At 38.1% G+C, this 56316-nt stretch overlaps 1 pseudogene; it reads left to right on the top strand.

Annotated features, from left to right (window-relative positions):
* The first annotated feature begins 26187 nt into the window (after positions 1–26187).
* On the top strand, positions 26188–53959 carry LOC102431159 (annotated as a pseudogene).
* Positions 53960–56316: the final 2357 nt, after the last annotated feature.

Here is a 56316-nt window from a genome sequence, read left to right as displayed (position 1 = left end):
GGGCCCGTGCATCCCGGTGACTGGGCCATCTGATGAGTCTCAGAAGCAACCCCCCACTTCGCCAAGCTTGCTGCTTCAACTACAAGCCCCATGCATCCTGGTGCCTGGGCCCTCTAGGGAGTCTCAGAGTGGGAGACCCTACTGACAAGCCTGCCGCTGCAGCCATAAGCTCCACGCAACTCAGCACCTAGACTCTTCAGTGCAAGAAAAAATGGGCAAAGAAACAAGCCCCAAAAGAAAGAAAAGGAGTCACCAGAAAAAGAACTAAATGAAACAGAGGCATGTAATATGTCAGAAAAATAATTCAGAGTAAGCATCATACAGTTTCTAAACTGGCTGGATGAGAAAATCAACAACTGATGCAAGAATCAAGAGGAAATAAAGAATGATATAACTACAATAAAAAACAGGAAGGAATGCTTAAACAGAATAGAAAATGCAGAGGACTGAATTAGTGAATTAGAAGACAGGGCAGATTAGATTATCAAATCTAATAATTAGATTATCAAATTATTTCTCACAGAAACACATCAGGCCAGAAGAAAATGGAATGAAGTATACAAATTGATGCAGAGCAAGACAATGAATACAAGAATACTCTATCCATCAAGGCTATCATTCAAAATTGAAAATGAAATCAGGAGGTTCACAGACAAAAAAAAAAAAAAGGCTCAGGGAGTTTGTCACTACCAAGCCAGCAATGCAAGAAATGCTATAGTGACTGTTGTAAAAAGAAGAAATAGAAAGGGAAAAAGGAACACAGGCACAAAGAATAAAAATGGCTATAAACAAGTACAGTGGGGCCTTGACTTACGAGTTTAATTCATTCCGTGACGGAGCTCATAACTCAAATTACTCGTATGTCAAATCTTAAAGTGAACGAGTGAGACACGTGATGCTGGGCTGATGTTGTGGCATTCACTGTGACGTTCGCTGCGCCAACTAGCGGTGGGGTATCTGAAGCTGGCTTGTAACCCAAATTTTAGCTCGCAACTCAAAGCAAAAAATCGGCTGAGAGATGGCTCGTATCTCGAAAAACTCATTAGTTGGGACACTCGTAAGTCAAGGCCCCACTGTACCTGTCAATAATAACCTTAAATGTAAATGGATCAAATGCTCCAATCAAAAGATCAAGTGGCTGAATGGATAAGAAAACATGACCCATATATATGTTGTCTGCAAGAGACCCACCTTAGAATAAGGAACTCACACAGACTGAAAGTAAAGAGTTGAAAAAATATCTTTCAGGCAAATGGAAAAAAAACACACCTGGGGTAGCAATACTTATATCTGACTAAATAAACCTCAAAGTGAAGGATATAACAAGAGATAAAGACACTACAAAGAAAAATAATCACAGGCTTATATCACTCATGAATATAGATGCTGAAATCCTCAACAATATTCTAGCAAATCAGATCCAGCATGACATTAGGAAAGATCATACACCATGTCCAAGTGGGATTTATTTTAGGGATGTAAGTATGGTGCAATATATGCAAATCAATAAACATTATACATCACATAGTCATATCAATTTATACAGAAAAAACATGTGACAAAATCCAACACCTTTTCTTGATAAAAAATCTCAGCAATGTGGGAATAGAGGGATCAGACCTCAACATAATAAAGGCCATATGTGACAAACCTATAGCCAACATCATGTTCATTGGACAAAAACTAAAATCATTTCACCTAAGAACAGGAACAAGTCAGGGATGCCCACTCTCACCACTCCTGTTCAACATAGTATTAGAAGTGCTAGCCATAGTGATCAGACAAGAAGAATAAATAAAAGGCATCTAAATTGGAAAATAAGAAATAAAACTATCATTATTTTCAGATGACATGATATTGTACATAGAAAACCCTAAAGACTCCATAAAAAAACTAATAGAATTAATAAATGAATTTGTCAATGTATCAGGATACAAAATTAACACCCAGAAATCTATGGCTTTTTTATACACCAATGATGAACTTACATAAAAAGAAATTTTAAAAAAATCTCATTGCAACAAAAACATTAAAATACCTAGAAATAAAATTAAACAAGGAGGTAAAAAAAACTTGTACTCAGAAAGCTACAGGACATTGAAAAAAGAGATAGAGGAAGACATAAAAAAATGAAAAAATATACAGTGTTCATGGATTAGCAGAATTAACATCATTAAAATGTATATACTACCCAAAGCAATCTATAGATTCAGTGCAATCTCTGGTAAAATACCAATAGCATATTTCACAGACCTAGAACAAACTCTCCAAAAATTCATCTGGAATAAAAAAAAAAGACCCTGAATACCGCAGCAATCCTGAGGAAGAAGAACAAAGTAGGAGGGATCTCAATACCAGATATCAAGCCATTTTACAAAGCTACTGTTCTCAAAACTGCCTGGTATTAGCACAAGAACAGACATATAGACCAATGGAACAGAACACAGAACCCTGAAATCAACCCAAGCCACTATGCTCAATTAATATTTGACAAAGGATGCAAGAACATACAATGGAGTCAAGAAAGTCTCTTCAATAAATGCTGTTGGGAAAATTGGACACATACATGTAAAAAAATAAAACAAGACCACCAAATTACACCATACACAAAAATAAACTCAAAATGAGTACAAGACTAAAACATAAGATAAGAAACCATAAAAATCTTAGAGGAATCCACAGGCAGCAAAATATCAGACATATGTCATAGCAATATATTTGCTGGTACAGCTCCTAGGACAATGGAAACTAAGGAGAAAATAAACAAATGGAACCACATCAAAATAAAAATCTTCTGCACAGTGAAAAAAACCATCAACAAAACAACAAGAAAGCCCACTGAATGAGAGTATTTGCCAATGTTATCTCTGATAAGGGTTTAATCTCCAAAATTTACAGGGAATTGATACAATTTAACAAAAGGAAGACAAGCAATCCAATCAGAAAACGGGCAAAGGACCTAAATAGACACCTTTCTAAAGAGGACATACAGAAGGCCAAGAGAAATATGAAAACATGCTCAAAGTCACTAATCATTCTGTCACTAATCATTCCAAAGATGCAAGTGAAACAATGAGGTACCATCTAACACCTGTCAGAATGGCTATCATCAACAAATCAACAAACGACAAGTGCTGGAAAGGATGCAGAGAAAAGGGAACACTCGTGCACTGCTGGTGGGAATGCAGACTGGTGCAGCCACTGTGGAGAACAGTATGGAGTTTCTTCAAAAAATTAAAAATGGAACTCCCATTTGACCCAGTATTCCCACTTCTAGAAATATATCCCAAGAAATCAGAAACACCAATCAGAAATGATATATACCCCTAGGTTCATAGCAGCACAATTTATAAAAACTAAGATTTGGAAACAGCCTAAATGCCCATCAGCAGATGAGTGGATTAAAATACAGTGGTACATCTACACAATGGAATACTACACTGCTGTAGAAAAAGAAGGAAATCTTACCTTTCACAACAGCATGGATGGACATGAAAAGCATCATGCTAAGCGAAATAAGCCAGTCAGAGAAAGATAAATATCACATGAGCTCACTCATTTGTGGAATATAATGAACAACATAAAATGATGGACAAAAATAGATCCAGAGACAGAGAAGCATGGAACAGACCATCATACATCAGAGGGAATGCAGGGGAGGGTGGTTGGGATAAGAGATCAACCAAAGGACTTGTATACATGCATATAAGCATAACCAATGAACACAAACACTAGGGGGGTGAGGGCATGTGCTGGGGGGTGGGTATGGTCAGGGAGAGGTCAATAGGGGAAAAGGGAGACATATGTAATATTTAGTCAATAAAGAATTTTTTAAAAAGTTAACTTGAAATGGATTAAAACTTAAACAAAAGATCTGATAACATAGGAAAGAAGCTCCTGAGATTCATGTTGGCAATATATTTATTTTTGATATCACATCAAAACACAAGCAACAGAAGTAAAAAATCTAGAGGTGGAACTACATCAAACTAAAAAGCTTCTGAACAACAGAAGAAACCATCAATAAAATCAAAAATCAGCCTACTAAATCAGAGAAAATATTTTGAAACCATATCCTATCTAATAATAGACAAACATGGTAATTGACTGTACCTTCACTACGCCTCCCATTGGCTAATCAGCACAATATACAAATTAACTGCCAACAAAGATGGTGGCTAATTTGCATACTGCAGGCAGGGCGGGACAGCGCGAGCCACCAGCACGCCACCATCCAGGGCAGGCCCGCCCCCGCCTTGCTGCCGGTGACCAATCAGCGGGTCCTGGGCAGCAAGGCAGCCCCGCCCCAGAATCCCCAGAAGCCGCCTGATATGGTAGTAACTATCAGTAAGCACTCTGAAAGTCAGTGGTATAAATGCACCAATTAAAAGACAGATTATGAGGGTGAATCAAAAACAAAACCCACTTTAAATATAAAGATACATATAGATTAAAAGTAAATGAATTAAGCTGCAGCCTGTTTTGCTCAGTGGATAGAGCATTAGCCCATGGACTGAAGGGTCCCAGGTTCAATTCCAGTCAAGAGCATGTACCTCAGTTGCTGGCTTGATCCCCAGTCCCTATCAAAGCATTGTGCTAGGAGGCAACCAATCAATGTGTCTCTCCCTTTCCCTTCACTCTCTCTAAAATTCAATGGAATAATATCCTTGGGTGAAGATTAACAAAAACAAAGTAAATGGATTAAGTAACATTAAAGAGATTATAAGAAAAATATATTCCAAATTTTGTTAGTTGTATAATGGTTATGTTTAAATTATTAACACCTAAGAAATTGGGTGAAGGGTACATATAATATGCTGTAGTATTTTATAGTTTTTTTTACATGTATGAGATTATTTCAAATTAAAATATTAAAAAATTAAAAATTAATAAAATATTAATTGAAATGTATCCGCATTACATGAAAAATCTCCTAATTGCTTCTAGCATAATTTATTAAATTGTGCTAAAATTTACAAGGGTTCAATTAAAAAATATATTAATTCTAAATGATATAATAGAAAATATATAATAGTGCAGTTATAAGCACTTATCTGAAAATAAAAATTTAAAGAAGTGAATTAAAAGAAGGGATTAGCCAAAGAAAATATATGCACAACCCATCGACACAGACAACAGTATGGTGATGGCCAGAGAGAAGTGGGGGGCAAGAGCTGGGTAGAGGGGGGCAAAAGGGGGAAATAGGAACATCCTATATAATAATAATAAAAGGCTAATATGCACATTGACTGAACGGCAGAATGACCAGTTGCTATGATGCACACTGGCCACCAGGGGCAGATGCTCAATGCAGGAGCTGGCCCCTGGTGGTCAGTGCACTTCCATATGGGGAGTACCACTCAGCCAGAAGCTGGCTCATGGCTGGCCAGTGCAGTGGTGGTGGCAGAAGCCTCTCTCACCTCTGTGGCAGCACTAAGAATGTCCAACTAACAGTTTAGACCCGATCCCTTGGGGGCCTAAGCCTTTAGTTGGACATCCCCCAAGGGCTCCCTGGCTGCCAGAAGGATGTCTGACTGCAAGCTTAGGCCTGATCCCTGGGAAGTGGGCCTAAGTCGACAGGTGGACATCCCCCAAGGATCCTGGACTGTGAATGGGCACAGGCCGGGCTGAGGGACCCCCCCCCCAGGTGCACAAATTTTTGTGCACCGGGCCTCTAATAATCTAATAAAGAGTTAATATGCAAAATATATAAAGAACTCGTACAATTCAATATCAAAAAATACTTTATTAAAAAATGGACAGAGAAACTAAATAGTCATTTTGCCAAGAAGACATAGAAATAGCCAATAGGTATATGAAAAGATGCTCAAGGTCACAAATTATCAGGGAAATGCAAATCAAAACCACAATGACATATCACCTCATATCTGTTAGAATGGCTATCATCAAGAAGATAGGAAATAACAAATGTTGACAAGGATATGGAGAAAGGGAACTCATACATTGTTCGTAAAGTGTAAATTGGTACAGCCACTAATGAAAAAGGTATGGACTTTTCTCAAAATATTAAAAATAGATCTACCATATTATTCCAGCAAGCCCATGTCTGAGATTATATATATCCAAAGGAAATGAAAACAGGATATTGAAGAAGAATCTGCACTCCTATGTTTATCAAAAATAACAAAGATATAGAAATAACCTGTGTCCGTTAATAGATGAGTGGATAAAGAAGAAGTGAATACATATAAAATGGAATATTATTCAACCATGAAAAAGAAGAAAATTCTGCCATTTGCAACAACATGGATGGACCTTGAGGACATTATGCTAAGTGAGGTAAGTCAGAAAGAGAAGGACAAGTATGTGTGATATCACTTATATCTGGAATCTTAAAACAAAAATAAACTAATAGAAACAGCAAATAGAATGGTGGCTATCAGGAACTGGTGGGTGGGGAAATTGGAAAGATGACTAAGGGTACAAACTTGCAACTAACAGATAAATAAGTACTGGGGGTATAAGTGCAGCGTAATGATTATAGCAAATAATTCTTTGTTATAAACTTTAAAGTTAGTAAAAGACTAGATATTAATTGTTCTCACCACAAAAGAGGAAGATAATTATAAGAAAGTAGAGTCCTGGTGCATGAAATTCATGCACAGGAGGGGCATCCCTCAGCCTGGCCTGCACCCTCTCGCAATCCGGGACCCCTTGGGGGATGTCCGACTGCCAGTTTAGGCCAGATCCCACAGGGAACCCTGCGGTATTGGGCCTAAACCGGCAGTCGGACATTTCTCTCGCAATCTGGGACCACTGGCTCCTAACCACTCATTTGCCTGCCTGCCTGATCACCCCTAATCACTCTGCCTGCCTGCTTCATCACCCCTAACCACTCTCCTGCCTGCCTGATTGCCCCTAACCACTCGCCTGCATGTCTGATCACTCCTAACCACTCACCTGCCTGCCTGATCACCCCAAATACCTCTGCCTCGGCCCCAGCCACCATGGCTTTGTCTGGAAGGTCATTCGGCTGTATGGTCTAATTGGCATATTATGCTTTTATTATAATAGATAATAGAGCTGTTAGCTAATGCTATGGTGGTAATCACATTTTAATGTAAATGTGCATGGAATCATATCAATACACTGTATATTAAACTTACATAATGTTACATGTCATTTTTAGCTCAACTGACACAAAACATATTATGAAACATTTTACTTATTGTAGTTGTGTTCATGTCTGTGATTACATTTTTGTGTTTTTAGTGCCTACATTACTGCCTGGAACATACCTTTATTTTTGCTGAAAGAGTGAATGCACCAAAAGTTATAAAATAGGGAGCCATCTTGCTGCTTTGGACATGACCTACCAAGGTCTGAGTACTTTCATGTGATCCTTAGATATCTAATATGTAGTCATTAAACACTTCAATTTACTAAACTGATTTTATTAATTCATCTATAAATAACTGAGATTTCTGACAACAGAAATGCTAAATTAAATCCTGAAAGACTGATTTTCTTTCTAAAATGTATTAGTTTACACCGGTAAATATAACTGTCAAGTGGACAAAAGCTACATATAACATTGTCATAACTTTACTTTTAAATAAAAAACAAAATTACAACCAGAGATGGTTTGCTAAGCATTGGTATCACAAACAATTGGTCATTATACTAGGAGCCTGATAAACTCCCTAGTAAAATCTGTCAAGTGGGTAGGAACATTGGCTTCTGTAATTTGGACCAGGTGTTTTACACCCTGAATCCTGCTGAAGAAATATTAACACCACTAACTATGATTTTCTTATACAGATTGGCTGTCCTTTGTTTAGTATTTAATTTATGCAGCCAAGAGTTCTGTTGTTCACATTGTTTGCAAAAAACACCAGATTCAACAGAGATAACAAAATATTCTTATTAAGAATCAATTTTAAAGATTGTCTCTTAGTTATCAGAGTGGATGGGAGTAGGAGGGCTAGGTGAAAAGGTGAAGAGATTAAGCAAAAAAACCCACAAAAACAAACAAACAAAAACACACCTCACAGACACAGACCACAGTACAGTGATTACCAGAGGGAAAAAAGGGTTGGGGAAGGTGGAAGAGGGATAAATGCTAATGGAAGGAGACTTGATTTAGAGTGGTGAACATACAATACAATATACAGATGATGTATTATAGAATTGTACACCTGAACTCTATATAATTTTTTTATTAACTGGTCAATAAAAAATCAGTAAAATCAATAAAAATAAAAAATAAACTAATTATCAATTATTTATCAATAAATTCAATAAAAATAGAAAATGTCTAAGAAAAAATATAATCTTTTAGAATTGATAATGCTGCAATGATGAGTACACTTATTTATATGTTGATGTTTATAGTTTTCAGTTTTAGAGGGAAATTTTTACCTTGATATTTTGGGACCCAAATTGCAAGGATACATAAAAATTGCAATGTATAATAACAAAAAATGTGCTCTACAAAGAAAAAAGAAAATGATTTACACTGTTAAGACTGGGTTACAATATTATTATTGTGAGTTAAAATAACTAAGTATATATTTATATTAACTAATAGAAGCTATTTCTTCACTAAGACATTTATTGGATCATAGAATAATTTCTCTTGGGAATTTCTGTGGGGAAGAAAAAAAGATTATATTTACAGTATTGATTTTCTTTCCACCTAAGCAAGTGACTCATTGAATTCTGTATTAAGAAAGAAGTAATCCAAGAAAAAGCTGTAATAAATCTAAAATGTGATTGTATCTATTATAAGAGTGAAATGACTTATTGGAAAATAAGGTAAACTATGATAATAATTCTTGAGCTACTTCAGTTATACACATTCTAGTTTATATCCAACAACCGACCAGATAGCCATTTCTAAGCCACGGTACCAAACTTGTATTTGTTTTGTTATAACTATATTCATCCTGATTTCTTAAAAATGTACATCAAGTAAAAGCCTAAAGAAACTTTATCAACAGGCTTTCTCAGATGCTTGAGCTGAATAATTCTGTGGGTTCGTTTTGATATTTTAGTACATGAGCCAAATCATCACTTTAAGTTGTGATATTCTCACCATAAGACTGGCAGTATCACAGACTTTTTCTCTCGTGGATAAAAAGAAGCAATTCTTCTTTAAAATAGTTATATATATATGTGTGTGTGTGTGTGTGTGTGTGTGTGTAGCTGCACATTTTAGAAACATATTACTTGTAAAAACTAGTCTGAAAAAAAAATATGAGATCACTGCTGAGGTTTCAGAGAGGGAAGCTGTTTTATGTATGTTCTAGTTACAACCAGCCATATGCTTCCAGATAGAAAACTCCTGTGGTTACAGCTAGACCTAATCTACTCAGTTATGTTCCTCATATGGAAAATGAAATATTTTTATATCCTCTGCATGAATTCTCTCTACTATCCCCACATGAGAGATTTTTTTCTTAAGTGACAATAAATAAATAGAATTTTTTTTAGAAAACAAGTTACTGCCATTTTACTTTAAATGCAATTTCAGGAGAAAAGATATCAATAGAAAAACAGTAGGCTGTAAATGAATAATATCTTTTTTCCTTTCCCCAATGTGTTCCTTTTAAAGTATCACCATTCTTACTCCACAGTGAAAAAGTCATTTCTTCCACAAATGTTGTTCATGTCTTCCAAATATCTGTTATTTTTAAAGATCACAAGGGGAAAAGAATGAAAGACGCTTTCACTAATATTGTTGATGGAAATATGTATATTTTTCTCTTATTGTCCCATTATTGTGTTTGGTTCCTTTTATTGTGATGTAAAGGTTTTCTAATTAATTTTCCCTTTCTGTTTCTAGAGTCACCCTATATCAGTGATGGCGAACCTTTTGAGCTCGGCGTGTCAGCATTTTGAAAAACCCTAACTTAACTCTGCTGCCGTGTCACATATAGAAATTTTTTGATATTTGCAACCATAGTAAAACAAAGACTTATATTTTTGATACTTATTTTACATATTTAAATGCCATTTAACAAAGAAAAATCAACCAAAAAAATAGTTCGCGTGTCACCTCTGACACGCGTGTCATAGGTTTGCCATCACTGCCCTATATAAACAATGTGGCCATTAGTCACTATATTTTATTATGACTACATAGGCTTTGTTTTTCAGTTTACATTTTCTAGACCAGTGGTTCTCAACCTGTGGGTCGAGAACCCTTTTGGGGTTGAACAACCCTTTCCCAGGGGTCACCTAAATACATCCTGCATATCAGATGTTTACATTACGATTCATAACAGTAGCAAAATTACAGTTACGAAGTAGCAACAAAAATAATTTTATGGTTGGGGGTCACCACAACATGAGGAATTGTATTAAAGGGTCGCGGCATTAGGAAGGTTGAGAACCACTGTTCTAGACGGTCCACAACTTGGTCAGTTAAAAGAAATATATCCATTCCCAAAGTACCACACCATGTTAAAATAGTTGTTTTTATGTATCTAAACATCTTTGTTCTATGAATAAAACAGTTGTCATGTTTATAATACAGAAAAATAATTATAAGGCACCTTTTAGTTTTTAAGAGATCATAGTTAATTAATATTTTATTTGGGTATTTTTGTTTTCTTACTTTAAGAATACTTTTCCCATATTGTTGTTATAAGAGGTGAAAATTCTCAATATAAACTTTTAAAATATGCAAGAAAATGTTGATTGAAAAGCATTGGGGTTTCTCAGATTTCTCTTATGTGACACATCAGTTGCTGAGATTAACACAAACATAGACCTAAAAATCTAAAACTGATATTTAAAACTAGAATTTGTGCACTGGGTGGAGGGGTGTCCCTCAGCCCAGCCCGAACTCTCTCCAATCTGGGACCCCTTGGGGGATGTCCGACTGCCGGTTTAGGCCCAGTGGGATTGGGCCTAAACCATCAGTCGGACATCCCTATCACAATCTGGGACTGCTGGCTCCCAACCACTCGCCTGCCTGCCTGCCTGATTGCCCCTAACAGCTTCTGCCTGCTAGCCTGATCACCATTTAACCACTCCCCTGCCAGCCTGATCAACATCTAGCTGCTCCCCTACTGGCCTTATCACCCACAACTGCCCTCCCCTGCTGGCCATCTTGTGGCTGTAGGTGCTGCCATCTCTGAAGGTGTGGCAGTCAATTAGCATATTGCCTCCTTATTGGCTGTGGGCACTGCCATCTTTGCAATGGCGTGAGGGTCAATTATCATATTCCTTCTTTATTAGATAGGATTGTTCAGTCAATGTGTAAATATTTTTAAATAAGTTAAAGGAAGAAAAAGTTCTGTAGGGCATTTGGTAACCATAAATAATAAAGTAAGTTATTTTATTCCTGGATCTAATATTCTAATAATTTCCTGATTGTGGACCCAGATCTAGAAGCAGTTCTGTGTCCTTTTTTTTCCACTGCGCCCGTCCCAAGGGACGCGGGCCAAACCGGTGCTGTGTGGATTCCCTCTGATCCTCAGGGCTCACAGTTCTGGCCAATTATCCTTCCCAGAGCCTTGACTTTACCTTTCTCCAGGAGTCCTCTGCCTTTCCCAGCTGCAAACTGTCTCCCAGCTGAATCTCCTCTGCCAATTCGGGCTGGATATTATTGGTTTCATCTCCTCACCCTGTCTGCTCCGGGACAAGGCACGGGACACGTCCGTCTATACCGCCGCCATTTTCATAACTCCCTCCTGTTTTTAAATAGTTTTTTTTTTCTTTCTGGTTCTCTGATTGAGTGATTTTCAACTCTGTTTACTAATTCACTGATTTGATTCTCAGCTTCCCCTACTCTACTATGTATTCCTTCCAATGTGTTCTTTATTTGTGTTATGTTGTTCTTTATTTCTCTTTTCATAGTTACTATATTTTTTCTCATGCTGTTGAGCATCTTTACTGTCCTTATTCTGAAATGTATCAGATAAATTTCTTATCTCCATTTCATTTATCTCTTCTTCTGGAGAATTCTCTTGTTCTTCATTTGGGGGTTATTTATTTATCACCTCATTTTGGCTGACTGTTTGGGTTTGTGACTATGTATTAGGTAGATCTGCTATGCCTCTCAATCTCTTGTCTAGGACACTGTGGAACACTGTTTCTGACTAATTAAATCAGGCAAAGATTCAAAGCCTCCAGAGAACGCCTCTGTCTACACTACTAGGATTTTGCCTTGAAGTGCCATCAGGCAATCATCCACATGTGTGGCAAGAAATTTTTTTCAACAGGGTGGGGCAATTGCTTCTGCCTGGAGGCTAATTGTTATTCTTACTCTCTTAATGGACTTGAGCAACTCCCCACCATGGGGCAAGGTGTTTTCCAATAGTGTGGATCAACTATCTTACCCCTGGGCAAGGTTGCTTATATAGAAAATGTCTGGGTAAGAAAGATTACCTCCACAGCATGAAGGAATGACTCAGCACAGGTAATGAGGGTGTCTAAACCCAGAGCCCAGATCTTGGCTTCTGCTTATACAGCTCCAGTCCACTTTGCCCTCCTCTGCTAGAGCACAAGGTGAGTGGCTCCTCAAGGAATTTTGTGCATTAGCCCTTTAAGGGGGTGCCTGATTTCCAGCCATCTCTCCCTAGCAGACAGCAACCCTGCTGCTTTTCACAACCAGTGTTATGTGGGTACCCTTCTCAGTTTTGGTGCTCTCTACTGGGGGGCACAGATTGGGGATTAGATCCCAGAGTTCTCAGTGGCAAACACCCCCACAGCTGAGATGTCTCTCTGGATATTAGTTATAATTCCATTTTGGTCCTCTACATCCATGTCTTGATTGTAAGAGTTGTAGAGTTTCAGCACAAATTAAGTGCTCAACTATCTAAGGACTTTAAACTGAGGTAAGGGAACTAAAAGGGAAGAAGTGGGGTCTTATGATTCACATTTCATATGGGACCTGATAGGAGACATGAATGAGGCTAAGAACTGCATTTTTAAATCCCCCTGAACCTCTCCAGGTAGGAGAAGCAGCTGCCTATCTATACCCGCTCTTTTGTGAACACAAGCCTTCTCTGTATAAGACTTTAGTAAGGGCACCTGTGTAATTTGCTACATATGGAAATTTATTCTCACCATTGTACCATGTTTTCTATATCTTTCAGAGAACAGACATGACTAATCAACTTACCTCAGTCCATCCTATTTGCAGGGAATATTCAGTCATGTTGTAAAACTAAAATTTAAGACTAAGATTTCTATAGCCACACACAAAAGAGAAGCTTCTAGAGATTATTTATTTATTTATTTATTTATTTATGTATTTATTTACATATTTATTTATTTTGACAAAGGGATGAGTATGAATACAAGGTCTTTGAGCTTGAGTTATTTATGTTTTTATTTCCATGGAACTCCTGCACATACCTTTTTCCTCCTGAGCACTCTGAAATGCCGTCTCTTAGTAAATTATTTCTTAGAAATGTCTACTAAGCTAGCGCTGTGTCTCTGAGACATGTTTTTGCCCCTGGCCAGCTTCTTTTCTGTTCTGATGGAGCTGCATTACATCTCAATTCCTTTTGTGAGAAAGATTAAATTCCACATTGGGTCCATCCTTTAAAGAATTCTTCCATGGTACAGAAGCATGAACACACGGATGCCACGCCATGTTATCTTCTGTAAATATTCCCTCAAACTGCAGCAGCCTGCGATCTGACCTTTAATCACTGTCTTATTGACTTGTTTTCCCTTACACTGCGTAAATGTTTCCTTTTATATATCAAAACTTCCCTGTAGGTACCAAGAGCACAAATGAATATCCACCTGAGTCTTTTCCCTGACTCTGACATGCCTTGAATTAGGTTGTTCTATGTACCATTCTTTCCTTAGAATTGTTCTTATAAAAGTTTAACGTGTAACAGAATCACCTGAGGGACTTGTTAAAACACAGATTGTTGAGCCACACTCCCAGAGGTTCTGACGCAGGAAGTGTGTTGGGACTTGTGAATTGGGGCTTCTATCAGGTTATCTGCTGATGCTGATGTTTCCAGTTGGATATCTCACTTGGAGAATCACTGCTATAGAATGATACCTCACTTCAGCTTGAATAATATTATCAGAACTCATTCTGCCTCATAAAAGTGAGTTCCAAAAGTAAAATAGGCCTTTGCTCTCTTGACACAGAGGTATAGTTCAAATTGTGTTAAATTCTATTCAAATCTGAAAAATGGTCATGGGAGTGCTATCATGCTATCATTGCTCACATAAGGGGCACCAGTCATGAGGCTAAAATGTCATTGACATGTTGGTGATCTTTTATTCTCTGTAATCATTCAGGGACACCTGTTTCTCAGTAAGTAAGTGAGTCTCACAGTGCTTAAAGTGCTCTCTAATTCAATAGAAGCTTATAAAAAGAATTTTTGAGGTAAGATACAAAAATGTATCTGTGACAGAGCTGTTGAAAGTTCAGCAATGTAAAGCTTAGAGCAAGAAAAAATAGAACATTTGCCTTTTGTTAATGTGGTTGTTTTGAGCAGGGGGGGGGGAAGCTATAACTTCAGATACTATATAAGACCAGAGACAATAATTATATTCAGGATATATAACCATGGGTATTTGCAAATGGCAGGATGAAAAGCTCTCTATGTCCCTCTCTTTCCCTGTCCCTCAAGAGGTTGAAAGAAATGGGATAGTAAAAAAAATATATATAAATAGAACCAGACATTGCTGCCATTAGGTTTAAAACAATCTTTACATGGACCATTCTTACTGTAAAACTGCATGTTTATATCTTTTATCTGTGGAATCTGAAGCAAATAAAGCATCTTTTATTTTTACTCCAAGTGAAAGAAGATAAGATATTCTGGGGCATTAATTAAAATTTTAGAAACATGAGCTAGAACAGTGGTTCTCAAACTTGGTTGCACACTAAAATAAACTGGAACAGTTAGAAAAAAAAATCCCTAGCCCAAGATGCACCTCAGATCAATCAAATCTTAATTTTCACAGATCAGACCAAGACATCTCATTTTTAAAATTAATATCCCAGGTAATTCTATTATACAGCCAAGGTTAAGAACAATTGGAAGAGAACATTAGCACACCTGACTAAATTTACAAACATTAATCTGTGTCATGGTGAATAAAAACACATGCATGGTCTTCTGTTTCTGGATGAAATTTACTTTCATGGGGCATTTGCGATTAAATAAAGAACCTAAAGATGCGATGATATTTACATAATAATCCATTTGTAAGTAGGGAAGTTAAAGATAAAACTTCAATGATTAATTCCAAGAATTTTATTCAAATACCCATTCCCTTGTTTTTCTTCAAGTACTTGCTTAAATCAGCGTTCAGTCCTTCAATAAAGTGGTCCTGTTCTATCAACCTAGAGTAGGTACCTTTATTTTTGACATAATTGCCTTTTCAAGAGAAAATTTGAAAACACAACTGGCCAATCAGTCCCAAGTACCAGGTTCATATAACTCTTTTAAAAGCAATTTTTAGAATCACTTTTTTTTTCTTTAATGTGTTTTCACAATGAAAATTATGGTTCATTGGAACCATATGGTTCACTGGAAAAATGTATGCGTTTTTCAGCAGATCTTGTAAGTATGATCAATTTTTCAACATTTATAAGTGTTACTTTATTCTGCTCATAATGATGGGAAAGTTACAGACATGATGGTAAGTCATTTTGGAAATGATGGAAGCTGATTGTATAACCCCAAATATTTCTCTGCTACTTATATATTATGTAACAGATATTTATTAAATTTATACTCTGTGCAAGTCACCATGCCAAGCATTATAGTATATTAAAGACTGTACCAGACATATTGCCATCTGTTCAGCTATAAAAAAAATGTATAGGAAAATTGTTTTGTTTTTAATTTAACTTTATTATCAAAAGTATTAAAAATGCCCCCTCACCTCCTCCTGACTCCTGCCCCCTCTGCAGGCCTCCTCACTATTGTCTGTGTCCATGGGTTATGCATACCTCTATATATAAAACCCTAATATGCAAATAGACTGAATGGTGGAACAACCAAACAACCGGTCGCTGTGATGTGCTCTGACCACCAGGGGGCACGCAGGGAACATGACAGGTGTTGGCAGCAAGCAGCAGAGCACAGAACATGGCAGGTGTCGGCCGCAGCGGGATGGTGGAGCAGGTGATGGGGGCGACAGATCAAGGTGGGGTGCCGGTCGCTGTCATTGGGGTGAGCCTCTGGTGGTCACTGAAAATTCTTTGCTCCTGTGTGCCGCAGTCCTGCCAGGCACTCACAGCTGCTGCCAGTGCCGGCCCCGCTAGCACTCACTGCCGGCGCCCAGTGCCGGTCCTGATCGCTTGGCACCATCAGCGGGTGCGAGCAGCTGCTGCCAGCCCCGATGGCACCTCTGGGCTTCTCCACCTCCCCCTGCTCCTGAGGGGTGATCGGGGCTGGCAGCCACCTCTCGCACCCACTGCCTGCGACGACCCGCTCACATCTGCTGCCGGCACTCGAGCCGCCACTTGCTATTGGCTCCTGGCACTGGTCCTGAAGCTCAGCGCAATCAGCGGGTGCAAGCGGCAACTACTGGCCCCAATCGCCCCTGAGGGCCAGCAGCCGCAGCTTGCACCCACTGTTGGCACTGGCCCCAATTGCTCCACGCTGTCAGCAGGCACCATCAGCGTGTGGGAGCAGTGGCAGCAGAAGCGGGGCTGCCGGCAGAACAGGGAACTAGGGGCTGCAGCAGGAGGGGCTGGTGGGAGCACAAAGGATTTGCCGAAACCCACCCCTGTGCCAACCACAACCTCGTGGCCCACAGTTCCTTTCAAGGTGCACAAATTCGTGCACTGGGCACCTAGTATGCATATAAATTCTTTGGTTAATTTCTTCCCACCCACCCTCTTCCCTTTGAGAATCCTCAGTTTTTTGTATGCTTCCATGTCTCTTGATCTATTTTATTTGTCACTTTATTGTGTTCCTTAGATTCCACATATGTAATATTTGTCTTTCTCTGACTGGCTTATTTCACTTAGCATAATACTCTCCAGGTCCCTCTATGCTGTCTCAAAGGTTAAGAGATCCTCCTTTTTTATAGCTGCATAGTATTCCATGGTATAGATGTAACACAACATTTTTATCCACTAATCTACTGATCTTGGCTGTTTCTAGATTTTAGCTATTGTAAATTGTGCTGCTAAGATCATAGGGGTGCATATTTTCTTTCTGATTGGTATTTCAGGCTTCTTAGGATATATTCTTAGAAGTGGGATAACTGGGTTTAAAGACGGTGCCATTTTTAATTTTTTGAGGAAACTCCTCACTTTTCCATAACAGTGGCACCAGTCTGCATTCCCACAAGAAGTGTACTAGGGTTCCTTTTTCTCCACTTCCTTGCCAGCATTTGTTGTTTGATGATTTATTAATGGTAGCCATTCTGGCAGGTGTGAGGTGACCTCATTGTAGTTTAAATTTGAATCTCTATGATGACTAGTGACCTTAACATTTTATGTGTCTCTTGGCCATCTGTATGTTTGCTTTAGAGATGTGTCTATTTAGGTTCTTTGCCTATTTTTAAATTGGATTTTTTGTCTTTCTTTTGTTAAATTGTATGAGTTCTCTTTATATTTTGGAAATTAACCCCTTATCAAATGTATAAATTGGCAAATATGTTCTCCCATACAGTGGGCTCCCTTTTCATTTTGATGCTGGTTTCCTTTGCTGTGCAAAAGCTTTTTATTTTGATATAGTTCCATTTGTTTATTTTTCCTTTGTGTATCTTGACCTAGGCATTGTATCTGCTATGTGAAATATCTTATATTTTGCTGCCTGTTTTGTCTTTTAGGATTTTTAGGGTTTCACAACTTACATTTAATTTTCTTAGCCTTTTTGAGTTTATTCTTATGTATGTATAAGTTGGTAATCTAGTTTCATTTTTTTGCATGTACATCCAATTTTCCCAACACCATTTATTGAAGAGACTGACTTGACTCCACTGTATGTTCTTGCCTCCTTTGTCCAATATTAATTGAGCATAATGAACTGTGTCAATTTCTGGGGTATCTGTTCTGTTCCATTGGTCTATATGCCTGTTCTTGTGCTAGTACCAGCCTGTTTGATTACTGTGGCTTTATAATATAACTTGATATCTGGGTATTGTGATCCTTCCAACTTTGTTTTTCTTTTTCAAGGTTGTTGTGGCCTTCGAGGTCTTATATGGTTCAAAAATAAATTTTTGGAGTATTTTTCTATGAAATATGCCATTAGTATTTTAATAGGGATTGTTTTGAATCTATAGATTGCATTGGGTAGCACGGAAATTTTAATTATGTTAATTATAGAAATCTATGAACACGGCATAATCTTCCACTTGTTTATATCTTCTTCTATCTCTCTTTTCAACATTCTGTAGTTTTCAGAATGTAGGTCTTTTACCTCCTTGGTTAAGTTTATTCGCAAGTATCATAATTTTTTTGTTATAATGGTAAATGAAAATTTTTGCTTGTTTGTTTGTTTCTCTGAGAGTTCATTATTGGTGTATAAAAATGTCATCGATTTCTGGGTGTTAATATTGTATCCTACTACATTGCTAAATTCATTTATTAAATCTAGTAAGTTTTTGGTGTAGTCTTTAGGGTTTTCTATGAACAATATCATGTCATCTTCAAGTACAGACAATTTTGCATACTCCTTTCCAATTTGGATACATTTTATTTTTTTCTTCTCATCTGCTCTCTGTGGCTAGCACTTCCAGTACTACGTTGAATAGAAGTGGTGAAAATGGACAACCCTGTCTTGTTCCTATTCTTAGGGAAAGTGATTTTAGTTTTTGCCCATTAAGCATGATGTTGGCTGAAGGTTTGTTATATATGGCCTTTATTATGTTGAAGTATGATCCCTCTATTCCCACTTTGATGAGAGTTTTTATCAAAATTGAGTGTTGGAATTTGTCACATGCTTTTTCTCTATCTATTAATATGATCATGTAATTTTTGTCTTTCAATTTGTTTATGTGATGTATCATGTTTATTGATTTACTAGAGGCCCGCTGCACAAATTCATGCACCAGTGTGGTCCCTCAGCTTGTCCTGCTCCCTCTCTCAATCCGGAACCACTTGGGGGATGTCAGACCTGCGGGGCCTGCAGGGATCGGGCCAAAACCGGCAGTCTGAGATCCCCCAAGGGATGTAGCAGTGTGCCAAGCGGCAGGTGGCTGGGGAGGAGTCCAAGCCAGGGCAGGTGCTGCTCCTGCTCACCCCAGCCCCGCTGCACCTGCCACCAGCTGGGTAGCACTGCCGCGGAGGCAGGAGAGGCTCCAGCCACCACCGCTGTGCTCACCAGCCACAAGCCCGGCTTCTGGCTGAGCAGTGCTCCCTCTGTGGGAGCGCAGTGACCACCAGGGGGCAGCTCCTGCATTGAGTGTCTGCCCCCTGGTGGTCAGTGCATGTCATAGCGACCAATCAAGCGGTCAAGCCGTTGTAACAGTGGCTTAGGCATATAGATAGATAGGTAGATAGATGATAGATGATAGATAGATAGATAGATAGATAGATAGATAGATAGATAGATAGATAGATGATTATTGTACAAGCCTTGCATCCCTGGAATAAATACCACTTGGTCATGGTGTATGATCTTTTTAATATATTGCTGGATCCTATTTGCTAATATTTTGTTGAGGATTTTAGCGTCTGTGTTCATCAGGGATATTGGCCTGTAGTTCTCTTTCTTTGTAGTATCTTTATCTAGTTTTGGAATAAGGATAAAACTGGCCTTATGAAAACAGCTTGGAAGTGTTCCTCCCTCTTGAATTTTTTGGAATAGTTTGAGGAAGATAGGTGTTAGCTCTTCTTTGAATATTTGGTAAATCTATCCTGTGAAGCCATCCTGGCTAGTATTTTTGTTTGCTGGGAATTTTTTTATTACTGCTTCAATTTCATCAGTTGTTATTGGCCTACTCAGGTTTTCTGCTTCTTACTGATTCAATTTGGGAAGATTGAATTTTTCTAGGAATTTGTCCAGTTCATGCATAATGTCCAGCTTGTTGGCATATAGCTGTTCAGAGTATTTTCTTACAATCCTTTGTATTTCTGTGGTGTCAGTTGTTAATTCACCTCTTTTGATTCTATGTATTTGGGTCCTCTGTCTTTGTTTCTTGATGCATCTGGCTAAAAGTTCATCAATCTTGTTTATCTTTTTGAAGAAACAGCTCTTGGTTTCACTCAACTTTTGTATTGCTTTTTAGTCTCTATGTCATTTATTTACACTCGGATCTTTATTACGTCCTTCCTTCTACTTACTCTGGTAATTTCTTATTGTTCTCTTTCTAATTTTTAAGTTGTAGGATTAGATAGTTTATTAGAAATTTTTCTTATTTCTTGAGGTAGGCTTGGAGTGCTATGAACTTCCCTCTCAGGACTGTTTTTGCTATGTCCCATACTTATTTAATTTTTGTCTATGCATTTTCATTTGTTTTTAGGAAGTTTTTTTTATTTCTTTCCTTGATCTCATTGGTATTCCTACCAATCATTGTTTAATAACATGCTATTTAGCCTCCATGTGTTTGAATAGTTTTTGGTGTTTTATTATAGTTGATTTCTAGTTTCAAGCCATTGTGATCCAAGAAGATGTTTGGTATGATTTCAATCTTCTTAAATTTGCAGGTTTATTTTTTGTTTTATCATGTGGTCTACCTTTGAGAATGTCCCATGTGCACTTAAAAATATATATGTTCTATAGATTTGGGATCAAATGTTCTGTAAATGTCAATTAAATCCATTTGATCTAGTGTGTGATTTAGGGTTGCTGTTTTCTTGTTGATTTTTCATCTGGAAGATCTATAAAGTGATGTCAGTAAGTTGTTTAAACTCCCTACTATGATTATATTGCTATCGGTCTCTCCGTTAAGGTACTCCAGAAGTGTTGTATTTTTTTTTAGTATATTTGGGTGTTCCTGTATTGGGTACATATATGTTTACCAAGGTTATATCCTCTTGTTGTATCAATCCCTTTAAGTATTATGAAGTGACTTTTTTAAAAAAAATATATGTTATTGATTTTTCACAGAGAGGAAGGGAGAGGGATAGAGAGCTAGAAACATTGATTAAGCTGCCTCCTGCACACTCCCCACTGGGGACGTGCCTGCAACCAAGGTACATGCCCTTGACCAGAATCAAACCTGGGACCCTTCAGTCCGCAGGCCGACGCTCTATCCATTGAGCCAAACCGGTTAGGGCTGAAGTGACTTTTATTGTCTTTTATTATCACCTTCATTTTGAAGTCTATTTTGCCAGATATGAGTATTATTAACCCAGATATTTTTTTCATTTCCATTTGCATGGAAATTTTTTTCCCCAACCATTCACTCTCATCCTGTGTGTCTTTTGTTCTGATGTAGGTCTCTTGTAGGCAGCATATATATGGGTCACGTTTTCTTATCCATTTATCTACCCTAAACCTTTCAGCCTCTCTTTGCCACCCCACCTCTCCTCCACCAAAGCCTCAGATGAGTAGCTGAAAATGAAAATCCTGTGCTCTGGGTTTAAAAAACAAAACAAACCTAAGTCCTTACCTCAGACCGGCTCCCATCTCCCAGGTGGCCATAAGCCCTGCAGCCTTTCATAGTTCAATGTTACATGGCCTACTATTCTCGCCTCTGTTGCTCCTGGCTGTGGAGCCCAGCCTGGGCTCCAGGCTTTGATCTTCTCAGGGAAATAACCCTCCCTTAATGGAGAGCTCCCTCCTCACTCTCAGTCTGCTACCCCTGGAAGCTGGGTCAGCCCCTCTCGAGACCTCACCCTTCCTACCAGTCTCCAGGTGTTTTCTGTCCTTCTTTGATATGTTTCCTCAGCTCGACCTCAGTTGGTAATTCCGGATGAATATTCCCCAATTTAGTTTCATTTCCAGTCTGGCCCTGGGAGATGCAAGAAAGATCTGCCTACTCAGATGGAATCTTCTCCGATACTCCCAGGAAAATGTTTTTAAACTATGAAATTTTATAGAATTGAATGAAATTATATTTTAACTGGGCTCTGAGCAGAGTCATTCATCAGTGATATTACTGATTGTTTTCGCTGCCCATTTATTTGGAACAAGACGGATTCAGATACATATTTGAAAGTAATTATAGTTTGAATATTCTATCCATCAAAAGATTGATGTTTATGAAATCATGCCCAAATAACTAATAGCATCCACCTTGGCTCAAAAAATTGAGTGGAGAATCCACTTTTATAAGGAGAGAGATAGAGAGTTAGAAACATCGATGAGAGAGAAACATCGATCAGCTGCCTCTTGCACATCTCCTACTGGGGATGTGCCTGTGTCTCACTAAAGCCATACAATGCTATGTGAGAATAGATATCCCATGTCTTCTAATTTTTTTTTAATAAGTAATAATATGGATGTCTTATTGAAAAACATTTTTTTAACCTTGAGAGAGACTGATTAAGTAAGTGAATTATATAGATTCTTTTTTTTTTTTTACTTTAAAATTTTTTTTTCATCAGCATTTATCATTGAAGGACTGCATTTATAAAGTGAGTCCCAGTTTGTAATTGTGGGCTTAAAACAAATAAAAAACCTAGCAGGTTACTACAGGCTTCTGAGATAACTGTAGTTTTATAACTTATCTGTCCTTGAAGCATCTAGGCACTAAATACTAAATGTAATTAATTCATTAATTGATTGATTGACTCAAAAAATAAGAGGGTTTTTTTGTTTTCTGATATAGAAAAAAATTACTTTGGAAGCTTTGTTTACCAGAACATCAACAGGCTGGCAGTGATTTAATTACTTTCCTTGAAGAAAGAGACAGCACTGACCTTCTGCTATCCTTCCACTTGGGCCTTCCTCCACTTTAAGAATATAGAAAGGCATTTTCATAGAAAGGACTATGTCACCTTTCTTTGTAGCCTCAAAACCTATATTAAGCATTGAATACATTGGTCCAGACTGTCAGTATTTGGAAAAAGCACCATGAAAACTAATAATAGAATAAAACTTTTAACATAATAAGCAAGTTACTGCAGGCAAAGAACAAATTTTAAACTTCATGTTGAAACTTTAGAGTAATAGGCATAAAATTAGGAAAACAGAAATAATTGCCACTAATATATTTAATATTGCTCTGAAAATATTAGCCTATACAATACTATAATAAAAAGAAATCAGTGTAGTCAATATTAGAAAAATGCTGTAAATGTAAAAATGTTGTAAATGTAAAAATGTACTTAAGATATGATTATGTACCTGGAAGCCACATGAAAAACAGTTCATGTTAATTATAATTCAGTATACGAGCATTCCAACTTCATGAATGGAAAGTCATAAATTCAATACTAAATCAGACTCCTCAAGAAAAAAAGAGAGGAGCCAAATAAATAAAATCAGAAATGAAAGAGGAGCAACAACTGACAAAAGGGATTGTAGGAAAATATTATGGTTATTATGGTTATATGCCAACAAATTGGACAATCTGGATAAAATGGATAAATATTAGAAACATACAATCTTCCCAAACTGAATCAGGAAAAATCAGAGAATCTGAATAGACAGATAACTATTGAAATGGAAGCAGTAAATAACAAACAAACAAAAACTTCAAAAAAAAAAAAAACTTCCAGAAGATTTCACAAGTGAATTTTATTAAATAACACTCATCCTTCTCAAAATATTTCAAAAATTTCAAAGGAGGAAAGATTTCCAAGCTCATTTTCTGAGGCCAGCATTATGCTAATTCTCAAACCAGATGAAGAAATGACAAAAAAAGAAAATTATAGGCCAATATCCCTGATGAACAGAGATGCTAAAATCTTCAACAAAATATTAGCAAACTGAATCCAGCAATACATTAAAAGGATCATACACCGTGATCAAGTTGGATTTATTCTGAGAATGTAAGGCTGGTACAATATTCACAAAACAATAAAAGTGACACACTACATAAACAAAATGAGGGATAAAACCCACATGATCATATCAATAATGCAGAAAAAGCATTTGATAAAATCCAGCACACAATTTTGATGAAAAGTCTCATCATAGTGGGAATATATGGAACTTACCTCAATGTTATAAAGGCTATATATTACAAACCCACAGCCAACATTATACTCAATGGGCAAAAACTGCTAGTGTTACCCTTAAAATTGGGAACAAGACAGGTATGTCCCCTTTCACCACTTTTATTCAAAATAGTAATGGAAGTCCTAGTTCTGCAATCAGAAAAGAAGAAGAAATAAAAGTCACTCAAATTGGAAAGGAAGAAGTAAAACTGTCATTATTTGCAGATGGCATAATACTGTATATAGAGAACCTTAATGATTCTACCAAAAAACTACTAGAACTGATAAATGAATTCAGTAAAGTAGGAAAATATAAAATAAATACCCAGAAATCAGTTGCATTTTTATTTACCAATAATGAACTATCAGAAAGGGAAACTAAAAAAACCCATCCCATTCACAATTGCTGCAAAAAGAATAAAATACCTGGGAATAAATTTAACCAAAGATGTAAAGCACATGTATTTAGAAAACTATAAGATACAGAGGAAATAAATTGTAGAAGATACAAACTAGTGGAAGCATATACCCTGTTCATGAATATGAATAATTAACATCATTAAAATGTCCATACTACCCACAACAATCTATAGATTCAATGCAATTCTTATCAAGATGGTATATTTCACATAACTAGAACAAATATTACAAAAATTTATATGGAACCACAAAACACCCTGAATAGCAAGAGCAATCTTAAGAAAGAACAAAGTTGGAGGAATTACACTACCTGATAAACTATAATACAAGGCCATAGAAATCAAAAACAGCATTGTACTGGCATAAAAACAGACATATAGATCAATGGAATAAAATAAAGAGCCCAGAAGTAAACCCACCCTTTATAGTCAATTTATATTTGACAAAGGAGATAACACATACAATCGACTAAAGATAGTCTCTTCAATAAATGATGTTGAGAAAATTGGACAGATACATGCAAGAAAATGAAACTTATACCACCAAATTACACCATACATAAGAATAAACTCAAAATGGATAAAATACTTAAATGTAAATCTCAAAACCATAAAAATTCTAGAACAGCGGTTCTCAACCTGTGGGTCTCGACCCCGTTGGCGGTTGAACGAACCTTTCACAGGGGTCGCCTAAGACATCCTGCATATCAGATATTTACATTACGATTCATAACAGTAGCAAAATTACAGTTATGAAGTAGCAATGAAAATAATTTTATGGTTGGGTCACAACATAAGGAACTGTATTTAAAGGGCCAGAAGGTTGAGAACCACTGTTCTAGAAGAAAACACAGGCCCAAGGGAGTAGGCAGCAGGGAAAGGGTGAAGGTGGGCAAAGGTGGGGGGATGGGGAACATCTGTAATAGTGTCAACAATAAATAAAACAACATAGTAAAATCTCAGACATCTTTCCTAGGAATATTTTTATTGATATCTCTCCCAGGGCAAGGTACATATAAAGAAATGGGGCTACATTAAACTAAAAAGCTTCTGTACAGCAAAAGAAACCATCAACAAAATGGAAAGGGAACCCACTGTATGGAAGAACATATTTGCCAATGATACATCTGATAAAGGGTTAATTTCAAAAACATATAAATAATTTATTCAGCTCAACACCAGGAAGACAAACAATTCAATTAAAAAATGGGCAAAGGACCTGAATATACGCTTCTTCAAAGAGGACTTACAGATTGCCAATAGACATACGAAAGCATGCTCTATGTCAATTCATCAGAGAAATGCAAATGAGATATCAACTCATACCTTCTGAATAGCTACCATCAATATATCAACAAACAATAATTGCTGGCGAGGATGTGGAATCCTAGTGCACTGTTGGTAGAAATGCAAGCTGGTGCAGCCACTGTATAAAATAGTATGGAAATTAATAAAAAAAATTAAAAACGGAACTGCCTTTTGACCCAGTGATCCCACTTCTAGGAATATATCCTAAGAATCCTGAAACACTAATTCAAAAGAATATATGCACCCCTGTATTCATAGCAGTGTTATTTATAGTAGCTAAGATCTGGAAACAACCGAAGTGCCCATCAATGGATGAATAGATATAACAGCTATGGTACATTTACGCAACAGAATACTACACAGCCGTTAAAAAAAAAAGACACTGGTAGAGTACACACTATAGACAGTCCATGCCCCCTTGGAGATAAAAGTCTAAAATAGATATAAGAACAGGAAAATACAAAGTTACAGTGCAATGGGGTTAATTACTGTGATAGGATGACCCAGTGCTATAGGAGAGCACATAGGAAGAACTACATTAGGGAAAACCACATTGGATTTGATGAAGAAACAAACCATGAAACAGAAAGCCCAGAATCCATAATTATGAACAATTTAACTCAAGATAAATTAGCATTTTACACTCCCACCAACAGTGTGGAAAAAGTATGACGTTTCCTCAAAAAATTAAAAATAGCACTACCATACCATCTAGCAATCCTGCCACTTCACATGGCATATATATATCAGTAGAAAATGAAATCAGCGTTTCTATTTGCACCCGCATGTTCACTGCAGCATTATTCACATTAGCCAAGGTATGAAAACAACCTAAGTATCCAACAGATGGATGGATAAGAAAATATGACCTATTTTTCAGAAGTTTTTCTCAGTACATGTCCATGAAAAATAACTCATGAAACAGATGAGTGTGCTAAACCGTGAGAGCAGAATCATCAATTAAGGAGTATGACTTAAGAGATGGAATTGGAAAAGGAGCACTAGTGATGCTATTTATAACCATAAATAATATGTAATTTATGTTTGATGTCCATCTTCAAGGAACATTGACACAGAGTTTGACTTTAATATTCAAATGAGTTTCTTTAGTGAGACTATAGCCTTTTCAGCATGCCTTACCACTTATTTCAAAAAGAATATGAGATCAACCAAAGGACTTGTATGCATGCATATAAGCATAACCAATGGACACAGACACTAGAGGGGTGAGGGCACGAGCAGGGGGGGTGGCAATGGGGGGATAAGGACACATATGTAATACCTTAATCAATAAAGAAAAAATGGTTAAAAAAGAATATAAACCAGTTAAATGTTTTTTTTCATAAAAAAAACTATTATTAACTGTATAACTAATCATCTTATGTCTAATTTTTAAAGATTATTTTTTTCTTTTGGATACCTGCCTGTGCCTCCTGTGTTTCCAGGTGCTACCTGTGTACCCTGCTTTCCAGGCACGTTCATTTGGCTCAGACAAATGGTGGGGAGAGGTGAGCTTCAGGGACTGTTTCTCCTCATTGGCTACCTTAATCCACCACAAGACCAGTCACTGAATGTGATAGATTACTCAAAGTGGATGTCCAAGCTGAGAAATAGACAATTGCCTACTTCCTGGAATAGCTGCTAATATTATTTTTATTTCACACACACACAAACAGAATACTAAACATGTTAATAAGTAGTATGTAATAAACTTTAGGAAGTAAAGGAAAAAAGATACCTTGTTGTTCTTTATTTTCTAAAACCATGTATCATACATTCAATTTAAATCTTAGTAGAATACTCCTTACTGCACTTGATGTAATCAGATCCCTGTACCTGAAAGTCATAAGTACTATTAGAGCATTGTTAGTAACTGAGATGTTACTCAATATAAACATATAATTTATGTATATTCTTGAATAATTCAAGAATAACAAATGAGCACTAACACAGAAAAGATGTCCTTTCTCATTCTTCTTATTCAGCATGCTGAATTTTGCCAGATATTGTTTGAGGCACCAACTTGGTTTACCTAGATTTCTCTAAAGATTCAATAAATTATTCTCCACATAATTTCTAAAACTATTAATCATAAATAAAAGGCCAAATTTATGATTTTAATCTCTTCAGCCACTGCTATTGCAAGATACTTTGATCATACTCACTCTAGAGCCAAGAGGACCTGTTTTAACGGCATTTTGTTCATTCTGGCTTCTCTTTTGGGTATCTTTAAAAAAATTGTTTCAGCAGAAATTGTTTTACATTCTTGGCTATGCCTTGTATAAGATATATACAATGTTTATCTAAACTTAGTTTAAAGATCATACTGTTAAGTATGTTCAATATTCTTTCATGTATAATAAACTAAATGGTTTAACAAGTAGCTATATTTTAATATATACACATTTAGAAAAAAAAACTTGTGAAAACTCATTAACAAACTATTAAAACTGCATCTCTGTGATACTACAATTCCCCCAGTTCACCACATGTTATTTAGAAATTGTTATAGCTTCTTAGTACTAAAAAAAAATAATAGTTTTTAAGAGTAATTGGATATAATTTTATAAATATTTTGCTAGTTGATCTCAATGATTTATATCCAATTCAATAAAATATATTTCACAGTATAAAATGATATATTTTTTAAAATATATATTTAATTACTCTTAAATGTAACTTTTTAAAATACCAGTTTATATATCCATACAGAAATTGTGTAATAAATAAATGTGTAATATTGTGTTATGTCATTAAATACTGTAGTCACCAAAATTGCTATGGGAGCCTGGCCGGTGTGGTTCAGTAGTTGAGCATCAACCTATGAACCAGGAGGTCACAGTTCTATTCCAGGTCAGGACACATGCCCAAGTTGCAGGCTTGATCCCCAGTAGGGGGTGGTAGGAAGCAGCCAATCAATGATACTCTCTCATCATTGATGTTTCTGTCCCTCTCTCCCTCTCCCTACTCCTCTCTGAAATCAGTAAAAACATTAAAAAATTGCTGTGGGAAATATAAGAATTGGAAACTATCCCATAATTTTAATTTATAAAGTATTATATATCCCATTACTTCTTTGCAAATTACTCTGTTGGCCCCAAAGCATTTTTGTATGAAATAAATTACCAAATAATGAATATTTGGGGAACCTCATGAATTTCAAATAGTAATATATTTCATTCATATGAGTTTTTAACTTGCTTTGATTTCATGTCCTTCTCTAGGTTTATGAATATTATAAACTTTTCTCCACTATGCACCTTTTAAAAGATATGCAATTTTCTATAAAAACGTATGAAACTCGATTTTTAGGGTAAAAATATTAAGAACTTGTTGAAATGTTGCTGAGAAACACAAGCCTTATGCAGAAGACAGGAAGAATGGATTGCCCTGGGTGCAGGTCTGCAGATATACATAATCTATATGTATAAAAGCTTAAGTGACTGAACGACTGAATGACCGGTCGACCGGTTGCTATGATGCACACTGAACACCATGGGGCAGATGCTCAACACAGGAGTTGTCTCCTGGTGGTCAGTACACTCCCACAGCCAACCTCCCATGGCTGGCCAATATCCACGGTCCCTCCCCCAACTGGCCGGCCCTCCCATGGCCCCAATTGGGGGAGCCAGACAGCCAACCTCCTGCAGTTCCTCCCCCTGGCTGGCCAGTCCTCCCTCCATCCCCCCCCCCATGCACATATTTGTGCACCGGGCCTCTAGTTATGTATAAGATTAAAAGGTATTTCAGATTCAGGTTCTGTAGCCTTTAAAGGCTAAGTGAGAAATTCATATTTTATTTAACCTATAAGCTTGAATTAAAAGCAGTGTGTTTGTATGCATATGTAGGAATATGTGTGTGTGTGTATTAACATGACAGTGGTTTGATCAAAAACATTGTTAGAGCAACAGCATTGAGACTTGATTAGATCAGTGTATGAGGAGAGTAACAGTGGCTAAAGAAACAAAGGCATTATGGATGAAATGTAAATGTGTGGTGAGGTGTTTCTGAGCTGAAATAGATATCAGAGGTATTAAGAAGCAATGACAGAAAGAATTAACAAAATGGAGACTTTAAAGAATTTTAAGGGGAAAATGTATATGGGTAATTAAAAAACAGAATTGACATGTTTGACATGTACATAGTAAAATTTTAAAAATTAAATGAATGAAAAAATTAATAGATGTCACAGGGAAGGAGATATTTAAAAAATAAAATTTTATTTTGAACCAAAACTCTTCTCATTCTTTACTTTTTTACTTTCAAAGTGATTCTTTAACTTTTTATTTTGAATCATTTTTTATTTGCAGAAGTGTACAAAGATAATACAGGGCCCTCTATATCCTTCTCCCGGCTTCATTTATTTTTATTTTATTTTTTTATATATTTTATTGATTTTTTACAGAGAGAAAGGGAGAGGGATAGAGAGTTAGAAACATCGATGAGAGAGAAACATCGATGAGCTGCCTCCTGCACACCCCCTACTGGGGATGTGCCCGCAACCAAGGTACATGCCCTTGACCGGAATCGAACCTGGGACCCTTCAGTCCGCAGGCTGACGCTCTATCCACTGAGCCAAACCGGTTAGGGCCCAGCTTCATTTACATTAACATCTTATGTAACCATGGTATATTTATCAAATTTAAGAAGTGAATATTGTTACAATACAAATAGCTAAACATATCTTTATTTAGATTTCAAGTGTTTTTCCACTAACAACCTGTATCTACTCCAAGGTCCAACCTAGGATACCACATTGCATTTAGTCATTGGGTCTTTTAGGCAACTCCACCATATTACTATTTCTATCACCATTTTCCCCTTGTCTTTTACAAACTTGTCATTTTGAATAATGTTGGTCAAGTAATTTGTAGAATATCTCCCAGTTTGTGTTTGTCCATTGTTTTATATGATCAGCCTGGAATTATGGATTTTGGTGAAGAATACTATAGAGATGAAGGGACCTTCTTAGGAGCATCATAACAGGGATATATGATGCAACCATAGCTAATTACATATGATGTTGAATTTGAAGGCTTGATTAAGGTGGTATCTGCCAGGTTTCTCCACTGTAAAGTCACCATTTCTCCCTTCTCTTAAGTCTTGATTAGAACTGAGTCCAGCCCAAAATCAAGGGAAGAGAATTAAATTCCCCTTTCTTGTTGGGGTAGTATCTAAATATGTTACTTGGAATTCTTGTAAAAGTGATTTATCCCTTCTCCCTCATTTATTGATTTGTCTAATCATTTATTTATGTCAGCATTGACTCATGAGTATTTATTTTGTAATTGGTGTTATAATTCAACACTACTATTATTTATTTTGTTACAGTTTTGACCATTAGGAACTCTTATTTTTGATACTTTAAAAACTGTACTTTAAAATAAAATTGGAATAGAAATGCGTGGTTTTACGAAAGGTAAACATCCTTGTAACACCACTGAGAATTAAAAATAGGATTTTGCTGACTACCCCAGAACTCCCCTGTGATCCCCGTCCCCATCACGGCCCCTTCCTTCTCTGAAATAACCACTATACTAACTGTTATGGTAATCCCTTCCTTGCATTTCTTAATAGTTCTATCATCAAATTATGCATATGTAGACACTATAGTTTCATCTTTTCTATGTTTTTGAACTTTATATGTCTTTTAAATTTCTCTTTATAGGCCCCCATTGATGTTTCCTTTCATTTAATTTGACATGTTAAGGAACCCAGAACATTTAAACTATAAACTTTCTCAAAACTGTACTTTGTTGATGACACACTTATGGTGAAGCAGTGAATGTTCATCAGTTCTCTGTATGTCTAGGAAGTTGGAAGCTGGAGTCAGAGTTTTCATTCGACTCATATTCATTCCCTTTGGCAAAACTCTAAGATGTTAGGCTTTTCCAACATTGGACACATAATGTCTGATTCTTTTAATTCTTTATGTAATGTTAGTAGTGTTTAATGTCCATTGCCTGGATCCATTAATTTACTGAGGCTTACACAACTTTGATACTCTAATTTTGTCATGTTTTTATTTATTGTATAAGGAAAGGTAAAATAACTTTATAAGGAAAGGTGGATGGTTCATTTATTTAGGATTTGTAATATCAATATAAACTGAAGATTATAAACATATTTGATGGGTATCCATCCATTTATACTTCATATACTAATTGAAGAGCAAATTGTCCTATTCTTGGTTAGTAGGAGCCTCCTCAGGTTGGCTCCAGAGTCTTGCTAACGTGACCGTAGTGATTTCCATTACCTCCTTCAGGTCTTATTTCTTAAATCCTGTACAATTCTTACCTCCTATTATACAAGTGCTCACCAGATCAGATGTTAGCATTGTTCCAAGAAACCATTGTTTCTCCTATAGGGAATTATATTTTCAGAATGAAATCTGGATGCTTGGAATATTGGGTTGATCATGTTTCTAGACCTTTAAGTTATACATTAAAAATGTATGCATGAATAATTTATCTGTATAGAGATATAAATACCTGTGAATTCATACTAATATTACCAATTCAAATTCAAGGATACAAGATTTTACCTAACTTCATCATAGTTGTACCTCCTTTGTTCTACACTAAGTTTCAAGGACACAGGTTATGATAGAATTAGAGCAGCTCATAACTAATCAGTTTCTTTATATTATTGTATACATAGAATAATTTTATTTATGATTTTGTTACTGCTATCTAAATGCTATGCTTTTTATTTAATTTTAAAGTGGCGACGTGAGAAGTTTCAAAATCTATATTGTAACTGATGCCACTACCTTTCTAGAATTTTCCTTTCATTTTTGAAATCAATACAAATTTATGGTGAGACAATATTGGTGAGTGACCAAGAGCTCAGAAACAGGAGTTATCTTAGTGCTGAAGAGATGCTCTTCGCTTATAACCTACATGACCTTGTGGAAGTTACTTAGCCTCCATTATATCTCTTTTTCCCCAGGTAGAAAGTGGAAACTATGTTGGTATCTATATGCGATGTGGTTATGGAGATTTATTGAGTTGATAAAGATAAAGCTAACAGAACACTAAGTGCAAGTGAGTGATGATGATGACATGCACTACACTAGGTCCTGGAGAGACTACAGAGTAAAAGACAGAGAAAATGACAGATATAGCTCCTATTTTCACATGCTTGTCTATAGAGTGAAAAACCATGCATTAGGACATTACAATTCAGTTGTATGCTAAGTCCAATATATTACAGAGAAAGTTCATAATATTAAAGATAAAATGCACCAGATAATGAGAAGATTGTTTTATTGAGACTTTTGCAGTAGGGAGTGTTCCTGAGAAAAAGGAAGGGAAACGCAGAGGAAAAGAAAGGGAAACTCAGATGAAAAGAAAGGGGCCAGGGTTTTATAGGGAGTAAATAAGGGAGTCATTGAGGAAGGATGGAGATAACTCTTATCAGGGAATTTCCAGAGCATGATAGTCCTTTTCAGATAGCCGTTTCTCAGGAGTAAGGGTGCGGGGATTTCTCAACCATCTCTGATTTCCATGATAACAGAATTCAGATAAATTTCAACATTGTCCATAATGTAACAATATCAAATCCCGTGATTGATTTATTCTAGATTTAATCAGAGGACATGACATTTTGTGTGGAATTTTAAGGTTTTTAAGTAGTTATTACCTAGATGAAGGAGGGGGAGGAAGGAAACATTTAAAATTCCGGAGGCTGCAGATCATGGAGAGTTGGACAAATTAAAGTTTAGTGAAGCTGGAATTAGCATGAGCGTTATGGAGGTTGGAAGGATGAGGTAGATGATTTTAGAGAGGTAAATAGGAATGAGAATGTTCAGGGCTTTTGGACATTTTGATGAAGAAATAATTGATTCATAGGACAATAAGTTACTTCTCAAACATTTAGAAAAAATAAGTGATTAGATACTATGTGGTTTTGAAAGATCATTTTTCCCACTATTCCCTGTGAAAGCTAGCAAACTTTTCTCAGGGCCAGTTAAATTTTTCCAGGGAAAACCCAGTATTTAATTAGACTTTTAGACATTTCCAGAGTGTCTGGAGACTCCATTTTGAGGTGGTTTTTGTCTGATGAAATTGTGCTGCCATGAGACTAAAGATGCCCCTGTGCACGTTTCAGCTAATCATTTTCCAAGCTCTTTCAGAACAATGCTGATAACTTCCTATCAAAGTACCTCAATATTGGTGACTTCACTGTGACTGAGGATCTAAAGTCATGCCAAGAACATGTGCAGGCCCTCTCCTGCTCCACCGAGGTTGAGGATTTGACTAAGTATATCGGGGTTTCAGAGGAAAAGCTAATTGGAGTGAACCCTGTTACAACTACTTGTATAGTATATGATGGTGGAGTTTTTCTTGGACCCACATATGGACACATGTTGGTTACTGCCAACCAACACATTCAAATGATTGTGCAAGTAAATAGCATACCAGCTCATTGCCCAGGTTCCTGTTCTCAAATACTGCCAAGGGTTAACTCCCCAGGTCCATTCTGTGAAGTATTGTTTCAATGGTAACATTGAACTTCTGGTTTATATTACCAGAATATTACCAGAACTAGTTTCCTGGCGACTTGCCAGTCTTGAAGATTACAGTGAACAAATTGAGTTGCCAATTTACTTTCACAAACCAAAAGAATGTGATCTATTACACAGACCTAGATTCCACTGGAGTGCATAGAATGTAATGTTGCTGAGGCCCTCTTGTCTTGCCATCAATGCCAGTGGAAATGGCTTCTTCCTAAAGCTGGAAGTCAGACTAGATGCTGTGGAGTCTCCCAGAGACAACATTTTTTCTGATAACCCAGGAATTTAATCCTGTTGCGTAATAAATTCTGTATTGCCTTTGCGGGGCAGGGGAAGGCGGGGGGAATCATTTGGTAGCAAGATGGAGAATGAACTGAATGCCTAAAATTAGAGGCTTAGCCTGTAGAAAATGTTGTACATCTGTGTGAGAAATGATAATGACAAATGTAAGAGAGAAACAGGTTTCATGATTAATATTGATAAGTTTAGTTTTGAATTTGTTGGATTTGAGATGCCTCATATATTCACATGGAGAAATTTATTTAAAAATTAAGTACACAAAATTGACCTTAAGAAGACAAATCTTTTTTTTTTTCAGGGAAGGACACTTTATTTTTTATTATTATTTATTATTATTATTATTATTGACAATATACAAAATAAATCTATTACCAGATTGTAGATACAAAATAATTAACCCATTTGCATGCAATAAATATTAATATTTTGAGAAAAATGATTTTAAATATAATAATGTTACATGCAATAAACATTAACATTTCAAGAAAAAATATTTTAAATATAATAATATTACCAAAACTGTACTAACATAGTATAATATCACAAAAGTTATAGGAAATATTAAAAATATGCAAATAATAGGATTACTTCTATTAAATTCTAAAATACTTTTTTTCTCTGGCTCTATTTTAGTTCATCAGTTTATGTTGTTCATTTTATTTCACAAATGAGTGCGATCCTGTGATATTTATCTTTCTCCAACTGGCTTATTTCGCTTAGCATGTTGATATCCAAGTCCATCCATGCTGTTGCAAATGGTAAGAGTTCCTTCTTTTTTACAGCAGCATAGTATTCCATTCTATAGCTTACCACAGTTTTTTAATACACTCATCTGCTGTGGACACTTAGGCTGTTTCCAGATCTTAGCTATTGTAGATTGTGCTGCTATGAACATCGGGGTGCATATATCCTTTCTGATTGATGTTTCTTGTTTGTTGGGATATATTCCTAGAAGTGAAATTACTGGGTCAAATGACAGCTACATTTTTAATTTTTTTAGGAAAATCCATACTGTCTTCCACAGCGGCTGCACCAGTCTGCATTCCCACCAGCAGTGCAAGAGGTTTTCTTTTTGCCATCATCCTCACCTGTCAGCACTTGTTTGTTGATAGCCATTCTGACAGGTGTGAGATGATATCTTATTGTCATTTTGATTTGCATCTCTCAGATGATTAGTGACTTTGAGCATGTTTGCATGTGTCTCTTGGCCTTCTGTATGTCCTCTTTCGAAAAGTGTCTACTTTGGTCCTTTGCCTATTTTTTGATTGGATTGTTTATCTTCCTTTTGTTAAGTTGTATGAATTCCCTGTGGAGATTAAACCCTTATCTGAGATAGCTTAGGCAAATATGTTCCCCCATAAACTGGGCTTTCTTGTTGTTTTGTTGATGGTTTCTTTTGCTGTGCAGAAGATTTTTATTTTGATGTAGTCCCAATTGTTTATTTTATCTTTAGTCTCCATTGCCTTAGGGGCTGTATTGGTAAAGATATTGCTATGACATGTCTGATATTTTACTGCCTGTGGATTCTTCAAAGATTTTTGTGGTTTCCTGTCTTATGGTTAAGTCCTTTATCCATTTTGAGTTTATGTTTTGTGTAAGGTGTAAGATGGTGGTCTAGTTTCATTTTTTTGCATGTACCTGACCCATTTCCCCAACACTATTTATTGAAGAGACTGTCTTGACTCCACTGTATGCTCTTGCCTCCTTTGTCAAATATTAATTGAGCATAATGGCTTGGGTCAATTTCTGGGTTCTCTTATCTGTTCCATTGGTCTATATATCTGTTTTTGTGCCAGTACCAGGCAGTTCTGAGAACAGTGGCTTTGTAGTATAGCTTGCTATCTGGTATTGTGATCTCTCCAACTTTGTTCTTCTTTCTCAGGATTGCTGCAGCTATCTGGGGACTTTTTTTTATTTCACATGAATTTTGGAGAGTTTGTTCTAGGTCTGTGAAATATTCCATTGGTATCTTAATGGGGATTGCATTGAATCTATAGATTGCTTTGGGTAGTATGGACATTTTAATGATATTGATTCTACCAATCCATGAACATGGTATGTTCTTCCATTTATTTATGTCTTGCTCTATCTCTTTTTTCAATGACCTGTAGTTTTCTGAGTACAGGTCTTTTAGCTCTTTAGGTAAGTTTATTCTTAGGTATCATATTTTTTTGGTATGATAGTAAATGGGATTGTTTTTTTAGTTTCTCTTTCTGTGAGTTCATTATTGGTGTATAAAAAAGCCATAGATTTCTGGGTGTTAATTTTGTAACCTGCTACATTGCCAAATTCATTTATTAAGTCTAGTAGTTTTTTGATGGAGTCTTTGGTGTTTTCTATGTACAATATCTTGTCATCTGCGAATAATGACAGTTTTGCTTCTTCTTTTCCAATTTGGATGCCTTTTATTTCTTCTTCTTTTCTGATCGCTATGGCTAGCACTACCAGTACTATGTTGAACAGGAGTGGTGAAAGTGGGCATCTCTGACTTGTTCCTGTTCTTCGGGAAAATGGATTTAGCTTTTGTCCCTTGAGAATGATTTTGGCTATGGGTTTGTCATATATGGCCTTTATCATGTTGAGATATGCTCCCTCTATTCCCACTTTGCTGAGAGTTTTTATAAAAAATGGGTGTTGGATTTTGTCAAGTGCTTTTGCTGCATCTATTGTTATGATCATGTGATTTTTGTATTTCAATTTATTTATGTGATGTATCACATTTATTTATTTGTGAATGTTGTACCAACTTTGTATCCCTGGAATAAGTCCCACTTGATCATGGTGTATGATCTTTTAAAAATATTGCTGGATGCAATTTGCTAGAATTTTGTTGAGGATTTTAGCATCTATGTTCATCAGGGTTATTGGCTTATAATTCTCTTTTTTTGTAGAGCCTCTATCTGGTATTGGAATTAGGATAATGCTGGCCTCATAAAGAGAGGTTGGATGTGTTCCTTCTTCTTGGATTTTCTGAAATAGTTTGATGAGCATAGGTGTTAGTTCTTCTTTGAATGTTTGGTAAAACTCTCCTTTGAAGCCATCAGGACTTGGGCCTCTGTTTGCTGAGAGTTGTTTTATTACAGCTTCTATTTTCTCCGTTGTTATTTGCCTATTCAGGTTTTTTTTATTCTTCCTGATTCAGTTTTGGGAGATTGGATTTTCCTAGGAATTTATCCATTTCATCCACATTGTCCAGTCCTTTGGCATATAGTTGTTCATAGTATTTTCTTAAAATCCTTTGTATTTCTGTGGTGTCAGTGGTTACTCCTCCATTTTCATTTCTGATTTTATTTATTTGGGTCCTCTTTATTTGTTTCTTGATGAGTCTGGCTAAAGGTTTATCAATTTTGTTTATCCTTACAAACAACCAGCTTTTGGGTTCATTGATTTTTTGTGTTATTTTAGTCTCTATGTTATTTGTTTCTGCTCTAATGTCTATTATTTCCTTCCTTACTCTGGGCTTTTATTCTTGTTCTCTTTCAAGTTACTGAAGTAGTAGGGTTAAATAGTTTATTGCTGATTTTTCTTGTTTTTTTGAGGTAGGCCTGTCGTGCTATGAACTTCCCTCTCAGGACTGCTTTTGCTGTGTCTTAGAGATTTTGGGTTGTTGTGTGTTCATTTTCATTTGTTTCCAGGAAGATTTTTAATTTTTTTCATGATCTCATTGGTAACCTATTTATTGTTTATTAACATGATATTTAGTCTCCATGTGTTTGAATGTTTTGTGGTGTTTTTACTGTAGTTGATTTCTAACTTCATTCAACTGTGATCTGAGAAGATGCTCAATATGATTTCAATCTTCTTGAACTTGTAGAGACTTGTTTTGTGTCCTAACATGTGGTCTATCTTTGTGATCCATGTGCACTTGCGAAGAATGTGTATTCTGCTGTGTTGGGGTGAAATGTTCTATAAATGTCAATTAAATCCATCTGATCCAGTTGTCCTTTAGCGTCTCTGTTTCCTTGTTAAGTTTTTGTCTGAAAGATCTATCCAATGAGGTCAGTGGGGTCCTACTATGACTGTGTTGTTGTCGATCTCTCTGTTAAAGTTCTCTAGAAGCATTTTTTATATATTTAGGTGCTCCTATATTGGATGCATATATGTTTACTAGGGTTATATCCACTTGTTGGATCGATCTCTTTAGTATTATGTAATGACCTTTTTTGTCTCTTGTGATAGCCTTCATTTTGAAGTCTATTTTGTCAAATATGAGTATTGCTACTCCAGCTTTCTTTTCTTTTCCATTTGCATGGAAAAATTTTTTCCATCCCTTCACTCTCATCCTGTGTGTGTCTTTTGTTTTGAGGTGGGTCTCTTGTAGACAGCATATAGTTGGGACTTGTTATTGTATCCATTGAGCTACTCTACACCTTTTGATTAGAGCATTTGATCCATTTATATTTAGGGTTATTATTGATAGGTACTTATTTATTGCCATTTTAATTCTGTATGGCTATGTTTCTCTCTCTGTTTCTTCTTCTCATTTCAGCAGTCCCGTTAGCATTTCTTGTATTAATAGTGGTGTAGTGGTGATGTACTCCTTTAGCCTTTTTTTGTCCAGGAAATTCTTTATTTGACAGTCTATTTTGAGTGATAGCCTTGCTGGATATAGTAATCTTGGTCTCAGATCCTTGCTTTCCTTTACCTCGAGTACTTCATGCCATTCCCTCTGGCCTGTAGAGTGTCTGATGAGAAATCAGGTGTCAGCCTTATTGGGGCTCCTTTGTAGGTAACAATTTTCTTTTCTCTTGCTGCCTGTAAGATTCTCTCTTTGTCTTTAATTTTTGGCCTTTTAATTATGATGTGTCTGGGCATGGGTCTGTTTGGGTTCTTCTTGATTGGGGTTCTCTGTGCCTCCTGGACTTGTGTGACTTTTTCTTTACCAGGTTAAGGAAGTTTTCTGCCATTATTTCTCCAAAAATGTTCTCTATCCCTTTCTCCCTCTCTGCCTCTTCTGGTACACCTGCTATTCTAATATTGTTACATTTCACATTGTCCCACAGCTCCCTTAAGCTGTCCTCCTGTTTTTAAATAGTTTTTTTTTTTCTTTCTGGTTCTCTGATTGAGTGATTTTCAACTCTGTTTACTAATTCACTGATTCGATACTCAGCTTCCCCTAATCTGCTGTGTATTCCTTCCAATGTGTTCTTTATTTATGTTATCTCATTCTTTATCTCAGACTGTTCTTTTTTCATAGTTACTATATCTTTTTTCATACTGTTGAGCATTTTTACCATCATTACTCTGAACTCTGTTTCAGATAAATTTCCTATCTGCTTCATTTTTCTCTTCTTCTGGAGAATTCTCTAGTTCTTTCAGTTGGGGGTTGTTTCTTTGTTTCCTCATTTTGGTTGTCTGTTTGGGTTTGTGACTATGTATTAGGTTGATCCTTTATACCTCTCAATCTCTACTGCAGGACAGTTTTAAAGGCTGTTTCTGACTAATTAGATCAGACATAGACTCAAAGCCTCCAGAGACTGCCTCTGCCTACAGACTGATAAGATTCTGACCTGACTTGCCCCTCAGGCAATCATCCTCAGATGTGGCAAGAGATTTTTAATCAGGGTGGGGCAGTGCTTCTGCCTGGAGGCTAATTGTTACTTTTAATCTCTTAGTGGCCTCAGTGCAAGGTGTTTTCCAGTAGGGTGTGTCAACTGGCTTCCCCCTCAGGCAAGGCAGATGTCTATGTGAGAAAGATGTCCTCTGCTGTGTGAGGGAATGACTCAGCCCAGGAAACTCGGGGTGTCTGCCTTCTGAGCTCTATCCCCCGTGTCCCCAGTCCTGGCTTATGCTCTCACAGCTTCAGCCCACTTCACCCTCCCTCTGCTGAAGCACAAGGTAGGTGGCTCCACAGGGAATTTTGTGCATTGGCCCTTTAAGAGGTTGACTGAATTTTCAGCTGTTACTCCCTGGCAGATAGCACCCCATTGCTTTTCACAGCCAGATATTATTTGAGTACCCTCCTCAGTTTTGGTGCTCTCTGCTAGGGGGGTCCAGCTTGGGGATTAGATTCCAGAGTTCTCAGTGGCAACCCCCCACAGCTGAGATATCTCTCTGGGACTTCAGTTGCTGTCTGTGGGCACTTGGCCAGCCCTTTCATGCCTCTGCCCCTCCTTCTGGTCTCTATGTGGTCTCCACTTTCGGTCCTCGGGTATCAGGGTTCTCCCCTGAGAGTTTTACATTGATTATTCAGGAGGTTTTTCTGTACTTCAGTTGTAATACCAATTTGTTCCTGGGAGCATGTCCATGCAGCATCCTCTTACTCTGCCACCTTTTATTTTTTTTTTTTTCAGGAAGACAAATCTTGATGGCTATGCCTTCCCTTGTTTTCACTCTTTATATCGTGCATATGTGTGCATACACACACACACACACACACACACACACACCTATAAACTTCTCTAGCATTTCTCACCTAATGAAGTCATTTAGGGAAAATCCTCTCACAACCTTTTCTAAATCCAAAAGATGAGTCTTAAAAATTAGTATAACTTATCTCTGTCCTAAGAACTGACTTGCCCTAACCGGTTTGGCTCAGTGGATGGAGCGTCAGCTTGCGGACTCAGGGGTCCCAGGTTCGGTTCTGGTCAAGGGCATGTACCTTGGTTACGGGCACATCCCCAGTGGGGAGTGTGCAGGAGGCAGCTGATCGATGTTTCTCTCTCATCGATGTTTCTAACTCTCCCTTCCTCTCTGTAAAAAATCAATAAAATATATTTTTTAAAAAAAGAACTGACTTAATATTGATGACAATAAATATTCATGTAACCAGATGCATATACCATGTTAACATGTCCATAGCACTATGTGTAAAAAGAAAAAAATATTGCATAATTTTATTATCACTTTTGTTTTTCCTAGCTGTCTTCTATATACTGGGACTTTTGATTTGTTACTTTTTATACAACATAGAATCTGATTTTAGTCTTATATTATTATAAATATATTTTATCTTTATCTCATAAACTGTATAAATCCTAAAATAAGCTATTCCATTATAAACATATAGATTTAATTTTAAATAGTACTCAGGGATTCTGGGAGTAAATTCCTGGAATAAATAAATCAGAGTTGAAAGAAAAGCACGCAGTATGATAGCAAGAAAAGAATGGATAAAGGAAAGGGAAGAATGGGAAAGAAATAAAACTAAAAGCATTAAGTCATTTATCTTCCTACTCCTCAATGTATACAGTTATCACAAAGGAAGAAATAAGATTCATTATTAAAAGGGAGAGACTGTGGATATAAATGTATCTTTCTCATAAAAGAAAGGAGAAAATTATAATTTCCAATAGGTGTGCTACTGAACTCAAGGGGTTCACTGCTTGGGTTGTTTTATTAAAGAATAAGACATTATTGCTGTCAGGTAGTTTTATTTACTTGCAGCAAGTAAAAGAGACAGGGGACTCATATCCAAAACTCCATCTCCCAGAAAGGAGGCTTAGCCATTGCTTATAGAGCTATGGGCAAAAGTCAGTTTACAATTGTGAGCAGCATTCTTTTGAGTTAATAAAGCTATTGTAACAATCATAACCTGCATGTCTTTTCCCATCTTAACAACTGTAAACTTACTTCTGCCTACCCATTTTAAGCCTACTTTTGCCCACCCCTGTATACAATATTTGGTAAATTACATGTTTATTTCTTCTTTGAAGATGGCTAAACTTACATGGTTGGGTTCAGGTAAGAATCACCTGGTTATAATGGCCTCTGCAAAATACTGTTTACATTTTAATATTTAGCAGGAATAGCATTTAGTAAGAACCACCCAGACCTTGAGATCCTTATTCTATCTAACAGGTACAGCTGAATAGTTGGCTAGTAGTACTGAAGGAGAATAAAAGGTGAGTGAAAACGAGAAGAAAGAATACATGGGTGTGGATTATGAGGCAACGGTATCAGAAGAAGGCATACCTCATGTACCTACCACCTAGATCAAGAAATGGAACACTGCCAGAATCCTAATACATACCATGTGCCCCTCCCCAGTTGCAATATCCTCATTTGTCCCTAGAATTGTTACTTTCAGAATTTTAGGGTAATAATGTCCTTGGTTTACTTTATAGCTTTAATATCTATGTCTACACCTCTAGGGAATATCGTTTAGTTGTGCCTGTTTTTTGTGTGTGTTTTTTATAAATTGACACATACTATATCTATTTTAAGTGTCTTGCTTCCATATCTTAACATTACATTTGTGAGATCCATTCAGGTTATTTGAATATAACTATAGATTATTCATTTACACTGCTATTTATTCATTCTACAGTTGAAGACATTTAAGTTGTGTACTGGATTAACTTTTGATAAAATATTCAGTATATTTTTTATGGATATTTTTTAAAAATCTCAATAATTTCCAAACAACATCAAGAGAAGCAGCAAGTACTATCCTTTTGTTTTCAGATAAGAAAAAAATGAGAAAGATAATCTGAGCAATGTTATAGCACCATACAACTTGGTCAGAACATTAAACTACAAATCAATGTTTCTCTAAGTTCATTACTATTGGTATTTGAAGAGGCCTAATAAATAGCTCCTTTTTCCTTGTTTTCAAAATCTGTAGCAAGTGAGAAGATGAAAGTAAGGTGCAATGGGAACTCAAATTACTTTCCAATTCCTGATGAAGCTGGCAGTGAAGAAACTGGCTTTTAGATATATGGAAATCAGAAATGTCCAAGTATTGAACCCCAGAATTAGGAAGAATTATTTAGCCTGAGACTGGCTGGGTCAGTAGACCATGGGTCTCCCTACATGGGAACTTGTCTTTGTGAAACATTTTATTTGAGGAAGAGAACTGAATGTCAGATTTCTGAGGAAGATACATGACAAAGAGAAGAGAACGAAAGAAAGAGACTAGGGTTTCTTTCTTAATTCCTCATCCAACTCACAAATAGATTCACTCTTCTCCCTACTTGCTCAACTCTGGTCTCCCTCATCTGCTAAGCAGCATAAGGAGAAAGCTGAAGAAAGGCCAAAAATGTTACATTAATTGATGTCCTTCACACAAAAAATACAGAACATAGGAAAAGGAAATTTCTCCTCTTCAAACCTCAATCTGATAGGAATACTAGATCCCCTTCAGATTATTGTGAAACACATCTAAGAGGGGTAGCCGAAGGAGTAATTCATGTTTTTCAAATTGCTTTAGTTACTCCAGAACATCCATGTTTTCATACCTTCTCCAGATTTCTTGGTCTCTCGGGTGAATAAACAATAGACACTTAGCCAACTTAGCTCAGTGGTTCTTCAGACATTCCCAGACACGCCTGAATGCAGTGCACACACCTTCAACTCAAGCTGAATGCTCTGACAGGAAAATCTATAGAGCTAACTCCATCTGGCTCTGTTTCAGCTAATGCTTTTCATTCAGTCATCTCCTAAGTTGAAAATGTCTACCAGCGGTTCTCAACCTGTGGGTCGCGACCCCTGAAAATACATCCTGCATATCAGATATTTAAATTACGATTCATAACAGCAGCAAAAATCACAGTTATGAAGTAGCAACGAAAATAATTTTATGGTTGGGGTCACCACAACATGAGGAACTGTATTAAAGGGTCGCAGCATTAGGAAGGTTGAGAACCACTGGACCCCACTTGTCTGTTCATATGAATCCCAATTGTAATTTCCTTTAAGATTTCCTTGAATCACATATCTGGAGATTTTATCAAATGAAAACTCAAAGTCATCTAATTCAAATACTCTTCTGATCTCTGAAGCTCCTCTATGATAATAAGACCAAATAGTTGTCCTATTTCATTTCAAAATAATTTTCTTCTCCTTGAAGAAATCTATTCCTCTTCTAGGTGGTATTAGAAAGTAGGTTTCTTATTTTCAACTGAAGTATGTGCTATCATCTGAATGTCTATGTACCCCCAAAAGTCATATGTTGAAGTCATAACACCAAATGTGATGGCATGAGGAGGTGAGGCCTTTGGAGAGTATCTAGGTCATGAAGGTGGAGCCCTCATTAGTGGTATTAATGTTCTTATTAAAGAAAACCCACGAAGTTCCCTTCCCTTCCACCATGTGAGGATACTGTGAAAAGTCTGCAACTCAGAAGAGGGCCCTCACCTGACCTTTCTGGCACCCTGATCTCAGATTTCTGTGAGTAATAAATTTCTGTTTTTTATAAGCTACTCAGTCTGTGGTTCTTTGTAATAGCAGCCTGAATAGACTAATATAGTATTACTTCCAATAATTTATGTGCATCGGTTCCAGAACAAACTTATCAGAACTTCCAAATGACATATCCTCAAATGTTTAAATATAGTTACCATAACCCCTTTTATGGATTAAATATTCCCAGTTCTTTTAATTTTGCTCCATTTGAATTTATTTTTATTTATATAATAATTGTAATTTCTTTTATCTGAATATGCTACTCTCTATACCTTAATGTGATTCATAGATCTAAGTACTCTATGACTTGACAAGTACAAGGTAATTCTTTTGAACTTTCATAACATTTTTCTTCTACTTGTAGTTATACTCATTAATGTATGAATTATTTTTTTTTCCTATTTAGTAAACTTCTTAATATAAAGTCTAGGTTCCTTTCAACTTTGTGTTCCCTAAAACATCAGTGTATTAAAAAAAAAAATGGTGCTCAATAATGATCAGGAAACAAATGTGTGGTAAGCTATAAAACATTCCCCAAAGATATCTATGTTCTGATACCTGGAAACTGTGAAATGTTATCTTATGTTGCAAAAGCAAGTTTACAGAAGTGATTAAGTTAAGCATATTGTAAAAGGGAAGTTATTTTGATTATCAGGGCAGGCTCAGTATAGTGACAACAGAGAGGAGGCCGTCTGAAAATAAAAGCAGAGGCCAGATTTATTCAGGTTCAGAAGCCAAAAATGCTGGCAGCCTCTAGAAACTAAGGAAGGCAAGTTGATGGTTTCTTCCCAGAAGAAACACACTCTATGGCTCAGTTCAGATTTCTGACCTCCAGAACTATAGGATAATAAATATGTTTTAAGCCTCTAAATTTGTGGTAATCTGTTACAATAACAATAGGAAACTAATACAGAATGGAATAATAACTGACTTGAAATCCACCAAAGTGATTATTGTTCTGAAATAGAACTTTTAGAGAACAGATATTCCTTTTGTGGGTTAATAAAATACATGTTAATTAAGTTGGCCTCCAGAGTATACACATTATTTGTGTATGTACTTCTGCTTAAGTAACATTTAACTCGAAACCAAGATTTTAAAGTATCAAAGATTGTTTCCATGTCCCCCTAGGTGGCATTTTCTTTCCTTCTTTTAGAGGACCATTTTATTGGAATATTCTCATTTTGTGGTAAGAACTATAATGAGTAGTGCTGAAACTGTAGGGTTCATATTCTGATCTGTTAATTGAAAAATAATTACACTCAAACTGAAACTAAAATCACTAAGGCTTTATTTTAAAAATAACTACACTAAAGAATTATTATAATTCCAGCAACGGTTTCACTAATTACCTTCTCTGAAGATACAAACAGAAAGTGGTATGTGATGTTCTCTAAGCTCATCAAGTTGCTCCTGGAGTAATAGTTTCTCATTTGTAGTTGAGTGTTTCATTCAGTGCACCATTTATCAAATCTGACATAAGGGTATGAAATCAATCTAACAGCTTTCCACAAGGAGCTGAAAGGCAAGGGGAAACTTCATTCACCAACAGTCTGTTACAGAGCCGAAGTCTATAAAATTATTTAAATATGCTCATATTTACACTTGAATTGCAATGAAAAAATTTGAGGGGAACAAGATAACAATGAGGGATTCTGTGGTTTCTGCTCTGCTGCCAGCGGTTGTGACTTTGGGCCTGAAAAAGGAGATTACTCCAACATCTTAAAGGTATGTCCTCTTAGAAGTAAAAAGGCAATAGACAGGCTCACTTCAAGTGAAAATTGACCTTTGCCAAGGAAGCTACAGGCCTAGGAGGTGACTACTGCCATGACTTGTTTTTAGTGAGGAATTTTTATGTTCAGATCATCCTATGTGGTTACTTCGGTCTTTGAGTTTGTAAGGCCTGACACGCTGGCTTCCCCACATTTTAGTTTGCAATGACCAGATACCTGAAATTACTGAATGTTTCAGAGTCAAAGAGATGTGGGTTTCCCTTGCTAGTGTGGCTCTGTTGTTTGATTCTCATCTAATGCAATGAAAGGTCACTAGTTGGATTCCCTGTCAGGGCACATACACAGGTTGTGTATTTGGTTCCGGGTCAGGGTTCGTACAGGAGGCAATGGATCTATGTTTCTCTCTCTCTCTCTCTAAAAAATGAAAGAAAGAAAGAAAGAAAGAAAGAAAGAAAGAAAGAAAGAAAGAAAGAAAGAAAGAAAGAAAGAAAGAAAGAAAGAAAGAAGGAAGGAAGGAAGGAAGGAAGGAAGGAAGGAAGGAAGGAAGGAAGGAAGGAAGGAAGGAAAGAAGGAAAGAAGGAAGGAAGGAAGGAAGGAAGGAAGGAAGGAAGGAAGGAAGGAAGGAAGGAAGGAAGGAAGGAAGGAAGGAAGGGGAAAGATTTTAAAAGAAGAGATGTTTAACCATTTTCCAATTTTGTGAGTTTGGACCAGGGGTCCTCAAACTTTTTAAACAGGGGGCTAGTTCACTGTCCCTCAGACCATTGGAGGGCCGGACTATAGTTTAAAAAAAAACTATGAACAAATTCCTATGCACACTGCACATATCTTATTTTGAAGTAAAAAAACAAAACGGGAACAAATACAATATTTGTATTTGCATGTGGCCCGTGGGCTGTAGTTTGAGGACCCCTGGTTTGGACCCTCACCCTTATCTCAGACTTCCAGCTGTGAGAAATAAATTTCTGTTGTTTATAAGCTACCCAGTCGGTGATATTTTGTGATAGCAGCCCACATGGGCTAAGACAGAAAATTAGTACCAAGAACTGGGGGTGCTAATGTAACAAATACCTTCCCCAGTGTGTCTGGAAGATGGGACCCCCTGCACCAATGGTTCTTAAGATTTTGGACTTGCACCCTAACCGGTCTGGCTCAGTGGATAGAGCGTCGGCCTGCAGACTGAAAGGTCCTGGGTTCGATTCCGGTCAAGGGCATGTACCTTGGTTGCAGGCACATCCCCAGTAGGAGGCGTGCAGGAGGCAGCTGATCGATGTTTCTCTCTGATCGATGTTTCTAACTCTCTATCCCTTTCCCTTCCTCTCTGTGAAAAATCAATAAAATATATTAAAAAAAAAGATTTTGGACTTGCTTTGGACCTTTAGTTCTTTGTCATTTCCTATTTCCCTCCCTTGGAAATGGTAGTGTTTGTTTGTCCTATGTCTATCCCACCATTGTGTTTTGGATGCCCATAACATGTTTGATTTCACAGATTCACAGCCAGTAAGCAATTTGTCTCAGGTAGAATCATCTATCCATATTTAATTTAGATTATATTTACATGGCACTTTGGACGTTGACTTTTAAGTTGGTGGTGGAGCCAGGTAAGACTTTGAGGGTTGTTAGGATAAAATAAAAGTATTCTGCATGTAAAAAGGATATGAATTGGAGGGGAGATGGGGGAAGAATACTACGGTCTGAATGTTTATGTCCCCCTAAACTTCATATGTTAAAATCCTAATTTGCTGGGGTCCAACCCCAGCAGGTCCAGGGGTCCCCAAAGGTGTGGACGGAGTCGGCGAAGAAGGAATGACACCGAGACAGCGTTCAGTTGATCAGCAGCCTAGCCAGGACCTCTAGCCAGGATCTCCAGCCAAAGTTCTGGTCGGGATCTCCAGCCAAGTTCTGGTCAGGATCTCCAGCAAAGTTCTGGCCAAGTTCTGGTTTGGATCTGATCAGGATCTGAAATTTATTGTCTTGTTACATCTGTATTTATACCAGTCGATTTTAATCCTGTCAATTTCTATTGCAAAGGTTAGGGAGTTTCTTATCTTCATTCCAGGGAGTAAAGATTATGTAGCTTAAGCGTGATTGTTTGTAGTTAAAGTGACTAACTACCCGCCTGGCACTTAGTTAAGGGGTCGTATCCCCTCCCTAACCTCAGGGAAAAAATCCCCACCTGGGGAAACAACCTTTCTCGGAGAGGTGACCTTGGTTAAAACACATGGCGCTAAGGAGAGCAAACATATTAAGAACAATATGCTATATATGCCAGGTCCCTTGAAACATATGCTGTGCAGATGTTTCTTTCCTGCAGCGACTGTGTCAAGCAGCAAGGATGGACCGGCTTCCGGCACTAATTCCCAATGAGATAATATTGGGAAATAGAGCCTTTGGGAGGTGTTTAGGTCATGAGGATAGACTACTCATGAATAAGATTAATGCTTTTATAAAAGAGATCCCACAGACCTCCCTTACTCCGAAAGGGGCCTTCATCCAACCAAATGCTGGCACCTGATCTCAGACTTACAGCCTCCAGATCTATGAGAAATAAATTTCTATTGTTTATAAGCTGCCCAATCTATGGTATTTTCTTAAAGCAGCCTGAAGGGACTAAGACAGTGTGTGCATGTCTTTGTATGTGCATGTGCACTATGCACAAATGACAATTCCCTCAACTATTTAGTTTAGCTTGTGATTTACTGTAATGCATTTGCATGTGCCAGTAACCATATCCAGTTTGTTCCTTGACATAATCCAGTTTGTTCCCTGCTTTATTTCTTTGATTCTTTACTTAGACATCTCTCTCAACTTAGTAGATTAATTTGAGGTCATCTGGAACAGTATTTGTGGGAAATGCAATGCCATTAAACTGATCTTTGCCTTCTTGCAGTTTATTTATTCATTTAAAAAGTCTTACTGTGGCATTGTGGCTCAAACCTTAATATATATATATATATAAAATCTTATACTAGAGGCCCAGTGCACAAAATTCATGCACTCAGGGGGCATCCCTCAGTCTGGCCTGTGCCTTTTCACAGTCCAGGAGCTCTCAGGGGATGTCCAACTGACATCCCTAGCACTGGGGGGCGGGGGGATGTCAGTCAGACAGCCTTAGCACTGCCACAGAGGCAGGAGAGGCTTCCGCCACTGCCGCTGCGCTCACCAGCCATGAGCCCAGCTTCTGGCTGAGTGGCATTCCCCCTGTGGGAGCGCACTGACCACCAGGGGGCAGCTCCTGAGTTAAGCGTCTGCCCCCTGGTGGTCATTGCGCGCTGTAGCGACCGGTTGTTTCGAAGTTCAGTCAATTTGCATATTAGCCTTTTATTATATAGGATTTTTTAGTACTTAGTTACTTAGGTTCCAATAGCATTTGGCTTTTTCAAGCCTGCATGGCCCATTTCTTCTCAAGTCCTACTAATATCTTTGTTCTCTGAAAACCAGTCCCTTTTTACTTAAGGGCATCCTTTTCATAAAGTATATTGTTGGAAGTAGAAGATAAAAGCCACATACAGCACCCCTTGACTATTTCCAACTACTCTCCATAGAGCTACATGGTCAGTGAGTGAACGAGGGTATACCAGTGCTCCTTTCCTGTTATGAAGCTACCCCATCAATGTTATTGAAGTTTTCTACAGTGAGCAAAATATGGGTGGGAGAAAAGAGAAGGGAAGATCATGAAGGAAATTATTGTGGACCAACATGAAAATACTTATATTACCTACTCCCACATTCCAATGTTTAAAGACCATCCAGACACATCTAATTGAAAAGTAAGCTAGGGAATTTGGTCTAGGCGTGTACTCAAAAGAAAATGAAAACTGGATTGTTGAACAGCTAGCTATTCTCTGCCACCACAATGTGTGTGACATGCATTTCTTTACTGCTTAAGCTCTTTAATGTCTGACAAGATGGGGTAATGTGATAAGTTGTGACCATATGGTATTCAGTCTAATAATTTTTCTAAGTCGGTAGAATCAAAATATAGTCATTATCAGAGTAAATAAAAACTGCTAAGTGATAAAATTTCAATTCTAACCTGTTTATGGAGGAGAAAAAAATAATCAAATTTTTACCTTGTTTTAAATTTCACTTGAAATAATTTATTACTGTTATTTTAATAAGTAAATCCGTACCAATCTATATTAGCAAAGAAGTATGAAAGTATCCACTTCTGTACTGATGGTGTGATTCAGGCACTTCTTAAAGAAACATCTGGTAGTGTTGGCTAATTTCATCAAGGAAGAAAACCTTAGTATCAATAACACTAACATGTCCTAAAGTCAAATAGAAAGTGTACCATCCAATAAGTCAATTTATTCTGCAATGTTATGCTGTGGTGATCCAGCTCCAATTCACCCTGAAAGCTCTTTAACATCATTTCTATTGGAAGTCATAGACAATTTAGAATGTCTTAGAGATTTTCTTTTATAACTGACATGTACATTGGTAAAATTAAATCTTATAATGTCTTAAGCCTTGGTCCATATGTTGCACAATATGGGGTTCAGAAAACTGATTTTATATACTCACTTATGTATTTGAAAAATAATTCTGTTTTGAAGTAAAAATTTGTCATTTTGCTGACATTGATGTCCACTTTTGAACACAATTCAGATGATTTGCAGTACAAAGGAAAAATAAGCAAAATAACATTTTCACAACAAAAATGTCAAATCTCCAATATGACTCTGACAAAAATTTAGACTTTTTATATTCAGTTGTAAAATTGTGCTCTGCTTTTACTTATTAATAAGTAAGTGGTACTGAACTATTTTTTTCACTATATACAACTGCAAAAGTAGAAAAACATGTGAAAAACAGTTTTCAGATATTGGACAACAGGCAAAATACAACTATGATCCATGAAAGAAAGGAAACACATAAGAGGAACCTTACATATGCCAACTTCCTTCTGAGAAGAGGTTTCTTATTCTGACAGGAAGGGAGATTGTAAAGAGCTGGAAGCCCTGGTGAGGTGGGGAGACAGAGAGCAGAGTTTAGGGAGGCTCAGGCAGCTGCAGTGTGTGGGGCAGAGTATCAGAGACAAGGACCTATACTGAGAAATGGCTTCAGAAATTTGCATGTTATCCCTTTTGAGTCTTCTATGTAATACTAATATGTACATAAATAGGGTAAAACTCCATGAGGCTAAGAAAATGACAATTGCTAGGAAGGTATAAACTAAATAGTTGTTTGAGCTTACATAAACCTAGGAGCTGTTCAGATTTTCACCAGCCAGAGGAGAGACAACTGAATACTTGGGGTAATAAGTAAAAACCTGAGAACACCATGCTTCAGGAGAAAACATGAATTAGCCTTAAAATAAAGGCTATTTTGGCCCATCCAAACAAGCTAATCTACAAGTAATTACCTATGAAACAAGCTTCAACATGCTGAAGAACAGATGTGACCCCCATACCTACCCAGTATAAATAGATAAAGACACAACAGATGGGATACCTATGATAGCCAGGAAACAATTAGACTGTCCTGCTCAAGTCTAGGGATTATTTGTATTGATTCATTCACTAGAAGTGTTTCATATATCTATCTTCTTGTTTCATTTTTAGTTGGTGATTGGCTTTTATAAAATTTAGTATTTTATGTTTCATAATAAACCAAATAAAATTTGTTTTAATATTTAAGGTATATCCTATATAATAAAAGGGTAATGTGCAAATCAACCGAACAGCAGAATGACCGGTCGCTATGACATGCACTGACCACCAGGGGCAGATACTTAATGCAGGAGCTGCCCCCTAGTGGTCAGTGCACTCCCACAGGGTGAGCACCACTCAGCCAGAAGCCAGGCTCATGGCTGGAGAGTGCAGCGGTGATAGTGGGAACCTCTCCCGCTTCCACAGCAGCACAAAGGATGTCAGTTGGACATCCCCCGAGAGCACCGGGCCTCTAGTCCTATATAATAAAGAGGTAATATGCAAATTAACCCTCACTCCACAACACCGTCACAAGATGGCAGCGCACACAGTGGGGGCGGGGCGGGCAGCCGCTCCGCACAGCTTCCACCGGGGATTCCTGCAGCCCCGCGGGGTTGCAGGGGTCCTGGTGGCTGCTTCGCACAGCTTCTGTCGGGGGTTTCTGGGGCCCCGGCAGCAGGGGAGCAGAAGCGGAGGAGGCGGGGCTGCCGCAGGAGCCAGAGTGGAGGAGGCAGTGCCGCAGCCTGGGGAGCTGGAGGGGAGAAGGTAGTAACTGCCACTGTGGAGCTGGAGCAGAGGAGGTGGGGGAGCAGAAGCGGAGGAGGAGGAGCCACTGTGGGAGCTGGAGCGGAGAAGGCAGGGCTGCCTCTGCTCCCGCAGCAGTGGCAGTGAGCCACAGTTGATGAGCCTCCAGGAGTGGCAGCGCCAGGCCCTCCAGTGCTGCATCCAGTCCCTGAGGCATGCCTGCCAGTGCTGCAACACCAACTGCCCACAGCCGTCCTGCCAGAAGATGAGGTGGGTTGTCCAGCACACCAAGGGCTGCCAGCGCAAGACCAATGGAGGTTGCGGAGTGTGCAAGCAGTTCATGGCCCTTTGCTGCTACGATGCCAAACACTGCCAAGGAAACACATGCCCCATTCCCTACTACCTCAGCATCAAGCAGAAGCTCTGCCAGCAGAAGATACAGCACTGCTGGTAACACATGTAGCTCATGCACCAGCAGATGCCACCATCAACACCCGCACCGTGCCTCAGCAGAGTCTGCCTTCCCCTCTTCAGCACCACCTCGGCCCCCACACTGCATCCCAGCACACCCTGGACACTACAGCCCCTGACTCTGCCCCAGACCTCGCCTGTGAGCATGTCACTAGCCGGCTTCTCCAGCGTGGCCAGAACTCAGCCCCCCACCACAGTTTGCACTGGGAAGCCCACTAACCAGATGCCAGCCCCACCGCCCCCTGCCCAGTCCCACCTGCAGCAGTGGAGGCACCTGGCAGATTACACACGAGGCACAGCAGCAGCAGCATCTGTACTGGGTGAGCACCAACAGCGGTATGCCCCTGAGGCACAGTGACCCCCGAGAGCCAGATGGCCACCATGGGCCTGAATGTGACCCAACCAGGTCAGTGGGCCTGTTATTCTGCCCCCTGACCCCCAGCAGTGGCAGCCGGCACCCATCCCCCAGCAACAGCCAATGTGAGGCATGCCCAGACCAGTGATGCCTATGCAGACCCAAGGTGCAGCCACCTCAGAGCATCTCTCCAGGTGCCCTGCAGGACCTGCTGCAGACCCTGAAGTCTCCCAGCTCCCCCAGCAGCAGCACATGCTCAACATCCTCAAGTCAAAACCTCAGCTGATGGCAGCTCTCATTAAATAGCACACTTCCAAGTAAGTGGCCAGCCAGCCAGACCTTCAGCTCTAGCCCAGCCTGCTGAATCTGAACGCCATGCAAGCCAGTGGGCCAGAACCTGCTGTCCCTCCGCAGCAGCAAGCAATGGAAGGCCTGAACCCCCAGGGCTAGGCCTTGAACATCATGAACCCAGAGCGCAACCACAGTATGGTGAGTATGAACCACAGTACAGAGAGATGCCACGGAGAAACAGCAGCAAAAGCAACATTGCAAGAGGCATGTCCGACTGTCCCTGTGGGATCGGGCTTAAGCCGGCAGTCGGACATCCCCTGAAGGGTCCCAGATTGGAAAGGGTGCAGGCTGGGCTGAAGGACACTTCTCCAGTGCACAAATTTTGTGCACTGGGCATCTAGTATTATAATAAAATAAAATAAGATTTTGTCCAGATACATGTGTCAGGAAAAAATTAAGTATGAAAAGAATGTTTTTACAAAATATCTTTTCTTATTAATAGAGTGACACTAAAATTTAGGGTAGGAATGATTTTCATCTTGCATAATCACAAATTTAAGTTTGATTAGAAAATAAATTTTAACATCAATTTCCCCTGAGAAACAGTCTAAAGTTTTTAAGTCATGTGAAAAAATTCTCATAACAAAACAATATATTATCCCTAGTATCTTTTTTGAAAGAATATTGACATAGTTCTGAATATTTTAAAATTAACTTCAGTTGATTAATAACATAAATTTTAATGGAGATGATTTTCCACTATTAAAAATGAGTTCTTTGGGTAACTGTACATATTAAATTCAGATATCTATTGAGTCTTGCTATTAATTTATCATCTGAGTAAATGGGCATAAATTAGCTAATAATCCATATATATCCTATTATCAACAATAAAGTACTAGCTATCAGTGAACTTATTCAAAGGATTAGTTTCTTAATCTTAGCCTCTGTAGCACTAAGAAAGGTCTTTTAGAAAGTGAACTGTAATTTGCATATGCAGTCTTATATCAGTGTAATTATTTATAAACTAGAGGCCTGGTGCACGAATTCGTGCACCAGAGGGGTCCCTCCACCTGGCCTATGGGATCTGGCCAAAACTGGCTCTCCAACATCCCCTGAGGGGTCCAGGATTGCGAGAGGGCGCAGGCCAGGCCAGGGGTACCCTACTGGTGCATGATTAGGGCCGGGAGGAATGTGGGAGCTTGGCCAGCCAGGGAGGGACCACGGGAGGGCTCCAGGATATGCCCGGCCTGTCTCACTCAGTCCCAATCAGCCAGAACCCAGCAGCAAGCTAACCTACAGGTTGGAGCATCTGCCCCCTGGTGGTCAGTGCACATCATAGCGAGCAGTTGAGCAGCTTTAGCATATCATCAGCACATTACACTTTGATTGGTTGAACCACCTACCAGATGACCAGACACTTAGCATATTAGGCTTTTATTATATAGGATGTAACTAGAGGCCCGGTGCATGACATTCGTGCACTCAGGGTGGTCCCTCAGCCCAACCTACCCTCTCTCGCAGTCCAGAACCCCCAAGGGGTCCTCAGCACTGCCGCAGAGGCGGGAGAGGCTCCTGCCACTGCCGCTGCGCTCACCAGCCATGAGCCCGGCTTCTGGCTGAGCGGTGCTCCTCTGATGGGAGTGCACCAACCACAAGGGGGAAACTCCTGCATTGAGCATCTTCCTCCTGGTGGTCAGTGCATGTCATAGTGACCGGTTGTTCTGCCATTTAGTTGATTTACATATTAGGTTTTTATTATATAGAATTGGACACTTGGACCATGTCTTTGAATTAATGTTACTAAAATACTAATTTAAGAATGATTGCTATCAAATAATTATTTCTCCTTTTCTAATCTAATAAAAGACAAACATGCAAATTGACTGTACCTTTGCTACACCTTAAGCCACACCCACCAGACAATCAGAGTGACTATATGCAAATTAACACAACCAAGATGGTGGCTGGCAGCCACGGAGCTGAAGCAAGCAGGAGGCTTGGTTTCTCCAGTGATGGAGGAAGCCAAGCTTCCTGGCCGGCTCTGAGCTCCACTCAAGGCAACAAAGTTTCAATTATAGAAGGTAATAAACCCCAGATACCTGCTTTCAGTTGGCCCTGGCCACGGAGCTGGAGGGAGCAGGAGCCGGCTCTGAGCTCCACTGAAGGCAACAAAGTTTCAATTATAGAAGGTAAATAAATCCCAGAATAAAAAGAAAAAAAGGAGAGGCTGGGAGCTTCCGTAGCTGGGGGGCTTGGCCAGCCTGAAAACAGCCCTCAGCCCCTCAGCCAGACTGGCCAGGCACTGCAGTGGGGACTCCCCACCCTAAAGGGGGTGTGGCCAGCCTGAAAACAGTCATCAGCCCCTCACCCAGGCTGGCCAGGCACCCCAGTGGGGTCCCCCACCCTGAAGGGGCTGTGGCCAGCTGCAAACAGCCATCAGCCCCTCATGCAGCTGGCCAGGCACCCCAGTGGGACCCCCATCCTGATCCGGGACACCCTTCAGGGCAAACCAGCCGGCCTCTACCCATGCACCAGGCCTCTATCCTATATAATAAAAGGGTAATATGCAAACTGACCCTAACAGCAGAAAGACTGGGAATGACTGGTCACTATGACACACACTGACCACTAGGGGGCAGAAGCTCAATGCAG

Source organism: Myotis lucifugus, unplaced genomic scaffold (genome assembly GCF_000147115.1).
Source record: "Myotis lucifugus unplaced genomic scaffold, Myoluc2.0 scaffold_81, whole genome shotgun sequence".
In the NCBI taxonomy this organism is placed as follows: domain Eukaryota; kingdom Metazoa; phylum Chordata; class Mammalia; order Chiroptera; family Vespertilionidae; genus Myotis; species Myotis lucifugus.
This window is presented reverse-complemented; position numbering and strand designations above follow the sequence as displayed.